Raw genomic sequence first — 72,089 nt, 5'->3', positions numbered from 1 at the left:
TTTGGTTCCCTTCACGACTCCCTCATACCTTTTCATCCTTTCTACTGCCCTTCTCCAGTGTTCTCTCATTTTGGGCAAGGAGGCAGACCCCACAATCCTGGAGCCAGGCTGTGACACACAATGAAGCCAGACTTGGTACAGCCGCCTGCTTTCATGATGCAACCCACCATCTGTGAGGGTTTTTTTCAATGTATTTTTGTTTTGATTGGGGCGTGGGGTAAGAGAGCAGACTTTGGTAACTGACATAACCAGGTGAGATGAGAAACACCTTGACGAAAATGTGGAAAAAGAAATTGTATGTTATAAATAGGTAAAATTCAGGTGGATAACCAAAGACATTGAGATATCGCAAAATTCACCACAAAAAAATTGTTTTCAGTCAAAATTTGATCTGAAAAAAGTCCTGTTTTCTTGGATTCTTAATGAGCAAGAAAAAAAATGGAACATTAGCTTTTTAGTGTATGACCTTTTTAAGTACAAAGGTTTTTCAGTGAGATATACTTTATTATGACTGAAATTGGTTTAATTGCATCTTTACATAAAAAGACAAAAATGTTTCTTACCATAGGCATGTATTTTTTATGTAAGTTTTGTAAATCGGTATGTGTAATTTACTCCACAATTCGGTACGTCTAGAGAAATATTTTACTCTTTTGGAGTTCAGAAAAATGATGAAAAACTAAATTTACAAATAAGCAACTTTTCTTTATACACCTTAGAACTGCCCAGTAAGCGCTGACTGCCTTAGGGCCTAGAGAAAAGGTGTAACAGACAGTATTGAAAATTTAGAGATTGCATAAACACTGCTTTTTTAGCTCTTGCCTACCAGACCGCACAGTTTCGCAGCACCGACCTATTGCAAACTTACAGTGTGCTTGCAGTCTGCCCATTGCATACCATTGGTGGGCTTTGTCACTCTCATTTCCTTGCTTCTTATTCAGTGGCTGCCTTCCTCTTGTGGTTATCCCTCCTTTGGAGCATGGCCTCTTTACCATCCTCTTGATTGACTGCATATTCCTCTTTGGTTAGGCCTTCAATGAGATTGCATGCGTTTTTTAAATGTCTCCCTCGTGTGCCAAATACCTGCATTGAGCTGCTCGCTCTCTCATTTGCTGCTCTCTTGCATGCTTCTACCCCTAAAACCCCCCTGCGCTCCATGCTGTTCTATCCAGCGTCTGCTTCTTCCTCACCCTCATGTTATGTTGCTCTCTTCCTCATGTTCTTTCTCCCTTACCTGCTATTCTATTGCCCACATTGCTTTTTTTTCATTTTTTGCTGAAATATATTTTAAATTTACCAAACCAGGTGGTAGCTGCCTTCTTGACACATTAACTTTAAAATAAAGAAGGATAATGGCACGTGTCATTCTTGTTTTTTTTTTTGCTCATTCTGTGCAGCATCGACAAAAAGAACGTCGTTTTTTGCCAATGCTATGCAACATCGGCAAACTGCATTGGCCACACAATACCTGTTGGCTGTGCCAGTTCATACCTTCCCCTTCCTAGCATAATAACACAACTTATACTCCTGAGATGTTGGGGAAAGATATTTGAATAGGGGCCTATTGCAGTAACCACTTAGCTTTAAATCTTCCACCTCTTCCATACTGAAATTGGATTTAGGGTTGTAATCGCTATACTGATAAAAACTTTATAAATAAATAAACCTTAGTGAGAGGGAAGAGACTCTGGCTTTCATTCACAGAAAGTCTGATACAGTCTTTCTGTAGGTAATTTACTCGGATTAGTTGTATGAACACATCATACAATTGGTATAGTCTTTCAACAGTTCCCCTTAATGTGCTTTTTCATTCATCACTCTCAGTCCTCCTCCACACAAACTTATTTATGGGTGGAAAAAAGGTCCTGTAATCAGTTGGGCAATGGATGCAATTCATGGTGTTCCTTTATTTTAGTTTTTTAACTAGAAAGGCATAGAATCTTGGCCGATTTGGAACCTGTGATTTTGAAACACATTTTATGGGGTAGAACATTTTTAGGTCTAGCCTAGGCAGCGCTTGCGCTGTCTCTTCAAGGCATGCTGTATTCAGGATATGTGCTTAAAGCTCCCTCTACTTTATCGCCCATCTTTTTAATTGGCTACCGTCCCTGTACTTTGTAAATGGTGGCTTTTCATTGGTCATTAGGCTTTGTAGTCCCTCCTTAGTACTGCCTTGTCTCTTCCTGTAACCTTCCATGAGGACACCCCTTGTTACACGTGTTGTTACCCCCTAGGTTTAAATTACAGCCTCGAGGCACTGTTTTCTTAAAGGCCTTCAGACAGCACACTCACTTTGTCCTTAACTGGGTTGGCAATGGTCACTTTACTCTCTAGCACATCTCACATTTATTTTAAACCTTCTATAAATTTCCCTTCATCAGCTCCACATAGAGTACAACCAAATTCGGAATTAATATAATAATTCTTTTGTCACATTTCAAAGCTACTAATTGTATATAGCTATTTGAATGTACTCATGGTACTATCTTGCATACAATGCGTTATGGGTAGGGTGGATTTACCATATCTTCTGCAGGATGCGGTACCAGATGTGACCAAAAGTTTATGATGCTCACTAAGGTCCTGTAGGAACAGCTTGCAGTACTGCACCTCGACATGCAGTGCTGGTGCCTTGTTCACTAGGGACCTCTAGGAGCAGCTTGTGGTACTGCACCTACCACATCTCACATTTATACTAGACCTTCTATAAATTTCCCTTCATCAGCTCCACATACAGTACAACCTAATCTGGAATTAATATAATAATTCTTTTGTCAAATTTCATAGCTACTAATTGTATATATGAATATAGCTACTTGAATGTACTCGTGGTAATGTCTTGCATGCATTGCATTATGGTTAGGGTGAATTTACCATATCCTCTCCAGAGTGCAGTACCATATGTGACCTAAAGTTTATGATGTTCTGTAAGGACCTCTGGGAGAAGCTTATTTTATTTTTATTTTTTTAGCTTTCATCCCTTGTTAGAGCCTCATTTCTGGTTCAGATACGTCAATCGTCACCTTCCACAAAGCCCTATTTTAATCGTAAGTCGTTGGTATCAAACTTGACAACAAGTGCACAAGCTATCCCATTGACCTTTTACCTGTGATGGTAAAGGTCACGTTAGTCAAATACATACAGTAAATAACTACATTTACTCCACCTGTCTTCATCCGCCTTCTCCTCTCCCCTGTCACTGACTGGTTCCAGGGCATGGCAAAAAAAGAGCAAAAAACAGGTTAGTGACCCCCTGGGGTCCCCTCCCAGGTAAGGGCAGGGGGGGACCCCTCCTTGGGTCCTCAGCTGTTGTCATCATCGTCGTCTTCGTTGACTGAGCCTTCCAGAGCCCTGAGTGTGACGGTACCCTTTGGGTCCTCAGGTTTCATCGTCGTTGTCTTCATCCGATCTGTCCAGTGCTGCGTAGTCGCACAGGAGGCTATGGATCATCTTATGGCACGCCAGGGTCAATGTCTCCTTCTTTCCTACTACCAGGCGTTTTCTGGAAAACTCAAGAACATCTTTAAGACAGCACAGGAGCCTCTAGCAGTTCTAGAGGTCAATCAATGCGTTTGTCCCTGGGAACAAACCATACATCACAGAGTCCGCAGTGATGCAGGGCATAGGTATCCAGGCCCTAGGCTCCGTGCCAAGGGCCGTCAGCATGTCCTGTGTGCACACACACTCCCAGAAGAGATGGTATGTAGTCTCGTTCGTGGTGCACCCTCTCGGGCATGACTTGTATCGGTTGAGTTCTCTTGCATGCAGGAAGGGTCTCGCAGGAAGTCCTCCTTGGATGGCCATCCTGGTGATATCTTTCTGCTGGTTGGCCAGGCTCTTAGATGTGATGTTTCCCCACACATGGTCCGCTGTGGCAGAGGGGAGGGAGCTGATGGGTTTGCTGATGTCCTTTGCTCATATCTGGCGTTGTACAAGCTTCGGGGTTCATGTGGCAGGGGCGGCAGCCTCCAGCCCGAGCTCCATCATGAAATTCTCCACTTCCTTCTAGAACCACCGGGTCTCCCAGTTGTAGGGGAGAGAGCTCACCCACTCTTCCCATCCGAGGCGCCTCCATGTTGGCAACAGGAAGAATCGTGCTATCAAAAAGCAGACATGACTCTAGTCTTTGGTCCTCAGGTTGCTCCTCACGCAGTGGCACACGAAGATTCCCCTCAGGATGTTGGCGATGTCTGGCTCTCCCTTGCCTCCCTTGTTGTGGGTCTTGAATATCACTGCCCTCTTCACCCTTTCCATCTTTGAGCTCCAGATGAAGTCAAAGATCATTCTCGCGATGGCCTTGACCGTGCAGGACTGCAAAGGCAACACTTGGGCGACGTACTGGAGCACTGGCAGGGTCTCGTTCTGCAGGACCAAAGGCTTCTCTTTGATCATCAGCTTCCAGAGGCTCCAGTTGCCCAGCTTCTGCCTTGTCATCTCCAGTCTCATTTCCCACGTCTTCTCCGCTGCACGTTCTCCGCCGAACCAGACTCCATGGATCTTCAGGAAGTCCTGCTTGATAGGGAATGGCAGTGGGTTGGTGGCGGTACAGTTTCTGAAGAGTAGGGTTTCCGACTTAGCACTGTTGATCTTCGCTCCTGACACCTTTCCAAACTCAATGCAAGCCCTCTCCAGTTCTCTCACGGATGGTCCATCCATGCAGAAGACTGAGATGTCGTCCATGTAGAGGGAACACTTCATTTCGGCCTTTCTGTTGCTTCCTGGGGCTGTCACTCCTCTGATGTTCCTGTTCTGTCTGATGCGTTCGGCGAGGAGCTCAATCACGCAGATGAAGAGAGGGAAGAGGACAGCCTTGCGTGACACCTGACAGGATGGGGAAGGGGTCGGTTTTCAAGCTGTTAACCACCACCGTGCTAGAGATATCTCTATACATCGTAGTCACCACGTCACAGAAGAAGTCTCCCAGCCCTAGAGCTCTGAGTGTCCGGTCCATGTACTCATGGGAAACACGGTTGAACGCCTCTTCCTGAGCCAGGCTGACCAAGGCCTTCGGAACCTTCCGGCTCTTGACGGGACTAGATTGTGTCCAGAACCAGAGCCAGGCTGTCCATGATTTTCTGACCCGGTATCCCACAAGTCTGGTCTGGGAGGGCTATCTTTGCTATTACTTCTTTAGGCGGTTGGCCATCACCTTCATGAGAATTTTGTAGTCCACCTTGAGGAGAGAGATGGACCTCCAGTTTTTGAGGTCTTCTCTCTCTCCCTTCTTCTTGTACGCAAGTGTTATCATACCCTCTCGCAGGGATTGCGGCACACTGCCCTTGCCCACCATTTACTCGTAGAGGTCCAGCATGTCCAGCCCGATCAGGTCCCACAGTTCGACATAATGTTCCACTGGAGACCGACATTTCCAGGCTTCTTCCCTCTCTTGGAGGTCATAGCAGCCGAGTGCAGCTCTTCCAGGGTAAAGGGCGTGTTCAGGTCCTCTCACTCTTCCGGACCCCGTGATTTTGAGATACTGTCTAGGAAACTATCCACCTGGGCTCTCTCTGATGACTTCGGTGAGTAAAGCTTGTCGTAAAAGTCAGTTACAGCTCTCATGACTTGCTCTTTCTCACCTTGGTGGTTGCCCTTCAAGTCCCAAAGCTCTACCAGCAGTGTGTGGGCTGAGTGAAGTTTCTTGAAGAAGAAGTTTCATTTCCCTCCTTCTCGAGATTCTCGGTTCTGGTCCGGAAGTTGGCGAATTCAGCCTAGGGTTTCTCCTCCTCCTTGCCCTGGAAGAACTCCCACTATATCCTGTAGAGGAGCAGATTGCAATACTGCACCTAAAGTTGATGCAGGTTAGTGCTGTGAACCTCTAGGCACATGTGTTTCTGGATATAATCCTTCATCAGTAGAGATAAAAAACAATATTCATCTGCCACAATCCTCTCCGGTCTCAGTACTTCTCATTGGCACGCAGGTGCATATTCAAAAACTTTTCAGCTCAATGGCTCATGTGTCTAGAGATTCACAGCACTAACCTGCACCAACTTTGGTGAAACACTTCAGCAAAAATTCAAGTAAGCACTTAAAGTGAACTGTGCTGGGGGGGGGTGAAGCAGTGTGCTCCCACCCCCCTTCATGGTGGAGAAAGTTCCCTGGGCTTGGTACACCTGATGCTAACTCTCCCCCAAAAAGGTGGGGGTAATTGTTTATTAGAAATAAAACAGCCCACCCGAGATTCTGAGAGCATGCTATCTAAGAGAATGGCAACAGTGATCCTCTTTTGTTGATTCTGAGGTCTCCACTACACCAAGCCCATGACATAGGATGGACTTAAAAAACAACATCTACTAAGGCCCTCATTACGATTATGCCAGAACTTGGTGCAAGGTTAGCATAGGGTTAGAATCACCTATTCCAGCATATAACCATACACCAAATTCCAGCGACTGTGAATTTTCTCCTCAAAATGCAGAACACTGCATGAGCGAGATGCTGGGTCCATCACGTGTAGTTATTCCTACTTCTAAGAAGAAAACTGCTGACATTTCCCAGTTGTGCAGCCAGTGTGTTTGGGAAAGTGTCTGTGGGAAATTGGGGGGTTGTGTGGGAAGATGGGGGTCTTGGCAGGTTTCATCCGGTCTCTGGGAGCACTTTGTGCTTCCTTGTGTTACTGCAGAGTTTTTGTTGGGGCAGCACTGTTCCTCTGACTACAACCATTGCCCCATGCTAGCAAAGATACATCCTGTGTTTCTGATAGAGACTTCAAGCCTCTGGTTCCTCATCTTTTGAACATTCCTCTGGTGTTAGACTAGAGCCAGAAACTTTCCAGCACTACCTGCACACAGGTAAATGTAAATGTAAATGTCATGGTACTTATAGAGCGCGCTGTCACCAGATGGTCACCTTGCGGCGTCGCCTATGCGGCTTCCTGGCGCTGATACTCATACCGCTGTGGAACCCCTCCTGGCTTTCCCTGTGAAGTGTCCACTCCTGGGCACTCCCAGGGTGAAGCCAGGCATCCTTAGCACTGTTTGGGGCTAAGCAAGCTATTGCCCAGAGTTGCAGCTTGGGGCCCGTGATTAGAATAGGCACCGAGGCGAGAATTAACATGTCTGAGGAAATTGAGCCCGAGACCCCGCCGAGGCGGGAATCGAACCCTGGTCCCTGGCCAGAACTCTGCATCAGGGTCTGCCGCTCTAACCATTGAGCCACACTCCTCCACACATCCCCATCGTAAACGGACCATAAAGAAAGGAGCAGAAACAGGTGTGAGTAGGATAAGGCATATTTGTGTGCAATAAAAGTTTTATGAAGTCCTGTGCTCTGATCCTTAATCTTGATCAGCTAAAGGGCAGGAACTGGTTTAACGAGGTCCGCTTCAGGCAACAGGGTGAGTTCACTAAGGTCAAACAGGAGTCAGCACGAACTGGAACTAAGGTGTACATGTACTTAAAAAGACTAGTTCAGCCACAGTCATCGGCCTATGTGAGGGCAACCACAAAATGGCTGCCATACAAAATGGAACCCACGGGTTCAGAATGAAATCCCTAAATACGTAGTGAATCCATCAGTCTAACATGACGAAAACACTCATACTTGCCGCACTAACTAGTTACGGTTCGCTAATATCAAATTCATAACGAAACCATGACCTTTATGGAGCGGGTTCAGAATTCACGGAACCTCAGCCCCTCCTTTTGCCCTTACATAGGCAATAACCTATACTCACTTCAATCTAAGTCCAGGTCTATATTCATTAGATCATTAAGATGCCGTTGAAGCATTATCTTGTTCCTCTGTGTATCTCTCGAGGCAGGCGATCCCCTGACACACATAGTAGCACAAAGGCCACATATGGCGGGACTGCACTGTATACAAAGACATCACGAGAAAAGAATTGCTAAAGCCACACCAATGATCGTCAGAATCTTCCATCCCCCAACGGATAATAGTCCCCAAAACCATCCAGTTAACGACCAATCTCCTTTGTCCACATGTATAGACTCGGAGATCTTATGTAACCTGGAAATGGCCTCGTAAAACTGTCGGAGCATTATCTGGGATAAAAACGCAGCAACTCGATTAGATCACTTTAATACTCCACCTCGATCTGCGAGTATGACGTCCAAAACCATACGATTTTGTAACGTCATAAGGCGATCCGCTTGAAGCTCAGCTCTGAGATTACTAAGGGCACCAGCAGTTTCGTTTATGGTAGATTCAACCACTCCCGTCAATTGTCGTAAACCTCTACTGTTAGCCATAGGTCCCCAAAACGGTAAGAAACCTTTAAAGAAGTCTCCCACTTCTTGTCCAGTGGTATCTTCCTTACTGAAGACACCCCTAACGACTCTCGTTCTGTGGTAATCTACAGCAGCAGTGTACGTAGGAGGCAACAAATATGCAACATAACATGTTCCCGAAAAATCAGGGGGCAACCATGTATATGCTCTATTATAGCAGACAAAATACGTGCCCTTAGCTGCTAAAAACGGTGGGGATGTTTGGGACGCAAAGACATACGTCTGAGTACAAATACTCTTCCCTAACTGAGCTCTCGGATTCTTGCCTTTCCCTTGCAGACAAAAATGACCACGATGGGGTACAATCCAAATCGGAGGTGACCTTTTTCGCCTATGCTTCTCACCCAGACTAATACTATATCCGGTTGCATTCCAACCAACATATGCTAGTAACTCATCCTTGGGAATAGTCTCATACGTTTCGATATCTCTACTCATATCTGTAATTCCCTTCACCAAGGCTTTATTACTTGAGTTATCTCTCATGGAACGCAGGGGATAGATTTCGATGGCATGAATAAACATCGTCTGATATGCCCATACGGACCCATTGTAACTGAATGGCAGAACCAGATAAGGAATACCTCTATCCATAGTATGTGGCATAAGACCACACACCCAACAATTAGTGGTGTTTACTACTAACTGGTGTTGATGGAGAAGTTGCACAAAGGAATTGTTCGCAAATTCCGACCTTCTAATCTGTTCGTGTTCAGGTAAAGTATGAAAAGAATGCAAAGAAGTAGTAGTACGTAAAGTCGTAGGTTGGAAAATGGGTGCAGAAATCAGTTGAGGAGAAAATACAAACCAACCCACCAAAGCTAACGTCATGCTAAAAAACATCAAAAGACATGTGATCAGAAAACATTTGCTATGCATAATTTTACACAGTTTCTTCTTAACATTAATTTTCTCAACGGCTCTCTCAATCTCAAAAAACTCCATCCTCTAACCGATGCCGTTCACGGCGGTTGTTTTTTTCTGCTAAAAAATGCTCCTGTCAGCCCAGGGAACTCCCTTAGACCAACCAGAACCGTTGACCTTGCGTCTTCGGCTTGCACTCTCTAGTCTTTGCACCGTGACCCTACAGCTGAACCCGGATGGTGGTTGTTAGACCTGTCTGCCCTTTGGGTAGTCCCTCCTAATTAATTATTTATTTTGTCCCCTTTTTTCCCCTTAAACCTTTTTATCTTTTTATGTCTACTGGATTTTTGAGGTAATGACCTAGGGGTTAGATGCTCTTTTGCCCTCATAGTCCTTTTTCCTGAGGCCTAGGCGCCTTCCTGACTAGATTTACAAGATACACAAAATGGTGGCTATTAACTGCCACAACTGCCACCTCAGAGACCAGACCCATAGGGTCGAATAGGAACATTCCAGAACCTTCTGGTCCCTTCTGGACCCTTGGTGGTCAGCCTATAAAAGGCCAGGGACAGGGTAGCCATTTTGTGATGACCAGAGAGCTTAAGGAGTGAGGCAGTGGCGTGGGGAGGTGGGCGCACAAGCAGGGGTTAGTTCATCTGTGAGATAGACAGCCTCTTCCTGAGGACGGACCCCCCCCCCCTAACCCTTGACCGAGCCCTGACGTCGGTTCATGACTCCTGAGGGAAGCGGCTTTAAGATTCCTGCTGATCCCCTCTGGTTCCCCCCTTTCCCCTGCCTACGAGGACACCGCCTGCTGACTGTGGCAAGCCCCGCTAGACTGTCTTACCGGCTTCTAGAGTAGCGGGTCGTGAGTGAGTTGGGTGTCCTGTTCTGGCCGGAGAGTCTCTGGTGGGGAGAGTGGCGTCTGCGGAGGTTCCGCCGATCAGTGCGCTGGCCCCGAAGCTGAGTGCCCGACTGCCGGTGGAGAGGAGAGTAGCGCCGATCAGTGCGCAGGCCCAGAGGCGGAGTGCCCAACTGCCAGAGGAGAGAAAGGGAGGCGGCGCCTTGCTGAGACACTGTTCCCCAGCGCTTGATCAGTGACGCGATCATCGGAGGGACTGAGGAAACGACTCGAGCCGCCCATATCGCCGCTGGCCCAGGCAGGCTTCCCCTCGGTGCTGGTTTGTAGACCACTTGACCCGGCCCACGAGGATGGAGCTGCCAGGAGAGGAAGTCTAGTGGCAAGGCCTGGTTGGGAGCAACTGCACAGTATTCTGCTGGCCCAAGGAAGCTGGGGGCTGATGTATGACTGAGAATTGATAGTCAAGGTACCAGAAGGGAGATCCTTCCCTCAAGTCCATTGAATTACCTGGAAGCCCAGCTCTGTCAGGATTGGGGAAGACTGAGATTAGTAGACGTCAGAATTAGGGTTAAGAGGAGCAGGTGACACAAAGGTGAGCAACTGCACAGAAGAGATTAATTGTACCCTCTGAAGGCTGACAAAGATGGGGTTTGTGGCTTAATCCTTTGCTTTCTTTCAGGGGTGAAAGGGGAAGAAGACTCTGACCTTGCCTTTATCAAACATCTGAGACTGTCATAGATAAGTTGAATGTAGTACTTAATCTGTCAATTGAAAATCCCTATAGTTACTCACCTGATCGTGGGGAAAGTGTCACCCTCTGGGTACCAAGGTGCCAATCCAGATTTATGTTGCCTGGGGGTTCCCAGGGAGTAAGAAATAGTGTATTAAGAATTAATTGTTGAAGGATTGATAAATGTAAAGCTGGAAATGCAGAAGTTTCTTAGAACATAAGGAGTAGAAAAGTTTACAGAAACAAGAAGCGTAAATGCACTGAACTCACTGTAAATGTGGTATTAATTTAGCATCTGAGCACAATACAAGAAACTAGCAACAAGAGAGTATATAAAGCTTTTCTACTTTTATAAAAACTAAGGTGTAGTGTCATTTTTGGATGGATGGGCACTGAGTTACTGAGTGGGTGTGACGCAAACTTAACACATGTTCCTTTGAACTAAGCCTTTCCATTTAGTGCCAAGCTACCCTATGTGACTTGGAGACCCCAGGTCCAACAGTGGTTCACAAAAATATACCAAAAAAGTTTCTTGGCTGAGAGAGTTCAATTCCTGAGAGAGTTCAGTTCCAAAAATCAAAAAAAGGAATTCATTTATTTTCCATTGTTTCTAGGACATAGATTATAAGGCTTCGTTTGAGGCTGAAACAACAGTTCAGGTTCAGTAGTGTCTAATCTTTGAGACAAAGGCACCGCTTCTTGAAGGACATCGCCATCTTCTTTCTCGGAGCCTCTCCACACCAACTCAGCGTCGCTAAACGGTGCAAACTTCGACACCCTTTCAGTCTCTGAATCTGCAATACCTTCACGGACCCATAGGCCGTACGGCAGAGGCAACGGCGCCCTCTTACAATGTACGCCGTGAATCCAAGTTTTCTTCCCGAAGACCTTCACCGAAGTTCTTGTGGACAGGAGCACTTGGTGGGGGGCGGTCCAGCGGAGCTGCTCGTTTTTGGTCCGCTGAAAATTCCTCACTAGGACCCAGTCACCGGGATTGATGGTGTCCGCAGAAGCTGGCGGCAATTTATCATGAACCTGTTGATGTAAGACACGCAATTTAGTCGTCAAGTCATACAAGTAGTCCACTAGCATAGGATAATCGATGTCACTGAACTTCGTTGACCTTGGCACTCCCCACACATTTGCCGGACGCCAAAAACTATCTCATAGGGACTAAGGCCTATCCGGGAATGTACTGTAGTTCTAGTCGACAAAAGTGCTAATGGTAAAGCATCAGGCCATTGAAGACCAGTGCTTGCTTGAATCTTAGCCAGCTTTAACTTTAATGTGCCATTATAGCACTCAACTAAACCAGCTGATTGGCGATGATTCGCAGCGTGGAATTTCTGGTGAATTCCCAACCCTTCACACACTCTCTTCATCACCTTCCCCACGAATTCACTTCCGTTATCACTCCATACCGTCCTTGGCAACCCAAACCTAGGGAAATATTCTTTGACCAGGACTTTAGCAGTGGACGAGGCAGTATTATCTTTTAGGGGGTATGCTTCTACCCATCTAGAAAAGGCGCAAACAACTACTAGGACATACTTTAAATTATTGCACCTTTCCATGTGGATGAAATCCAATTGCAAAACCTCGAACGGATACGTCGGAGGCGCAAAGTGACCAGCTGGAGTTGGAGTTGCCTTGCCATGATTATACATCAAACACACCATGCAATTCTTGACCACATTCTCCGCACATTTGGGAATTCCAGCATTCTGCCATACTGGAGCCAACAACTTGCAAATTCCTTTCACACTAATGTGAGACAAACCATGTGCCATCGTAACCACCGCAAGCACATATGCATCCGGCAACATCCATCTTTGGTGTTCTGACAATTCAACCCAACAACCAGTCGAATCCAATCTACCCGTAGTTTCCCTCCAAACATTCTTCTCACTTTCAGTAACTTCAGCCTGTATCGATTTCACACTCTCAATCGTATCTTCACACATTCCCACTGCACCAATCCATCTCGCAGGGCCTGCAACATACATTCGACTCTTCACATTCTTCGCTGTTTCTTTCGCAACTTCAAACGCATTACCACGACCAACATCATCCGTAACCTTCCGGTGAGCACTACACTTCACAATCGCAACTTGCTTCGGCAAAGTAAGTGACTCGAGAAGCTCATTCACCAACTGCCCATGCTGGATTTTAGTTCCATGAGAAGTAAGGAACCCACGCTCTCTCCACAAACGTCCAAAACTGTGAGCAACACCAAACGCATACTGACTATCGGTATACACATTCACTCTCTTTCCTTCCGACAACACACATTCTCTAGTCAGTGCAATCAACTCTGCTGCTTGCGCAGAATTCTGTGGTATACGTGCTGTCTCGACAACTGTATTTAAAGTTGTGATAGCATACGCTGCAGTCGTCTCACCATTCGGAACTTAAAACACGAACCATCAACCCACTGCGTACCATCCACATTCTCAAAAGGAGTGTCTTTAAGATCCACTCTAGCTTTTGTTTCTTCCTCTGTGCGAAGAAAACAATCATGCTGTTCTTGGACATCCGTCTCTGTAGAGATTGGCAATAACGTAGCTGGATTCAACACGTTACATCTTCTGATATGAACGTGGCTAGCCAACAGTGTCAACTCGTAGCCTGAAAGACGTGCACTAGTAAGGTGCTGTGTCTTGGTACGATTTAACAAAGTATCCACTGCGTGTGGAACCATCACAACCAACGTATTATCCATCACCAATCCAGCAGACTGTTGGATAGAAACAGCCGCTGCGGCTGTAGCTCTCAAACAACTCGGCAATGCTTTAGCAACTGGATCTAACGTTGATGAGAAATACGCGCATGGACGCTGCTTGTCCCCAAAAGATTGTGTCAACACTGACAATGCACATCCTTCTCTCTTGTGCACATACAGTGTAAAAGGCTTACTGTAGTCGGGAGTACCCAACACAGGAGCAGAACACAATGCATCACGCAACTCAGAAAAACTTTTCTGACAATCGTCAGTCCACGGAAGAGGATACGGAGTATCCTTACAGGTCAATGCCAATAGAGGTTTTGCCAGCAAAGAAAAATTCGTAATTCACTGTCTACAATACGATGTAATACCCAAGAAAGCACGCACTTCTCTCTGTGTTCTTGGCACAGTCATTTGCGCAATCGCTTGAATTCATTCTGGAGTCAACCTTCTTCCCTCCTTCGACAAGAGATGACCTAAGTAGGTCACTTCTTGGCAACAATACTGCAACTTAGAAGGTGACACTTTATGATGCAAGTCCGACAAATGTTGCAACAAAGAAAGAGTAGCTTCTTTACAAGTTTTCTCATCATCAGCGGCCACTAACAGATCATCCACATACTGAATAAGAGCAGCACCAGCAGGCAACACAAGAGTATCAAGCTGAGTCTTCAAAGCCTGACTATAAATAGAAGGACTTTCGCAATAGCCTTGGGGAGCTCTCTTAAACCGGAAGCTTCGGCCTCCTAAAGAGAAGCCAAAAATATCTCTACTTTCCTCAGCAATTGGAATGCTGAAGAAAGCATTCTTCAGATCTATAACCGAAAACCAGGCAGCTGAAGCAGGAATCAAAGTCAACAAAGCAGTAATATCCGGAACGACCGGAAACTGTGGCATGACGATCTTGTTAACCTCCCTAAGATCGATCACAAACCTGTAAACAGGTGGCTGAGTAGAATCAGTACGCTTCAAGACAGGTAAAACTGGACTGTTACACACATTACCTCTCGTTTCTTCAATCACATCTTTCTCAATTAAATCATAGATGATCGCTAAAAGCGCCCGTTCACCATCGCTAGAAATCCTATACTGGGGGATACGTGGCATTTTGACATTCGCCTTAAGCGTTACAACATAGGGTGGAATCTCCAAAAGACCCACATCATTAGGACCAGTAGCCCAAAGAGTATCCGGGAGAGAACGCAATTCCGGTGGAAGCCGATCTTTAGACAAATACATCGGGGAGATCACTTTCTTACCCAATGTAAGCTGTACTCCCGCAGGAGAACAACGTAATGTTGCATGTAACCTTTTCAACAAATCCAAACCCAACAAATTCTCACCATAACCTGTCGTTAAAATGAGAGGTGCTTCCAACTCACAAGGCCCTATAGAAAGAGACAAGGGACTAGAAACTGGATTACGAACTGGGGCACCAGAGAATCCTACCGAAACATTTGTTAAGCCAGATAAAGGTGCGCCAGGGAGTTTAGAGTGCATGATAGAACTCTTCGCTGCACCAGTATCCAAAAGAAAAGGCTCTACCACACCCGATGTGGCTACTGCAACATAAGGCCCACTCTGATCTACTGGAACCGATACTACTCCCTCTCTTTGTCCATGGCTGCCCTAGCAATCATTATAGTCAGCATTCTCACTCTCAACATAATAGTCATCAGCATAGTACTGAGTCGACTGACCAGACGCAACTTTCTGTTGATCAAAGCAATTCATAGAATTCTGTGGGGGAAAGGAATGTTCGTTCTGAGGAAACGCACCACGTCCTCTACCCCTAGACACTTGCTGAAAACCACCACAGCCTCTCGGGCCGTCCTACCACTCGCGCGCTGTCGCAACACAGGGCACTCATTTTTATAATGGCCTTCCTCCCTACAATACGCACACTGATTTAAACCCAAGGGTGCTCTTGGAGGAAAATACCCAGCGTTCTGTTGCGGTCTCTGAAACTGTGGAGGTTGCTGAAACTGTGGCCGTTGCTGTGACTCTTGCTGATTCGAGCGAGGCGGATACGCCTGCTGTAAAAGAACCTTTGTCTTTAAGTCTTATGTCTTTTTCTCTGCTTTTTCTTTCTCGTCCTTATCCCTATTCTCATAGTACTGTGCAGTCGCTAATATCTGGGCCGACGAGGAAACAGCCCAAGAACTTTCAGAATCTTTCAACTTATTAGAAAGTTCAGGGAGCAAATTAAAGACAAATTTGTCCACAAATAATCTTTGACCACCTTCCGTACTCATATCCTGACCACTGTGATCAATAAACGTCTCTTCAAACCTAGTGAAGAAGTCAGACACACTCTCATCTTTCTTCTGCTTGCATGCTGCTAACTTATCCCAATTCACTCGTAAAGCAGGCATCATCTTCTTCATTAAATTAATAATTCTACCTGGCAATTCCGTAACCAAAGGTTCAGGATTAGCACCTCCCTGTTGTCTACCATCCGCAGCAATAATATTTGCCCAAGTATCTCCTAATTCTACCGCATGATTCTCATGACGCATCTTTGCCCATAGAGGTTGAGGTACTACATTACCCAACAGCATATCTATGTCTGCCAAATTCATGATGCATGCGTCAACTGTCTGGGACAATTCTTTGTAATAGCCAGCAGGATTCTTACGGGGATCAGGTAAGGTCTGCTTAAGAGCCAAGACCTCTGCTCTCTTCCATGGCACATGGACCCATACTCGCTGAAAATGAGCCGGTGCGGCAATAATACCCTGATTTACATCAGCCTGAACAGCTTCCTTCCATACAGGAGGAACTTCTTTCATGGGATACTGTCTCGCTTTTCTTCTAACAGAGGAATCAGGTTCAAACAGTCGCTGAGAAGGGAAATCGCTCCTTAACGTAAGTACCAACGCAACTGCATTCTCAATTCCGGGACCCACTATTGTCCCTTTCGCAAACTCAGACTGGATATTTAGCAATTCTACAGGGACTGAACCCAAATCATTATCTTTCCATTCCTCACGAAGGAAAGTACACATAACTTCAAAAACATACCTTTGCTTGGGTGCTTCCCACTGCTGGAAAACATCCCTAACTGACTCTAAGTTATACCTCGAAACATTTGAAACCCATCTGCGAGCCAAGAGATCTAACACTGCCTGTTCTTCGGGACCAGGTAGCTGACTACGCATTTGTTTACATGCAGAAACAGGGGTCATACTCAATGACCCAAAGAAAGGAGACAAAAGACCAGTAACAGTATCAGTCATTCGTTGTCGAGCAGAAGGAGAAGCTGTCATAAGGACAGGAGACAAAGTATTTTGAGGTGATAGAAGCGTAGGGTTAGTAACAAGAGAAGTCGAAGGTACAGGAGAATAAGGCAAAGTAGTTCCAGACAAAACTGATAGCAAAGTCGGCGGCCCCAGAAGAGGCTGCGCCGTAGGAGGAAGAACCCGCTGAGGAGGAGCCGGTGGTTGAGCAGTAACAAGAGGTTGTGCAACTGGAGGTTGCAGAGGTGCCGTAGCACTCTGTGCATAAGGGGGTGGTAGTCTCAACAAATGTGACATCAAAGGATCCTTCTCAGGGTCCTTCGTTGCATTCTCAAGAATAGGTAGCAATGCTGGATAACATTTATCAATAGCCATATTATGTTGCATATCTGACACCTCAATTGCTTTATCTTCTTCGTTTTCTTTAAACTGCCTAGCAGCTTGCATTATTGATACATCCTTTTCTCTTTTATCTCTTTTAGCTTGTTTAATTTCTCATTGTCTGGCTTCTTTACGCCAAAGGCGAAAGGAGTCAAACATTGCCGGCCGGGCTTTCTTCTTAAATAGTTAACTTCCAAATTATCTAGAATCTCTGTGTCATAGCTACCATGATGTGGCCATTTTAAAACACCGTCTTTCCTAGTGTATCGGACCCATACTTCATTGAACGTAATGGGGCCCACGCCGTGTTTAGAGTAGAGCTCATAAGCCGGAGTTCCAACTGGAGGTATCGGACATGAATCCTCCAATCGGGAATCCCTCTTGCAACCACAATCAAACCAAGTACCAAAGTTGCTACGATTAGGCATCTTCGCTCACTAATCGAGCTTCAAACTTCAAGGGATTATCTCTACCGATACACTCGTAAATATACAAGACCCTAGGCTTTGGAAATTGCAATTTTCAAATCAAAACTAAGGACCAAACAAACTAAGAACCAAAGGACCAAAAACTAAGGACTGGGAGTGACCCACTTATACTTAACTGAGGTATCAGTCACGCCACCAGAAGACCCGTCTATCGTCTCGCCGTACAAAGCATCACAAATGGGTCCAAGACAGGGCGACAGTCAGGGCAGCAGTCCTTCGTAGCCGTCAGGAAAGCGGGAAGCCTCGCAGAAAAGACCTTCAGTCCACATTCGACATGCCGGGGTTGATGAAGTGGTGGCCGTCCTCCAGAATTTCCTCACGAAGCTCCTCACGATCTTCAGGCTTGGACCGGTACCGCTGAAGTCGCCCCACATTGGAAGCGCCAACTGAAGAACCGGGTTATTTAAGACCCAGCGGCGCCAGGGGCACGTCCAAAGTCTTCGGGTCCACCTGTCTTAGAAATACAGAGACACGGGACTCTTCGTGGTGGCGTCAAAGATCAAATTTATTGGCTGCAGCCAGTAACAGAAGTCCTAGAAGTCATCACGGTATGAGTTCTCAGGAGACTGCTCAATTTTACAAAGCAAGTCATCCCTTTTTATGCCAAAAATCACATTCCAGACAAATACCTTACATTTACAAACTGTCCAATCACATGTATCCACACCAAAAGTATCGCATGACGTTAAAACCCACTTTTCAGTTACCCAGCCCATGATCAATCATCGGTCAAACCCAACATTCTTCTTCAGACAGGTCGAACGAACCCATAATAAAAAAGGCACATCCCCATCGTAAACAGACCATAAAGAAAGGAGCAGAAACAGGTGTGAGTAGGATAAGGCATATTTGTGTGCAATAAAAGTTTTATGATGTCCTGTGGTCTGATCCTTAATCTTGACCAGCTAAAGGGCAGGAACTGGTTTAACGAGGTCAGCTTCAGGCAACAGGGTCAGTTCACTCAGGTCAAACAGGAGTCAGCACGAACTGGAACTAAGGTGAACATGTACTTAAAAAGACTAGTTCAGCCACAGTCATCGGCCTATGTGAGGGCAACCACAAAATGGCTGCCATATACAAAATGGAACCCAAGGGTTCAGAATGAAATCCCTAAATACGTAGTGAATCCATCAGTCTAACATGACGAAAACACTCATACTTGCCGCACTAAGTAGTTATGGTTCGCTAATATCAAATTCATAACAAAACCATGACCTTTATGGAACGGGTTCAGAATTCACGGAACCTCACCTCCATTAAAGCGGAGGAGCGTCGCCTCACAGCTTTCTCGCAGTGCGAGACGCAGAAACATAAAATGGTATTTAAATACCATTTTATGTTTTCGCTTCCCGCCGTGACAGAAAGCAGAAGGGTATGATTTGATGGGGGCTAGTGGAAGGGCGTGTCGGAAAATGGGGAGAACCTCAGCCCAATCTGTTCACCACTGCTAAGAACGTGCAATGCCAGCACTTTTGTGCATTGGAGTTTGCAAGCTGTCTCTCATAAGGAGACGCATCCCACCTAGCGGGCAGCTCTAGGTTCCTATATGCCTTTTCACGGATACCACTTCTACTGTCGTGTATTTCTATAGGTTCTGAATCAGTCCCCCTATTCCTGACCCTATTCTGGTTAAACTAACTATCAAGTTAACTAACAGTCAGCCCATGAGGCAAGAAATCCCCCATGATGCAGATACCGTTATCTGACGCAGTCACACTACGGCACAGGAACGTGTTATCTGATTAGGTCATAACGCTTGAGATCTAATTAGACAAGCGACATTCCTCCAGCCCCTGATAAGGCATACGACGTTCTCATAACAAATCAAACCTATGACAACCTGGAAAATCCGTGCGGCCATTGTTTTGATTTCACAGAGAACTTTTGCAAAAGAATGTGCTAACGAGCAAGTCGTATGACATCTTTATTGACGTACCTATGTCCATCCTTACGTCAATCTCGGCACCTTTAAGGTATAAATATTGCCGACCTTGCCCTATGCAAACACACGCGTGGTGACAAGACGGAGCAGCCATACTTGCCGAAGCCGAGAGCAGAAGCAGACCCCGCTGGCAGCAGCCCCGCCTTCCTGACGCGCTGAGAGACGCGCTGCTATCTCAAGCCGAGAGACCCAGCACCGGCGCTTCCGGGTAGCCCTCGCAGGCAGCCTGGAATATCGAGAGCAGAGAAAGAGATACCATTCCTCATCCATCCTAAATTCCAGGTACAGAACTGAATAACCCCTCACAGAGAATTCTTTAGTTATTCACTTGGCAAAAACAAACTTAACTTAAACTGTAACTTTCTATTCCCGCCCACGCATTAGACTTAGGTCAGGTACACGGGGTAGGCGTATTTAGAAACACCAGTTGAGTACGTTTAGTCAAATGTATATGTGTATGTAAATATATTTTAATCATTTTAAACATCATATGGCTCAGAAACCATATCAATGTTTTTACAGTATTATTTTATACTATTGCTTTTAATGTATGCACTTTACTTAACTATAAGTATTGCAATAATATCGATCCATTTCTCATGTATGAGAAAAGAGACTGATCAATAAATAACACCTTTTTATTGAACACGCCCGTCTCTTCCTTTTCTCTACATTCTGATGAGACTAAGAATGCACGTACTGACTGAGTAAAATAATTGCCTTGTGCTCACACGACTCTCGAGATTGACTCTTGATTAGGGGAGAGCAAAGTTGTCATGTTCTATGGTTGTCAGAAACTAAATCCCTTCTTGTCTAATCAGGGGAGTTAATTCCTTCCTTGAACATTCGAGAAAGTTTCTAGCGAACTCTGAGCTTAGCTGGCAAACCCAAAAATTAAGTCTAGCATCGACAGTAGTAGACCTAGTTAACGTCTGGCCTAGGCCTTTACTGCTGTAGGTACTATTCCAATGCGCAGAGCCTATTGGGAAGATAGGAGCTACACTACACTACCCGAGTTCTCAAGAGGATTAGGACCGCCCGGGCCCAAGCCATCCTAGTGTTCCCGGATTGGGCATAGAGAGTATGATATCCAGAAATCCTACACATGAGCATATGTTCTCTGGTCAGGATGTCCTTCCATGCGGACCTGGTGTTGCAGCACCAGGGCAGGGTTATACACCCTGGCCTTAATAATATCCACCTTCTTGCTTCGACATAAAGCGGCCATAGGTGAATGCCTTTGACCGTTCTCTGGAGGTGGTTGGTGTCATCTAGGCAGCCAGGTGTTCTTCCCCATCCCCCCCCCCCCCCACAACAAAAACTGTATATGAATGCCATGGGGATAGTTTTGTGGCTCAATACTCTGCAGATAGACCCCTCCAGGCACAGTTATGTTGCATTCTGTACTTTGTTTTGTTTTCTGGGCCCAGTTAAGGGATACCGTTCAGCTCTATTGGCTTTTTCGCGGTTGCCGAACTAGCCTTCATTGTTTAAATCGCTAGTTATAATGCATTTTTTGAAAGGTCTCCAAAACTTGTTTCCTCCCTATCATTTTGTCATGCCACAGTGGGACCTTATCTTGGTCTTCACGTTTCTGATGTGCACTCCCTTTGATCCGCTTAAGAGCTGCCCATTGCAGCTTCTCATCCTCAACACAGTGTTTCTCGTCTCGATATCTCATTGCCAGTACTGTGCACTCCACAGTTCACATCACCTAGGCAAACAAACAGAGGCACATAGCAGCCACAATATGGTGCTTAAGCACCCTATGCACAATCCCTGTGGTTTTACAAGACCAACAATGAACAACAAAAACACAGACTCCCATAAAACTCCTAAATAAATGAAAAATATGGTCTTTCGTAATTTCTAACTTGATCCGTATCTGCCATAATGGCATTGAGGAGATTGGCAGGAAGACGAGTGTATATTCCTTTTGCCTGGTAGCATCAGCAGGGTTGTATGAATCTTCATTATTGGTTCCTAACGAGCTCTTTTCTTATCCCCAGACATTACTTTTCCATGAGAACAGACAGGGCTCGAGTTGGGGTACCACGCGGGTGGATGGCGTCCCCCCACATATTTTACCGGGTGGACGCCGTCCCCCTGCCAAACAGCTGGACTTCACTCTTTGGCCTCTCTGTGACGAGATCGGAGCTCACAGCAAGCTGCACACAAGCTGGCTTCTCCAATGCAATCACATCTAAGGGGTGAGCGAGGGGAGGCAATGATCCTGATGGTGCAAGCCACCTTTCGTGACCAACAGCGTCCCCCCACTTCTTTTTTTTAGGACATGTGCCCTGAGAACAGCTCAGAGGTTGATTTAAAGGAACCCAATGCTGAGGCATATATGACAATAAATTGCGCATGGGTAAGTATCATCAAGGCAGTGCCTTGTGCGAACTAGTGAGATTGGCGAACCCAGCTTCGCACTCATTGTTTATATCCCTCGGAACTTCATAAATACAACCCCAATATTGATACTTATGTACACGCATTTACATATGGTCAGGGCTACCTAAACCACAGCCCACTCCCTCCTCTAAACTGATCTTAAAAGCCTGTATAGAGCGAATAAATCACAGATCTCACAGCAGAAGGAATTGTGTTTATAACTAAACTGAAGCCCTAAATTTGTGCATATGCAGACTATGAGCGATCCTGTGTAAATTGATGCAGGCATTATTTGGACAATATTGTAATGTTTACATTCAAACTTTTTTGTAACATACTTCTGGACTAAGATGGGGATTCCAGGCAAGACTTTAAGCTGAAATATATGAGACAATATGTATCATTGTAGCTATGCACTGGCCAAAATGTGTTGTTGAGTCCTGAAGTGGAGAAGGTGGTCCATTTGTGAACAGCACCTTGAATAAATCATATTTAGTAAGGTACTTGTTCACTAGACAGGTAATGTTCCTGATTAATTATGGAGGAAATGTGTTTTTGCACATTTTATCCAATTATGTTTTTATTCCACATAAAGCACGTCCTTCTTAGCGCCATACCCGCCCTGATGACACACTTGAACTATTTTTATGATTAGGCTGGGAGTAGTCATTAAAAAGGGGTTTGTGGATAGCCGCAATTATATTTTATTTATTTTCATTCAGTGATATAATGTACAAAAATCGTACTCAAAGAGTAACAAAGTGCTGTAAAATAAAAACGAAAAAGAAATGCCAGAATTTAGTTTATAGCAGTGCATTGATAAAAGAGAAAGAAAGAAAAGAGAAATAGAAAATAGAAATAGGATTAGAAAAGAAAAGAAAAGGAAAGGAAAATAACATTTACATGTAACTATCCAGAAATAATATGAAGTACAAAAAGGAAGAGGCAGCAACTAATTTGCCTTCTCAAAAGCAGCTTCTGACCAACTTAGATCCTCAGGTAGGCCAACTTGAAGAAGAAAGTTTTTTTTGATTCACAAAACATTAACAAAGAAGGTAACAGTCGGATTTCGAGGAGTAATGATGTATACTGGGGTGTAGTGTTAGCAAGGAATGCTTAAGCAGTGTATTTAACTCACCAGAAATCTTCGGCCTATCAGAAAAGTATTTATGTTGACCTGGGGTAAGCGCCTTGAAAGTAACAGAACACGGTTTTACATACCCACGAAGATGCAGTGGTTGGTAGTAGTTGCCGTACCAAGACACAGATTTAGAGAAAATAAACAAAAATTTAAAAAATGTTGCGGTTGTTGCATGCATTTTTTATTGCTAAGGCATTTTTCATGGGCCTCTAACCCTCAACTTACACGAGCAGATATTACAGCCCAAAAATTCATTGTATCCTGTAAATCAGGTTTCGGATTTTATAATGATAATTGTTTATTTTACACTCATAAAATCAACTTACATGCGCCAAGATATTTGTGACTCAAATCACTTGTCATTAGGTAAAGGGTGTCACATTAAATATGGTAGCAGGCAGCTTTTGTGGCACTGCGGCACAGTTCGCATTGTGCGTCCATTCTGCCTCATCGGTTTCTGTCGACATGCTGTAACACGCTAAGCGACCTACATTTTCTATACTCTGAATAGCGTTTCGGTTTTAAAATATTTCACTCATTAAAAACAACCTGCAAAATGTAGCTGCAGAAAATGGAATAGATCGAATCCTCTTAGCGAGGTTTTTCCAGGGATTCTTCCTGTCAGAAAACAATAATGAAAACAATGGAACTTAACAATTATTTGTTTGTTTCCTCAGTTTTTTTACTTTCATTTTTTCCATCTTCTGTCCCTTATTCCAGATGTAAAAAGTGGCGTTCACTTTATTATTTTTTTCATTTATTATTGTTTTTTTAAATCTTGCAATATCACCTCATAGTGTGGCCTTTAAGTAAGTTGCTATGGCGGTTGGCCCGGTCTGAGATGCAAATTCCGCTAGGGCAAGAAATGTACAGTCACTGAGACAGTGATTTAGAGGCTTTGCTCATTCCCGAATGGCGGTTGCGTCATAAGCCCCGCTTGTCTTCCTGGCTGCCATTTTGTTATAGGGGTGTCTGATTACTGCCAAAAGGCTGCTGATTCTTTAGCCTGCGACAATGTTGTTTTAACTTCCTTGGTTATTATGCCACAGTTGCGCCATTACCATTAACCATTAGCATATGAACTGCCGGCTTCTTAATTGCTCAATCTCATCCCCTAATAAAGGCAATTCTTTGTTTTCCCTTTCTTTCCACAAATTGTGAAGTGGCCCATTGTGAACCACGTTACAGCTCTGTACAGCATTTACAACTGTCATCAGGGGTCATTCCGAGGACACTTTCCCTGAACTTTACCTTCACCCGCCTGTAACCCTCCCGACTATCAGTCGGAATACTTACTCATCAAGATAGAGGAGGGTAGCCTGCGGTATCGGAGAGGTGGTTTAGTTGCTTCTAATACATACAATGGAGCCATAAATTCTGCTTAACACCCCTCACCTCCCCTCCCCGTGTTCCTTGCCATTTCCTGAGGCATTCAGTTTGCTCACCAGATTAGTTTCCACCCAGATGCGGCTAAAAGTGCAAAAAGTATTTAGTGTATTCTTATGTCCTGCAAAGATACTTGAGTTTATATTGGCAACCGTCACATTTTTCAAAGAGGCGGATTTAATTTCCTGTGTATTTTTGGGAACTTAATTCAATTGTGTTACATGTGTCATAAATGTACACATGCGTTGTTGGAAGAATATAGATGACCTCTGTTTGATTGAGTGAGGATCAGCTTTCCCAGGGATTTTTTTTTACATTCCACATTCATCTATTGACAGGGGCAAAATGCATAAGAAGTCTGTAAATGCTCAGATATAACCATTGCTACTGGAATTATGCACCAGAAGACCAAATTGTGCAGTAAAGTTCCCTAATTTATAAGGCATGAAAAGGCAAAATATGCAGTATACTGTGGCACAATTTGAACCAGCATTACTTCACAATGTTACCATTTTTAGGTCTAACATTAGATAAGGACTTTTTGATTTTCCTAAAATTATATGCTTATTAATTACACTTACTTGCAGGGGCTTTCAATCAGCCTTCCTCATTCACTGGTGTTATTGTGCCATTCACATTTTTCTTCCACCCACCACAATGTCCAGCAAGGGGCAAAGGGTTAGCCCGATTCGGCCATGGCTAACTTCATTGTGAGTGACAGAATTTACTGTTTCATAAGTACATCCACACGAAGTAGTTCCCTTAAGTGTCAGAGACTAGAATGAAAATACGTTCCCTTTGAGAACAAAAAAATATATTTACTTCAAGTATTTTTTTTAGTTTGATGAGGGCCCTGCAACTTCCCCCAACAATAAAGTTTTTCAAAACCCACGAAAAAGCAAAAACATTGACAAAGCCAAAAGGAGGGTGGCCAACACTTTGCCACTGCTTATTACACAGGTTCATACTGTAACAGGCGTTACCCCATTAACACCAATTTAACACCTAAATACAGCAGTCCGAAACTTAAATTCGACTTGCCTCTTTGCGGCAATATGTGTGGTAGCATTTTTTAATAACTTTTAATCTGTTTCAAGTTGAAGCATATTTTTTTGAAAATCTGCAAATTATGCAGAAGATGGATTATGTGAAAAGTGTGTCAAATCTGTAATCATGCAGAAAACGAATCAGCCACAGAATCTCATAATTCCAATGACCATGCTCATAAGAACAATTTTCAGGGCCAGATTGGGCATGCAAACCGGCCCTGGCAATTGAGTCGGACCGGCCGCAGGGGACACATGGAAAATACTGCAGTTGCTTTTGTTACAGGGGGCTGATATTGCAGATATGCTGCAAAACCTTCCCCCGGTAGCAATAAAGGCCCCCCAGGGGTCCAAAACCGGCCTCCACCCTGGCGGCCCACCGTGATAACGCTCGGTGTCAGTCCGGCCCTGACCATTTAGCATTTAAAGTTGATTTCCCTGAGCCTTGTCACCAAAATAAACAGTTTCTCAAGCAATGTCCATTTTACTTATAGCATTTTACAGCTATGTTCAGTCTTTCTTATCACTCTGAACTGTGTCAGATTTGGGAAGTGAGGAGCAGGCAATTACCCAAGATGATACAATAGTGTCAAACAGGGAAGCGTTCGAATTAAAGTTCAGAGGGAATTTCTGGAGGAAGCTTTATATATAATAAAAAAATGTAAATGTATACTTGTAAAGCGCACTATTACTCCATCTCGGAGTGTCCTGGCGCTGTATACCGCTGGGGAACCCGTCCTGGCTTTCCCTGTGAGATGGTCCCTCCTGGGCACCCCCAAGGTGAAGCCAGGCATCCCCGGCGCTGATAGGGCCGTTGTGGAGATTAAGCAAGCTATTGCCCAGAGTTGCAGAGTGGGACCCATGGTTAGCTTAGGCACCTAGGCGAGAATTATCGAGTCCGCGGACATTGACCCAAGACCCTGCCACAACGGGAATTGAAACCTGGTCCCGGGCCGACCTCTGCTTTATGGTCTACCGCCTCTAACCAGTGAGCCACACTTCTCCACATATACTCTTATATACGGAGTAGACTGATTAAGCTGATTTTTTTCCACAATATCATCCCTGTGGTGGAGGAAATTCTGCCAGTTTAGAATATTCTCCAGAAATTGGAGGAGTTTCAGTTGCATGCAACTCAATATGAGGCCCTTAGCAGGGGAATTCTCCAGCACCACACGCAGCAGGATTCATGGCCCAAACCCACTTGTTTGTCTGGAAGGGGGGCAGCATTCTTGCTTAAGCCGACTCTTCCTGGGAATCAGTCCTCCACAAATATATATCCGGCTCAGACAGCAAACCCAATCCTATAAGAGTTTCAGATTAGGCAAAAAGAAGGGAAGGAAATGAGACCGCTTTGTCAGAGCGGCAGCATCAAAGCCTTGACACCTTCACCCACAAGAACACTTTATCATTTCAGCTTCCATCCCGGATCACTGGGATACCCATTAAGTTCAGTTTCTTAGGATCCCATTTAAATTTATAGTTTCAATTGTGTTCCTCTTGCATCATGTGTCAACAGTAGCACTTGATTCCTTGCCTCGTTGAGTAAGTATTCTGAAAAGGATGAACGTTTCTAAATCAGGATCATTAGCTCTGGTATCAAAGATGTGCATTGTGATAGTGTGAGAAAGATGGTGTCTATGTACAAAAGAATTATCTGCTGGCCTATTGATCTATCAATATTGTTTATGTACCATTTTTGGTGAATGGCTGATGCCATTGGTTCCAAAGTCAGAAACAATAGCTTGGAGGCTGCCTAGAATGGTACCTTGCTTGATTGGAATGGTGGTTTAAATTTAGATGAACATTTGATTATTAGGCGAGAGCCAAACACAGAGCCCAGGATTATTAACTGGGGGTGGAATGCTGCTCTTGGTCTGCAAATCTCATATGAGACTCCTGTGCCTTGTGAAGATATGACGTTGCTCAGACTACTCACCTAATGAGGAATAGTTTCCTCCCAGGTAAGACTTGGGGTTTGTGGTACTGTTTGAAAAATGTTTTCCTTCTAACTGTACATGTAAGATGGACATTTCTTGCCCTTTATATTCTTTTTTTAAATTCAACATGTATTCCTTTTGATCGCAAAGAACATTCTTCTGTTTGACCCAGGAAGGAAAACACGGATCTACTTGCCTTATTGCCTTCATTTTGAGATCCTGTGATTATTTAGGTTCATACATTGTTCATAGCTCTAATTCCATGTGTGCAATTCATACTGCAAAGTTGCAGAAATGAGCTAAAAGTAAAGATTTACAGCCTGATTCATCAAGCCGAAATCGGCTCGCAAAGGGCCAGATTCTGAGAATCTGGCCCTTTGCAAGCGCTATTTTTGCATTTGGGATTCATCATCCCAAATGCAAAAATCGGTAATAGCGATTTCGCTATTTTGCGAGGATTTACATTTAAGGAATCTCTATTTGAGATTCCTTAAATGCAATTCATCATCCATTTAAAAATTGCGAATTCGCAATTTCGGCCCGCTATTTACCGCGAGGTCAAACCTCGTGGTAAATAGCGAAAACTTAGAAAAATGCTTTTAAAAGCATTTTTCTAAGTTGCATGTTGCACACACACATGTCCTTTGGACATGTGTGTGCGCAACACCTGTTTCAATTTGCATTTAAGGGGTGCTACAGGGTGTCCTTTGGACACCCCTGGCACCCTTTAAATCGCTATCTTATTTGCGATTAGCTAATTGCTAATCGCAAATAAGGAATACTCCCCAATCATTCCTATGGGCCTTTTGGCCCATAGGAATGTATGGGGAGTTATTCCTTATTTGCGATTAGCAATTTGCTACTCGCAAATAAGGAATGTGTAGGAATCGCTATTTATTTAGCAATTCCTACATGAATTCCGTTTTGCAAGTCCTTAATTGCGATTCGTTATGAATCGCTATTAGGGGCTCGCAAAACGGGAGATTAATGAATCAGGCTGTATGTTAATACTCCTTACGGAAGTGGAACGCGTTTTTCAACACTTGTTGAGAGAAAATCATACTGTTCATGAGGAGAGGACTGTGCCCTGCCTTATATTGGTAGAGTTTGAAAGTGTCCATTTAAGTAATCCTGCAGTCGTGGTCCTGTGAATGCAAGGGAAGCAGTGCAGGGGTTAGCTATGAGCGGAGGTTTGCAAGAGCATGTGTAATAACTATTCCTAAAATAACTGTTCACAGTCTACACTACTGTATGTATGAATCAAAATAATTTAGAGGCATTACGACTTTTAATGGAAAGCTGTGATAGGCGTTCAAAGCTGGTGTAACATGGTTTTCACATTTGAATGAGAAAATTAGCTGCATTGCTTTGTGTTATATCGTCTTGAACTTATGGTTAGATTCTATATACATATAGTAACCATAGTTTGAACTGGACATGATAGAGGTTCAAACTTTGGGGTTTCTTTGTTTTGTTGAAGAGTAGTGAGTGAGGTTGCACAACAAATTAAGGTTAAAATCGTGTCATTTCACAACCAAAAACAAAATGATTGAGGAACGCTTGAGCTAATGTGAGCCACTAGCGATTGCTCAGGATATATTCCAGTCCATTTCCATCATTTGTCACCCACTGTTCTATTCTTGACAGAGACTCGCATATCCAAACTAGACTTGGGTCTGCTCCAATGGGAATAGTCCGGCCTAAACTACTACTTCAGGTCCCCTCCAGACAAGAACACAATCAATCCAAAACCAATTTCTCCCTATGTAGGCTTTAATAACAAGGGAAACTTGAATACCATGGCATGCACGCATGGTAGTCAACTATGGGAACGCCACCCACACTTAGTGTGCCTACTGCAATAAGGGTAAAAGTAATGGCAGGGATTTAATTTGAGCCACTCGCTATCACTGGGTACCGCATTCCAGTCTTTTGTTTTTCATGCACTGTGCCTCCGCTCTAGACAGATACCCACATGCAAATCAATTTTGATCATTCATGAATCGGACAGTTCCAGACCAATGGCAGGCCAGGTCCCCTCCAAATAGGTATCACACGCAACCTCAGAACTTCTGGAGGAACCTTTCCTAGAGGCTCAGATTCTGTTCATGCTGGAGCAGGAGCAAGACAGATTTGCTTACTGCTCCAGTTGCTAAAAAAAAACAACAAACAGTTGAGTTCCATGCTTTTGACTGGTCATGTATTTGCTTAGATCCCTACAGGAACCCCTTGTGGACACCATTTGCCAATGTACTCCTTAAATACCCCCTGTGATTTTCTGCTGAGGAAACGAAGTGTACTGCTGCAGGGATGGATGGGAAATGTAAGTTGTTGAAATGGCCATCTTTTGCATGGTACCACCCCAGATTTTCCTGTAAAACTGTGTGCTCTTTACCCCTGCTAACCAGGAGTAAAGTGTCTAAGCTCCCTCTTTTGCCATGAAGAAATGGGCACACTCCAGATTGGCATACTTAACTTACCTATAAGTCCCTAGTATATGGTGACATAGTGCTTTTAGGGCTAATAAGTAAAATGTCACATGTGGCCTGCAGCACACATTGTGCCGTCTCCTGTAGAGGCAGTGTAAACATGACTGCAGGCCTGTCAACAGGAACCTATTTTTGTAGGTTTAAACTGTATATTCAACTTGTCAGACTAACTCTTTTTGACAGGACTAAACCCTCCTTCGAAATATTAATAAATCCAGCATACGCTTGCCTTACATGCCCATAAGTCGCGTTGTACTAAAAGTAGGACATGTAAAGGTTTAATGCTAAACTATCTTGACAGTGAATTGACCTCACAGCTATTTTGACTATAGCTGGGGTGGCTGTTTCATACAAAAGCATTGGGATACAATATTAATATTTAATATTTGGTATATCCTCTTAGGAAACAGCTACAGAGTTCATACAAAGACTTTAAAAAATATTTATTAGCAGTCAAATCCTTTAGTAAAGTTGGATTTGTAGTACATATTTTAATAACAGGAGCTTTTAGAAAAGTTACCTCTTGCCTTAATTAAGCCTCCAGGCTCCCATTTACATGAGCTAAAGACTGTCACCCAAGAGCTGAATAGCTCCCCTGATATGATGTGAACTCGCTCTAAGAGCTGAGACCAAGGCCTTCAGTGAGGACTGCAGCACTCACTGTGCCATGCACGGTAGCAGCAGTGTAAACATGACTGCAGGCCTGCCATCAGTAACCTGGTTGTGCAGGTTTAAACTGCAAATTTGACCTATCAGACTAACCCCATATTGCCAGGCCTACACCTTCCTTTCAAATATAAGGCAGCCCTAAGCTGGCCTTCAATGCTGATAAGGCAGACTTTTAAAAATACTATTTACAAGCCCAAATCACTGGTAGAATCAGATTTGTTATAAATATTTTAGAACAGGTACTTTTAGAAAAGCGACTTGTTGCCTTCCTAAAGCCTCTTTTGCATGAGTTACCATCTGTCGCCCAGGAGCTGAGTAGTTCCACTGATGAGTTGTGAACTTCCTCCCAGAGAGGACACAACGGTCTTGGGAGGGAGTTGGTATTTTATTTCTCTAGCAGGTTTTCCATGGAACTTACTTAACTTCAAATTAATCTACTGTTTCACAAGCAGATGTAGCTAACACTTGCGGCTACCCCTTCCCTTTGTCCAGCTAGCTATTCGGGCAGGAGGGTCAGCGGGGGACAAGCTGTGCCCAGAACCAGTTAGGAGCGACTACAGTGGACGGATTTCTCATTTCCATGACCCCATCTCTCGGGTGGTCACAAGAGCTCTGCACAGGGTAGGAAAGGTACTGCCATGTTGGGTTTGGGCAGAAAGGGGAACAGCGAGATTAATTACAGTAAAATACACAGGGAGTTCTGTACTAGCGGGTAGAGGCACTCCTGGATCCTTTACCCTATTGTTTAGGGAGTAGCCAGGAGTTCCTCCGACCCACAGGCTGGCACTGGGCATAAATATGGGACTCAGAATGCCCTTCTGAGAACACCCTGGCGCCTGTGGAAGAACAGAAAAGCATAAAACCTGCTGTTGTCTATGACCTGAGAAGAGCCCCTAAAATTGGCCCTGCTCTCCCTCTTGTACCCTGGATTAAGAATTGGACTTCAACGGTCATAAGGCTAAAATGCTGTTTGGATTACAGGAACACAACACGTTTTAAGAGGCCTTTTCCTACATTTCCAGCTGACCAGTTCAAACTGGACCTGAACTGGAGTCTGCTGCTGGACTCTACTCGAGTGAGTCTTGACCCCCAAGAGCTCTCCCCAAGGTCTTGGACTGGTGGCTGATGTCAAAGTTTACTCTTCCTTACAAATCCTGAAACCTGGGAGCTAGATACGTTTGCCAATTTTTGCTCTGAAAACTGATGGGGGACTGCGACAACCAGCCAAGTTGATCTGACGAAGTTGCATAACTGCTGGGCCAATGATTCAGTTTGCTTTCGCTATGTTCTTCTCTGCAGCAGCAAATCCAATCCAGCGGGACCTCGCTGAGAAAGTATCCCGTCTCATGGAGCCCTCTTCAGCTATAGTCTTCAGCCTTGCCCTGCTCTAAGTACATAAGCTTCAAAACAGTGACCAAGTCTGAAGGTAAAAGTCTTCACTGGGCGAAGGTGCGAAAAAGTATGCAATCAGTGAGGAATCTTCTCTTGTCATGAAATTCAAATTTCTTTTGTTTTGAACATTCCCATCATAGTCAACAGCTATCCGACAATGTGGAGCCCTTTTTGGCCACAACCGGGTGCCTTGCTCCCTGAGGGTTTTTGACTTCTAATACCAGAGACTAAGTTCAAAGGTATAACCATTCACTGGGACAAACCTGATCCCTCTATCTGACCCGCGCTTCATCATAGTTGGCCTTTATTTATATCTTTGGCCTGGTAAAGCACAAACAGATTACATTGGTTGGTGCTAACCACCTTACAACTCTGATTAAACTTATTGGATTTTGTTGTCACTTTATTTATTAAAATGTATTCTAAATTGGTGTGGGATGTTTCTTGTATTGTGACTTTAACCCCTTCTGCGCCGATGACGAGCTCAGCCCGTCATGAGGTTTACGTGTCGTGCGCTCATGACGAGCTGAGCTCGTCATGAACCGCTGGGTTTTAAAAACTTCAGCGCGCAGCGGGAAAAACCGCAGCGCGCATGTGGTAATACTGATAGAGTACTGCCGAAATATTTTACTCATTGCCTCTATGTTTGCCTTTTCTGCTCTGTGCCAAGCTACTAGGGGGTTGAGCTCAGTTTAATTTCGTGACAATAGTGATTCACCCTGACAAGGATTGTTGGCATTATTTGAGGTGGGTTCTCAGCCACTGAGTAGTACCCAATGTCTTACATACTTTTAAACTGCAGCAAATGGGTATAATCAACATATATGTACCCTCCTGGTCTGAAAAATTGGGAACCACACTACCAAATTATAAAAAACCTTTATCCTGTTCTACAAATATAAATTATTTGGCCTTCTCTTTCGCGGAGAAAATGTCACAAGAACTGCCCAATGGAATTTTGTATCATCTCACGCAGAAGCAGTTTGCACGTAAATTTCAAATTATCAAATAAGGAAATCGACCTGATCTGATATCACTTTTAATCTTCCTAAATAGCAAATGTGAAGAGCAATGGACTGTTCTAAATCGCAGGTCCTCTTCAGAAAAATGGCTGGAGACTGCCTTCACGGTACTCTTTCTAAGAAACTTCTAAATCATTGCCAAATAACTTTACTTCAGTAACTAAATCCAATTTTGTAAATGTAGGCTTGCTCAGTGCACAAAAGCAATTTCGACTGTGCTGCGGTGTCTTTGTCAGCCTACTCCAGTGCTTGTTTAGTTAGCTTATAGGCATCTTCTAAAAAAGACTTCATAATCTTTCCGCACCCTTTTGTGTCCTCCAAATGTAGAGTACGGTGACAGATTTACAGGACGCGTCTTGTCTTTACTGGAACGTCGTGTCATGATTGTCCCTGTGTCTGAAGCTGTGCGCTTGAGTGCCTGCGCATTGAGGTCATTGCTTTATCTGGATGTTATTTTTATTTCTGTTTGGTGGACGTGCAGATTTAGCAAACGGTTTATGCGGTTTTGTGTGAGCCTGCACGTAATCACTCTCTCATCTTTTCTAATTTATAGTTGATGCTGCAGTAATACATTTTTTCCTAAGCTTTGATGGCCTGAGGGATTGTGTATTTTTATATAATGTATATCAGGACATTTTTATGCAAACTTGTTTAATTAAAACGTTTGATGTTGTTGTTCTGCATGTTGCTATTTGTGTAAAGCAGATTTTTTAACAAGTTGGTGTGGCCATTCAAAGTTTGCTTCCCTAAAAGTATGTGTGATTGACAGAAATACTCATTGCTCTTTGCTGCCTCACCTGACCAACTGTTTACTGTTTGCCAGCATCCACATTTCTCAGCCACAATGCAATGAACCATCCTCCAGTTACTGATAACAGAACCGTCTTTCAATGCTGCTCGCTTCCTCTGCACCTTTACACCACTTCTGCTATCATAAGTTTGTTGTGAGCTAGTTCTCAGATGGATAGTTTAGGGATAGAAAAATAGACTCTACTTATGTAGGGAATTGTCAGGGGAGGGGGCATAGATGTTCTTACCTGTGTTTTGTGGTATGCATACCTGCTAACCCACACAAAATCAGCTCCCATCACACGGTCTCCCGGTGAGGAACCGATATCACACGGTGGTAGGGAAAATGAGTTGAAAACCCACTGTAAATAGTGGTTTTCTGGCTCGTTTTCCGAGGTTTTGAACTGTCGACTTCCATTAAGGGGTGCGAAAACAGACCAGGACATCGGCACCAGCCTCAGCAAGCTTTTGTCGTTTTTTAGGAGGACAGGCCTTGGGGGTGGGGCTCAAAAATGCCTCGTAGATACTTCTCAGATCAAGGCCTCGCCCCTTCAAGGCCCGCCCCCTCCTCACACTGTGCAATTGTTCTTCAAAATGGCAGGTATGGGTATGCAGCGTATCCAAAAGGAAGGAGGTGTTTCCTGTAGAACCATATATAAAACAGAATTTATGCTGATCTCTTGTCTGGCAGTCTGCTCCTGTTCGTCTCACTGGTTTGAACAAACAGGGATGAAGGAAAATTCTTCACACCCAGTTTCTGCATGTAGGTCTTGTTTTAAAGTTTCCATGGTGTACTCCTAGAAATGAAGCATCCCTCTGAGCTTCAGGACTCCTCCAGAGAATCCCATACATGGTCATTGCCAAGGACTACAGGGAGCTTACAACACACCGCAGCAAATTTTCAGAGGGGGGGGGGGGGTGCTGCCACTAATGTTATATCACGAACGTCATGGGGAATGTGAACAATCCAAGCATCATACAAAAAAACATGTGTAGCAAGTGTGCCATGCCCATTCAGTTAGAGAATGATAAGGGTGTGGTTTGTAGCAGTTAGTGCATTATATAGCACTTGTGAGATAGCACACTGTTATTTACAGACATTACATTGTCTGTGGAATTGGCCACTAAATTTGCATAGAAATGTAGTTGGAAAGCCGGTTTCAGCAAGTATTTATCATTTGCTCATTGCCAAGTAAAGTGTCTGGATTTTTTCTGAACTTACTAAAATCTTTGTTTCCATCATACTTCCGAATTACAGAAAGGTGCTTCATTTGTGCTTTCCTAATTACTGATAATGTTTGTGAGAAAAAATTGCCATATTACAGTCTTTCAATTAGTCTTCTGTACCCCCCAGCGTGATTGTCACCTAGATACCTTTTTCAAAATCCTCTCACTTTGCAGGCATTCAAATTAAAGTAGACTCAATTTTCCTAAATAAGCAGCAATTTATCAGAAAACATAGCCTGACATTTGACCTTTGGCGAGAAATTAAGAAAACTCCTGAATCTGTGCGGTGCGGTTAGGCAGCCATTATCCTTCTTGACCTAAGTTGTGCCTTTGATACCACCGACCACACAATCCTAATTCAGAGAGTCTCTAATGTAGGTGTCAAGGGCGGAGCCCTGGAGTGGCTCTCCTCCTTCCTAAAGGACCGGTCCTTTCAGATCCTCAATCAATCTTACTACTCAACAAGTCTTCCCCTCAGCACCGGAGTGCCCCAGGGCTCCTCCCGGAGTCCCACTCTTTTTAATGTTTATATTCTCCCTCTGGCCAATCTGGTGCAATTGTTTGGACTGTCACTGATGTCCTATGCTGATGACACCCAGCTGGTCATGTCTATTTCACCAGATCAGACGGTCAACCACCTATCCCTTACCCCGTGCCTTCAAGCAGTAGCCAGGTGGTAGGCCAGCTGCAAACTAAAACTCAAAGAAGAAAAAAATAAATCATGGTGTTGGATAATAACCCTTTGGGCAGTCTCCCAAGATCCATCCCAGACTGCCTGATAAGCTACTGCCCCGCACAGGCCCAATAAGGAGCCTGGGAGTATGGCTAGAGCCTAAACATACAATGGAACACTAGGTCAGGAAAACCTCAGCTAGCTGTTATGGCACCTTGAGTGTACTGAAGAAAGTTCTTAAGCACCTTCCTGTCTCAGCAAGGAGAATTATTGCCCAGGCTCTGGTACTAGGACGCTTACATTATGGCAATGCCTTATACCTCGGCTCACCATCTTATCTGGTAAAGAGGTTTCAGACTGTACAGAACGCGGCGGCTCACCTTCTCACAGACACACCTAGATACCAGCCAGCCACTGCTGCTCTTAGGGATCTCCACTGGCTTCAGGTGGAGCGCAGAGTGCAATTCAAGTCCCTCTGCATCATCCACAGGGCAATCAATAGCAGAGGTCCCTCGCTACTACGCTCACTGGTCTCCTCCTATGTACCCAGCAAGCATTTCAGATCAGCCTCTCCCCACCTACTAAAGGTCCCCAAGATTCTGCTCTCACTCTGGGGTGGACACTCTACATCCTATCTGGCACCCAAGCTCTAGAACTCTTTCCCTCAGCAGCTAAGTCAGCTGGAGCAAGAACTCCCATTCCACAAAACCTCGAAGACCTGGCTATTCAAGTACTAATGTCACATCAGGGTTGTTATTCTGTAGCTGTGATCCAGCGGGTTACCAACCTGTGGAAATCTATCACTATATAATCATCAGGGCCCATTAACACACTCACTCATATTGGCTAGTCAACACTGCTGGAGGTCAATTTTTATAAGGGCTTTAATTAGATCATGTCCTTATCATATCTCTAATCTATCACTGACCCAAAGCCCTTTCTCTACTGGATCTATTTTCGTTGAGAAGTAATTGATGACATGACATAGGTTCATTTACCCTTTGTCCTATTTAAATAATCACAGACTCTGGAACGGTTAAAATGTTTATCTAATTTATCATATGCGCAAAACAAATTACAGTGTCAACTTCAGCTAATTCTGGCTGCAACTGCAGTAACTAATCTAACTAACTACCCCAATTATACTTTCTTAATGGCATCTACCACCCTTAAATGTTTCAACTTCATCAAACTCCTATTTCTGATTGAACGAGCTGAGGGGATGATCATCACATCATGCTAAGTTTTTTATAATTTTCTCTAGTTCATTGTTTTAAGTTCCCGCCCATTCATTTGTTCTGCCATGCTTTCTTTCCCACCCGTATTGGCAAACTTTATCAACAAGCATGTATACATCTCACAGTTGTCCATTGAATCATCAGGATGTTCAGCTGGTTCCAGGACATGTACTGAGACTGTCCTTGGATGATTTTCAAAACTTGTCGTCACTGTTTTGCACTTGTCATCTTTGCGCATGCAGGAGAAACCACGTGGGTGGCGGACTTTAGCATCGTTCAGAGGCACAAATACGAACTAACAGAGAAGTCAAAAGAAAAAGTATTAATTTCAAAATAAAATGATTTCACTGTATACCACCTATCTCTATTCTAATCCCATTTTCTTATAAAGACTCTTCATGCATTAGCATTTAGTATAAAACTCATTTCGTTTTCAGCAAAGCAGATGCTTAGCACATGAGTTTCCAAGCGGCCATTTTAGATGCTATTGTGCAGTAGTAGAATTTTCATCCAAGTGTAAAGACGTCATTCTGCATAGATGCAGTTGACGCTGCATAATACAATTTTAGGCGTTAGCAGCCATCTTTAATCACACTGGGGTTACTTGTTAGTAAAACACATAGGCACGCTTCCTCTATCTAGAGATATATGAAATGTGGTACATATTAGTATAAAAATACATTGTTAATACTTTGTTACGGGTTTATATAAGAGGTTTACGTCCGAGCAAGTCTCCTTTTATGCGAGTCCTTGCTCCAATAGCTGCAAATAGCTCTGGGAAGTCTTAGGGTAGCCCTGCGCTATACAAAAACTAAAGAATAAAATAGAATAGAACATGGAGCGAATGTGACAAGATTTACACAAAATCTAAAGGCATCTTTATTGCTCATTCAACTGTAGAACTCACTCCAGCATGATTAATTATGGACGTGCTGTAGTGCCACTGCAACCCCATCTTCCAGCACCTATGGAGCAGATTCAATGGTGCAAGACTGTAGAGAGTGAGGAGTGTCCAAAGGAATTTATGTGGGATTCGTCTGCTAGACTCAACTCTGGAAAGTGTGGTTTTCTTTCCCTTCATAATTAGTCCCCTAGCTGCAGGAACGTAATGTGACTGGAGACAGTGAACAAGTATATTTCATGTCATTCTGTAGAGAAAGCACACACTTGTAAACACACGCCTGCAGTTTCGGTTCTTTACGACATTATTGCACTTGGGACTCAAATGAAATCCGTATACGTCGCTCTCTGTAATCTATCAATGTTTTGCATTTGAATTACTTTGGGTGTGATTTAGAGTAGCGGGAAGAGAAAATGATCCGTTTGTGGAGTAAGTCCTAATTCATCTTCGGGAGTATTCTTGTCTGTGGCAGATCCATCTCTTTGTTGACATCTGCCATCGGAATAGTATTGCAGATGTAATTCCTCTGACATATTCTCCCCCAGAAAGAGTCCTCCAATGAAGATTTAGGTCTTCTTCCACAAGTTGGATAATTTTCTCTTACAACCCACCTATAAACTAGACCCCTAATTCCTAGTGTATGAAACACGTTTTGAGTGTGCTGATGGCAAAGGCTCAAACTGATGCTTACCTTTCTTACCTAACTGCATACAGATAGGAACATCTAATGATGTAGTGAACTTTGTTCACATACAGTTTTGATGTGTGATACTGATTACATTTTGTGGAATGTCAGTACAGTTTTACAATAAACATTGAGTGCCCTTGAATGAATTGGCCTGGCTAGTGCAGGTTTGAAATGATAAGTTTTGGTGTTTAAAGCCTGGGACCGTGCTTCATATGACTATTCTGAATAAACAGATTGTAACACCTCTATCAATAAATTTACTCCTGGAAATTCCTGGATAAGGAATTCCAAAATCTCCAACAATTCGAAAAATCGTCATGAAGAAGAAGTCATATAACATGGGTTTTACACTTTCAGTCACAACATGTGGTGCAAATGAGTGTACCTTAGTGGGAGCTTTACCAGGGCAACAATGGACTGCTGAAGGTCATGGACGGATAGACCTCTATGGAAAACAAGGAAGAAGAAAATTGCTCACAGAAGACATAGAAATGTGTAGAATCAGGGACATGGTCACACGGGGCCAACCCAAACTTTTTCCAAGCCTAGATTTGGCACAGTCCTATCCTTAATGTCCACTCACCACAAACATGTAAAAATATCTGTAATAATATATTATCTGTAACCAATACTACATTTTCTCCACTATTCAAGGTATGAGGGACTGTCCAATGCTGACGACACTTAGTTAATCATCGTCTAGGTTGAGGATGATGGACTCATCAGGTCTAATTTTAGAGAGTGTGAGACGGCCATTGCCTCCTGGATGAAGCAAAACCACCTGAAGCTCAATTCTGATAAAACTGAGCTGCTTATCTTAGGACCTAACCTAACATATGTTTTACTAGTGCCTGGTTGCATCAGGAGCTCGGGTCTTCTCTGACACCAGTTCAGACTATTTGTTATCTTGGGATAAAGTTTGACTCTCAACTGTCTTTCCACAAATCCAAAATATAATGACCATCTGTTTTGGACTGTTGAAAATACTACGTAAGATCCTTACTTACTTACCCCTGACAGCTAGAAAGACTGTTATACATGCACTGATTTTCTCCAGTGTTAATTACTCCAATGTGGTGTACCTGGGGGTTGCAAAAAAGTGTGCCAGCAGACTACAAACTATGCAAAATGCTGCGGCCTGACTTTTACTGAATATTCCTAGACATTGTTCTGTTGCTAACAGGCTGAAAGATTTGCATTGGTTGCTTATAGAAAAGAGGATTCAGTTTAAAACACAAGTGCTTATTCACAGAGCAGTTTTAAGCATGACCCTGTGAGTTTGTGGAGGATACTTTCCTTCTATGCTCCTGGATAAATTTGCGATCTGCCTCTTCTTTTCTCATACAAACCCTAAGGTTCCGACGCAAGATACGCGGCAGCTCCTCTACTGTGTTCATAGGGTCCAAGTTGTGAAACAAACTACCTCAGTATCTTGGGGCTTCCTCCAATCGAATTTTATTTCTAAAACAGTTGAAACCCTGTCTTTTTACACATGTTTTCAGTTTGCTTTCCTTTAGTATGTTATTTGTGCTCTGTTGGGGGTTTGGTGTCTGAAGGTTAGTATTTGTTAGAGCCTTGAGACTCTTTTCTGAGCAAGTGCTGTGCTCTATAAATCTATCTTTTCATTTAATTTAAGTTCATTTCAAATTTCCTCCTGATGGTTTGTTCAATGGGCTTGATGTCTGTACTGTATTAGAGATGTGTACCTAGATACATTTTGTCCCAGTACTAGTTTTAAAATGCAGTGTAAAATAAATAATCCAGAACAGATTTTGGAACATGGTTGGCCTTAAAGGACAAAATGAACCCACATTCTGCCACTTTCACATTTACCTTTTTTCATTACTTCAGTGTTTCTAAACATTGTATTAGTGAGAGCCAGTGGAAGGGTGTGACAATAATGAGGGGATAACTTAGCAGAAAAAGGAAAGCTCCATATAACATTAATATCAACATTGTATAAGTCAGTTACACGGCCTCAATCCAGAGTACGACATTACTCTATTTTTAGTTAAGTTTATAAACTGCACCAAACCAGATTTCCACCAAAGTCAGAGAGACAGCGAAAGAAAGGTGTAAGTGAGCAGTGTAAGAATTTTAACAAAATGTGGGATGAATAAATAAAGATATGGCAATGTGAAGAGAGATTCGGTATACCATTCTGAACCAAACGCAATAGGACTTCCACTACCCATGGCCCCTTCAACTGGCACTTGCTTCCCAGAGTAAGTTATTTTTGAAGCAATACGTGGAAATTAAAAATGGTCTGATGTTTTTATCCCACATGGCCATGATAAAAAGCTGCGGAGGAGGGAGGGCTGTTTATGGCTTGAATTATGACTTCCATGAAGCATAACCAAGACTTCCAGTAAATAATTATTTTTTCTGCATCATACGAGCTCCACTGATAGTCATGAACATTATTTAGAATGGAGGAACGTGTGTTGCATCTTTTCCCTTGCATCTCTGGGACATAATTGATAAAATCTCTGAACTAACATAAGTGACTTGTGTAATTTTAATCAGAGAGTTAAATGAGAAGATATTTCAGAGTAGCTTGACCTATACCAGAGTCAGCTTTCGCATCAGAATCAAGACAGTATTTTTTTTTTTATTTATTTGTTTATATAGCGCTAGAATCGACCTCTGAAGGGGTATCTCTGCGCTTAAACGAACTAGAGGGAGCGAGGTAGTGGTGCTTAGCAGTTAGCAGATACCAAACAGAAAGGTTTTGAGAAATTTCCTGAATCTCGGATGCTCAGTAGCGTCTTGTAAAAGTGTGAACTGATTTCCAAGTGGTAGACTTACATATGTTTGATACAAAATGCTATGCAACATACAATTCAGTGAAAAATTGATTGATATGAAGTGTTTAGTGCCTGGAGAAAGGGACAATAGTTGGCAAACAGTTTGAGCGTGTAAGCACCGCTCTGCTGGAGTGGAAGGATTGCCAAAGAAAACTGCGAGAGTAATGATCACTTATTTTAAAATTGCGATACCATTTGAGGAATAAAGGATGGGTGTGTTCTAATTACAACCCTGTTGGAATGGAAAACATTAGAGGTGTCAAACGGTGAAAAAGTATCAATCTCACGAATCCTGCAATGTGAAATATAAACAACTAAAAAAAGCTGTCTCCCAAGAGATATGTTGCAATGAAGCCTTGTTAATAAGTTCAAAAGACAGATTTATTACCATTAACAGAAACAAATTAACCGCCTGATTCATCAAGCTATATTGCACTCGCAAAGGGCAAGATTCTCAGAATCTTGCCTTTTGCGAGTGCAATTTTTGCATTTGGGATTCATCATCCCAAATGCAAAATTCGCTATTTAAGAACTCGCACATTTGCGAAGAATTGAATTTAAGGAATCTCTATTTGAGATTCCTTAAATGCAATTCATGAAGCATTTTAAAATTGCGAAATTGCAATTTTGGGCCGCTATTTACCGAGAGGTCAGACCTCTCGGTAAATAGCAAAAACTTAGAAAAATGCATTTAAATGCATTTTTCTAAGTTGCATGTTACACACACACATGTCCTTTGGACATGTGTGTGCGCAACACCAATGTAGATTACATTTCAGGGGTGCTACAGGGTGTCCTTTGGACACCCCTGCACCCTTGAAATCGCATCCTTATTTGCGATTAGCTAATTGCTAATCGCAAATAAGGAATAACTCCCCATGCATTCCTACGGGCCTGTAGGCCCATAGGAATGCATGGGGAGTTATTCCTTATTAGCGATTAGCAATTAGCTAATCGCAAATAAGGAACATGTAGGAATCGCAATATTTATTGCAATTCCTACATGAATACCGTTTTGCAAGTCCTTAATAGCGATTCGTTATAAATCGCTATTAGGGGCTCGCAAAACGGGAGAATAATGAATCAGGCTGTAAGTTCCCAAGACAGCGAAAGTGTCTTTATAGGTGAGAAGACTTTCTTCAAGCCTTCTAAAAAGTCTTTTATTACCACAAATAAAAAAAAAAAGGTTTCATGACACCTTTTCCTGAAAGCTCTTATAACTTTAAGGTGGATTTTAATCGAGAGGAACTGCAGTTTACTTGAGCAACATGTAACACAAGAAGTACAATCACTGCTTGGCAAGGGGTGGGATTGTGATCTATCACCATAAGCAACATTTCCTCCTCAGAAAGTTCTCTGTATTGGTATTTAAGCCTCTTACAAAATGCCCATTCATGACTAGGAAAGACTCAGATGACCACATGGTTTGATCTCAGGATCCGTGCTGCCAAATTCAAGTACATCCAGTCCGAGTGGAATTCAAGACCCTGTAATCTGACGAGGATGTTCTCTTTAAATGGCATCTTCTTGTAAGATTCCAATGAAATTTGTAGAAGTTCCAGGTACTACCATAGCCTTAGTCACTCTGGAGCAATAGGGATCATTCTTCTTCAGCTGTTTGGAAGTTTCAAAATTATTTTTGGTACTAACAGACTCTGTGGAAAAAGAATAGAGTAATGCCCTTGATCAATTTAACAAAATGGCATTGAACAGAGGACATTATTTCCATCATCTGGTGCTGTGTTAGTTGCCCGCAGAAAAGACAGAACTTCGATTATAGAATGTGTTTTTGTGAGAGAGAAAGAGCGAGAGAGAGAGATGTGTTTTTTTTCTTCTTTTTTCTATTGCCTCTTTTTTCAGCGATTTCTTTCACAGATCAACCGGTTGGAATAAGTGGCGGATATGCTTTGAAATATAGCGAGTTGCCACCTTTTACAATGGTCCACACCCGCCTGACATTCATGATTTTTTTTATATTTTCCCTCTCTACTTAGGTACTGAGATATTGCGCCCCCAACAAGAGGGATTAACGGAGAAGGAGGAGCCATTCTCAACTTTTAGAGTGTAGTTGCTCTAAGTATTAATTCTGAAATAAGTCTTGTCTCCGGTACCAGCTATGGATATACTGGTTAGTTATAGGCACTATTTTGGTAGTGTGCAGCTGTGTGATTTGCGGTGTGATATAGCTCACATGTACATTCAGGCTCTAGTTTCGAACAATGTTTGTGTTCCGATGTGCTGAATGTCTCACACGCTGCTTTTTAAATTAACTCTCGCGGTACTTAAATGCTCATTTGATGCACCTTGGCATTGTGGTCTGTGTATCTTGCATGTGACTGTTGCCTGCACACAGGTTCCATTTTCAAAAATTGCCATATGGAGTATTATTAAAGCTTGCTTTGCAATATGCACGTTAACACACCATTATTCCTAACTCAGAATGGTGCCCATCTTTTAAATTATCTAATTGTGTCTTACGCCTGGCTCATCATGTGCACTCTGTGATATTGTTTGCTTAGAAATATGATATTTTGTCCTCTAATTATTTAACTTTATAGATGTTTACATGTTCTGCATGTGTTCACTTGCTTCTGCTTTCTCAAATGAATGTATAACCTGCTCCCGCCCTTTCGTACTCTAACACTTAGTGATAAAGGCAGCTGCAATATGTTTCCATTTCACACTGCACCCTAAAGAATGTGTGGTGTCTGGTGTCAACGTGTTAAGGCACACTTCAGGCACTTAATCCGTCTATTCCTCACAGACTGGTTCCAGGTTGCACTTAACTGCTCTCTCGGAGTAAAACTGGTCAAATTGCCAAACTGACCACTAGATGGCCCCATTGCGCTTTTTATTGAGAAAGAAGCGCACGTATTATGAAGCGCACGAATTATGAAGCGCGATAGTGTGTCGGAGTTTGTAATCAACCATAATTTCTAAATGCATGCACTCTCAAAGAAAACAAATCGTTTTAGAAGGAAAAATACAAGTTGACTACTAATAATGAAAAAAATCGTGCTTTTAGAAGCAGAGCTCTTGAACGTTTTGAATTAATAAAAAGGCCCTCCGTGGCGTATTTTTAATGTGGTGGACAACAGGTGCCTTTGACTGCCAAATTCTGGAGCACAGATTTTAGATTTCCTTAGGAGGGACCGACATATATGATACACAGGGCTTTACATGGGGTGGGCACCTGCAGTTCTTAAAAGCAGGTACTAAGATGGGTCCCTATCGGGCTCCCACTTTTGCCCTCAGCCTCAGGGTGAAAAAAGAATCCCTCTGCATCATTTCCACCCTTCACTGCCTTTGATACATTATAGTTCTTTCGCGATCTCAAATTTTCAAAACTGAAACATTCTCAATATTATATACAATGAAGCCATAGTTGTTACTTTTTTCGATTATGCAACTAACAACCATTCACAACGCCAAAAGCATTGGGTTATTGTAGGTGTAATGTTACTTGTGGTATTATATATCTGGGTGCACTGACAGAATCAACAAAATACCAGTCGGGCTACACACTATGCCAAGCTCAGATTTATAGCTTATGTGGTTTTAAGCCACACCCTTAATTACATCGGCCACGCCCCTTAGAGAGGCACCCCGGTTTTTTTATTACATTTAAAGCCCTGATGATGCATGATGAGTGTGGTAAGGATCCTATCCCTTTTTTCTCTACTTGAAGTTCCTTTAAAGCAGAGTACACTTTGCAGCATCATAAGAAGCGCTTTATTTGTGAGAAAAAAATAAAAAATAAAAGCGCTGGCTCCCACAATTATCATTTCAAAGTGGTCTTCAGACAACATGCAAGGCAAGTGGTGGAGGGAGAGTGGAGGAGAAGGGGGATGGACTGATTGCCCAATGTGTTCAAGCAAAGGGTCTCCAAGGTGTGCAGCCTCCAGTCCTTACCTTGACCCGACCTCCCGTTCTGCGAGGGCTCTGGCTGGGAGCTGTGCAGCAGCTGTCTAGCCTACTAGTATCATGCACCCTCTGTCTATCCCGCACCACCACCTTTGTGGGTATTTTAGGGCCTGTACTTGCACCACTTCACCTTCAGCGCAGTGGCATGAACCTGAAATGATGGGGGCCCCTCTGTAGAATATGATGAGGTACCCCCGAGGTTCCCATATCTCACAGATATTCATTGACCATGGGCTGAAAGGGGCCCTATGAAGAATTAAGGACCCCTTGAGGGTTGGAGGGTCCCACTGAGCTGCAGGGGCCTGCATTTGCCCCCTGCTTTAGCATAGACCTGTCAAAGCTATTTCTCATTTACCTTCAAATGTATTAGAAACTGAACTTGCGAACATAAATTGAGCTTATGTTTTCCTCCATCTTGAATTGTTTTTGTTGTTTCCGGGCTCTAAATAAAGAATTTTAAGGTTTTCACTAAGAGTGTTCCCAGAGGCTTCCAACAAGTTGTACTTAACAAAGGGCACCTTAACTGTCTCAGACCATAGTTTATACAATTTGTGATTAAAGTACTTGAATAAACTGTGAGAGCAAGCTGAATTCAATGCAATAGTATTATAAGAGAATCTTTGAATGTACTCTATAGTAAAAATATTTCTTCTTGCTTCTTCCTAAATGTTGCATATACTGAGACCCATGTTCTTGTGTTGAAATGTCTAAAATCCTTTGTCTAAAGTCCTATAAAAGGTCACACTTTTTCTCTCTAACTAGGAACCCTATTCCCACTTTTATATGGTGAATCTCTGCTGGATGTTTTATGGAACTTTACCGAGTTCTTTGTACTTTTGATCTGTATTCGTTACTGCTAACCGTACTGATGGTATATTTCATGTATTTGCTTAATAATTCTTTATATAAACTCCTTAAAATTTGACTGGTGTCTGACATTCTTACGGAAAATGCCATAGTTCCTACTATCGATTTGAGCCCACTCTGGGAGCGCCAAAGTCTATATATGGACTACACCACTCCCAGTCCGAGCTGTTGGTGTGTGGAAAAGTAAATTTTGCCATGTTCTGTGTCCCTACGCTTCATCCATCATATGTTATGTGTGCATGACCAATATGCATATGTTATTCCCCATGTCCGATTAATGACGCAATTACAGTTGTGTCCACCTCTGGTATGTCATTTTCCAGTCCTCGTGAATACTACGAATATCAGGCCTATGTAAAGTAATGTTGCCACGTTTCCCAGTGTGCACGTTATTCCATTATAAAGTCCCCGTTTCCAGGCCTCAAAAGGGCCCGGACATCAGATTCAGCTCCTGTCTCCTGAAAGCCTCGCTAAGGAGCGATACAGCCCCCACCTGTATCCTCGACCCTTCACTTACTTCCTGCCTCGCAGTGCCCGGTGCAGCTTGGTTCTGCCTCTGAGTCTGCCAAAAGTATGTTATAGTTCCAGCTATCAGTTCAGTCCTCCTCCTCTGCATTCCTAAGCTACTGAACTGCATCAATAGTTTCCGTCATTGTCTAGCCTATTCGGCTCCATGTTAGAGAAATACTGTATTAATGGTCATTTAATATTCTTCATCACGCACTACATGTAGAATAATGCATGGTCCAGTCTTAGAATCAAGTTAGCTTTTCCCCTCATGACTCCTAGTTTATATCAACATGTTCCCTAAACATCAGATACCAGATAGGGTTTAGGTACATGTCGCTCCGACCCTCCAGACTCAAGTCTCTGCTCCTAGCACAGAGTTCGTAGCCCCCAGCTTCTCCTAGTAACACGTCATTGCCAGTTTTCGCGCACCATTAGGTTAGAGGTCCCGGCTCCTTAGGTAGCCCCCTCCAAGGTTTCCGCCCATTCATGACATATTCTGTTACGTTTGCATCACATGTCTATGTATACTCCCAGTTACACCTACTTTTACTGTTATCTCTCGCGACTGCTACGCGTCACGCCTTCTGCTCCACCCACTGCTACGCCTACTGCAATGTAATGCTATGTGTTTGCGCTATGTATATAAGTTGATGTATTGTTATTAAAAGTTAGCGCGCTCATCCCAGACCAAGCCCCAGCAGCTGCTGGGTCATCCTATGCAGGTTGTCCTGATCCTGTCCTTATGCTGTAATAAACCTGCAGAAACTCCTACTACCTCGAATCTTGACTCTTATTTATTGAGCTATCTGTTATGCTATATGCTTAGTCAAAAATAGGGTATTATTTATTTATTTACCACATAATGGCGCCCGAATAGGGACTTGCCCTTTCCCCACGCGTCGGTGAAGCCACGCCGACCCCCTGACCCTCTGCAGTCGTGACGGAACTCTTCTGCGCAGTGGCAGATATTTCTGCTCAAGTATCCCTCAGGCCCACGGAGGAGACGGAGGAGGCGGTCCAGCATCCGAACGAGACGGTGGAGGAACGCGGCGAGTCCCGACCAGAGCCCAAGCCGAGAGTCCAAGGTCCGAGGTATCCGGAGGCCCACCCGTAACTGAAGTCCGAAGTTCGTCGTCCGTCGTCCAGTCCAGTCCGAGGCTTTCCGTTCCGTGCTGCCCGGTGAGTACCATTGCTGGGGTAGTATCTAGACAGGACCAATCTAAATTGACTCCTGGTCCGTGGGTTGGTGGTGCCCAGACTCACAAACGAAGTGTTCACCTAGGTGGATACGGGTCTTGATGCGTCCCTTTATGGGACCGGTATGTTCCGTACTGTTACAGCAGTGCATCCAGTAACTCTAGTCTGTTCTGTTCTCGAGAAAATCTGTTCTGTTTCTGTTTTCAGTATTTTCAGGTAGTATTCTGCCCGAACTGTTATGTTATGATGTTGTTCAATGTATTTCCAATATCGTGGTATGCCTGAATTGTTTTCCCAATTGTTATTGTTCTTTGTGTATTGTATTGTGTTCCGATTCAAGTTTACAATGCCGCTCTTTTCAAGATTACGTCAGCTAAAAACTAGAAAGGGTTTATTAGAAGAAGCAGTTCCTGTTCCGCCTAGGGACAGTCCAGGTCACTTTATGTATCAGAAACATGGCATAAGCGCCATAATGTATCTAGATTTATGGGTAGAGTATACCAAACAGTTAGAAGAAAAGTATAGATGGCCCGTATCGGGTACATGGGATGCCGAATGTATCATGCGAGTAGAAGAAGCATTATGGAAAAAGAAAGCCAGACAGTCACAGAAAGATGCCATCGAGTTATGGCGTAAAGAAGCTCATAGAAGAACTGAAAAGGAAGTCAGAAAGTCAGAGTTAAGTAGAGAATCCCAGGAACGAGCCCAAGAAAGAGAATTAATCGAGATAGGTGAACAAGTCAAAACCGAACAGTCAGACAGACAGAGGCATGCCCTCATTAAGGGTATGTATCCTCTTCTTGCCGAAGGTTTGCCAAAAGCGACCCCAGAGGCATCCAGTAATTTCCCGCCACCATTAGTTCCGACTAAGCTACGTCACAAACCGACCGCAGCTGATATTTTTATTTCGTCCTACTTGGACGACACAGTCCCAGAATATGCAAATCCTGTTCGCGCTCCGCCAGTCCCTGTAAACCAGGTAATTCATGCTCCTCCAGACACCGGGGTGCCCTTAACAGCCCCCCCGGGTCAGTCCGCCATACAAGTCCAGCCCACGTTACAATTACCGACCCTGCCAGGACGAAGAATGTCAGTCGACGATTCTAGTCTAGGGGCCGCAGGAGGAGGTCTTCCTCAAACCCCGCCGCCACACAAGCGTTTAACATTACTCGAATTACATGCTCAAGCGTTACAGCGCACGCCCAAACATCAGTCTGTTACAGAAATCAGGCAAACCCTTAACGAATGTGTCTATGATCCAGTTCCAGGCGAATATAATATGGTTTTATATTCCTTACGTGTAAGGAGAGTGACCGAGTATCTAGTCACCTTGCCGAATATGAAAGAAGATCTAGACAGAATATATCGTTTCATCCGTACAGGGGATGATCCAGAAAGTATTGGCGAGATTATGTCTCAAAGGAAAGCCGAGATTCAGCTCATGATATTAAAGTTCCTGATCAATTGTCTAATAAGAGAACAAGATTACCCGTCTAAAGATCCCGCCGAAATGAGAATCCTGACAAGGTGGAGTGATAATATAGCCGAGGGTAAGCACAAGACCGTCGGTGCCATGGAGAGTATGTACAAGAAAATTCGTAAAGAAATAATAAGGTTACACGACCAGCGTAAAGCAGCACAAGTAAGCGAGAAAGAAAGTATCTCTGATCCTGAAGAGGAAGAGAACGAGAATCCCGCCAGAATAGCGTATGTAGGAAAATCTAGATTTCCAGATCGCCATTTACGCCTAGAACACAAGTCTATTTTTCGTCATCCAGCACCAGAACTAGGTTCCCTAGAACAAGTATTTCAAGCTACCGATCACATTCTGAAATCACGAGTCGGTTACAGTGAATTAAGTACTATGCATGAACAAGAACTAGCCCGATCAGCAGTCCGATGGATTACTGATTCTACCACTGTTCCAGACGAAATAGTGGCACAAATGTTTCTGAAATTGCCCCCAGCCGAGCAACGACTGGTGGGTATGTATATGATCCAGCACCTCATCACTCTGTATGAGGGTCAACATTCTGATCCAGGCCCGTTACACGATGTCCTGAACGAGTTACTCCAGTATAAATGGAGAGGTCTAGGTACCGATTTAATTAGTGTCATTCTAGAACAGCGCCACAAATATAGAACGTTCCTGAACCCGCATTTTGTTCATGTCTCACCCCCAGAAAGTAAATCATTCTACATAGACAGACAGAATCCGTTACGAGAAGTCCACCCAGTCCAAGGGACGGGTGGCGAAATGCAACGAGTGTTTGTATACACTCCGATTTCAAAGATGGAACTTCTTGAAATGAAGAAATTAATTCCCTGTCATGACAAAGATCCAGCGGGGTTCCATAGAGAATTGAAAGACATGCTCCGTATGGGAGAATACACTTACCCAGACATTATTAAAATGTTAAAGGTCCTGTTACCCGCAGGGGTGTATGAAAAGTTAAAAGAAAAAGAATGGGAGGTGGGAGAGAAAAAGATCGATTGGGCAGCTCTAGAAGCAGAAGACAAGGCACGAGTACCAGGTACCGGTCTTGGAGATAAATGTAAAGAATTACCAGAATTATTGATTCAAGTTTTACCTAGATTATTGACAACAAGGAAAGAAGACTGGGATGCAATCTCAGCCTGTAAACAGAAACAAGATGAAGATATTAGTGATTTTTATTCTAGATTTGAGAAATGTTTCAGTATTAACAGTGGTCTCAAGACAAGTAGTGAGTCATACCCTCACCTTTTCGTTACTAAATTAGTCGAGAATTCAAGTCCACAAATTAAAAATCGAGTTTTGAAAGTCGAAAGCACCTGGCAAGCAAATACCCCGTCCCAGATGCTCCAGATGCTCCAGTACCACCAGAATAGAATCAGGGAAGAGCAAGAACACGAGAGAAAACGTATGAAAGACACGAAAATGAAAGTACTAGTTGCACAATCTGTTCCTCAAGACAGTCAGAAGAGGGGTCCGAATCAAGCCAGTCATCCTGCAGCTCCCGTTAAAGGGAACTGCAATTATTGTAAACAGCCAGGTCATTTTATAAACGAGTGTGCAGTTCTGAAACATAATATAGCTACTGGTAAGACTAAAGAAAGACCACGTCCGCCGAGACAAGAACAAGTTTCACAGATTCCTCAGTCACAGAATGCACAACAGACAGTTTCCGCACCGCAGCCTATTGCTGCAACACAGCACGTTACATCACAGATGTACCAGTATGCTCAGACCGAGTATCCAGAGTATCAGTCATATTCATGAAACAGCCTAGAGAGGGAGGTAGGCTTGCCTCTCATCGAGATACCTGTAGATCAAGAAGGTCCCTATGTTCACAGTCAAGTATTAGGGAAAGACAGAAAGTTTCTGATCGATACAGGGGCAAGTAGGACCACAATTAGTCATGCCGAAGTTCCAGGGGCTCCGCTCTCAGGCTCAAGAAATGTTTCCCTTGGATTTTCAGGAAAGCCAATAGTTAATGAGATATCTAAGCCAGTTACTCTAGAAGTAGGTCCATTGTCCCGTACTACTGATCTGTTACTTACTAAGTCATGTCCAGAAAACCTATTAGGTATTAAGACACTGAAAGAATTAGGTGCAGTTATTTGCTGTTCCCCAGAAGGAATACGTCTGTTCCTACGTGACTTTAAGGGTCACTATGTATTACGAGATTTTGATTCAAGATTGTCTAATGTTCCACAGCATTTATGGGCGCAAGGTCCAACTGATGTAGGTTACATGCAAATCACACCCCATCGTGTGACTCTCAAACCAGGTGTAGTGTTACCCCGAATCAGACAGTACAGATTGCCACCTGAGGCTGTAGCAGCCTTATCCAAAATTATTGACGAGCTCATGGCTCAAGGAGTAGTTGTAGAAACTGACTCCAATGTATGCAATTCTCCGATCATTCCAGTCATGAAACGTACTGATCCGAATGCACCCCCAGTATATCGATTAGTGATTGATTTACGAGAGCTTAATAAATGTATTATTCCTCAGTACCCAGTTGTCCCAGATATCTCTTCCCTGTTAACAGCCATTGATTCCGAAGCCATGTTTTTCACTGTCATAGACCTCAAGAATGCATTTTTTAGTGTTCCAATTCATCCAGACAGCCAGTTTCTTTTCGGATTTTGTTTAAATGGAAGGAGCTATATGTTCACACGCGCTCCTCAAGGTTTCACAGAAAGTCCTAGTATTTACAGTCAGGCACTCAAGAGACAACTAGACAATATTCACATGCCAACTGACACTGCCCTGCTCCAGTATGTCGATGATCTACTGATCACAGCCCGTTCTGAACGCGCCTGCGAGCGAGCATCCCTTACAGTCCTGTATTTTCTAGCCGAGATGGGGCACAAGGTGTCACCTTCGAAGCTTCAATTCTGTGTCCAGCAAGTGGTATACTTAGGACACTTACTGTCCAAGAGGGGTAGGCAGTTGACACCCGACCGTATCCAGTTAATAGCGAGTCTTCCCCAGCCCAGAACCCAGAAGGAGGTACGTGCCTTTATCGGCCTTACTTCTTATTGTAGACAATGGATTCCCCAGTATGCATTTCTAGCCAAGCCACTGATACAGTTAACGACACAGGAGGCAGCCGTATCGACTGTCCTCCCTTGGACATCTGAACATACACTTAGTTTCAACGAGTTAAAGAAAGCCCTATGCCAAGCTCCAGTTCTAGCTACACCGAACTACAGTAAGCCTTTTACACTTTTCGTTACTGAACGCGAAGGTACAGCGTTATCTGTTCTCACACAAGATCAAGCAGGACAATACAAGCCCTGTGCTTATTTTTCGAGCACATTAGATCCAGTCGCCCAGGCGTTGCCTGCGTGCCTCAAGTCAGTTGCAGCCACAGCACTAGCTATCAGACAAAGTGATTCCATAGTTTTAGGACATTCCCTGACAGTACAAGTTCCACACTCCGTAGAAGTTCTTTTGAACCGAACACAAACACAGCACTTGACAATTGCACGTTTAACAGGTTATGAATTGACACTGTTCCAGCCACACATAGAAATCAGACGCTGCAACGTCCTGAATCCTGCTACACTGTTACCATCAGTTAATTCAAATCCAGACCCACATGACTGTGTGGAAGTAGTTAATATTACGACAAAGCCAAGACAAGACCTGACGGACATTCCATTACCAGATCCTGACCTGACACTTTATGTGGATGGTTCATGTATGAGAACTAGTACAGGAGAACTAGTCGCCGCGTATGCAGTGACTACTGACACTGAAGTTATCGAGACACACCGTATTGACACCCTGTCCGCTCAAGCAGCAGAGCTAGTCGCTCTGACACGAGCCTGTATACATGCCAAGAACCTGAAAGTTAATGTTTACACAGATTCACGTTACGCATTCGGAGTTGTACACGACTTCGGAGTGCTCTGGCAGGAGAGAGGTTTCATGACTTCTCATGGAACCAAGATTCAGCATGGTCTCCTTATTCAAGCCCTGTTAGATGCCATACATTTACCGACATCCATTGCTATCATGAAATGTAAAGCCCATACGAAAGTTACTGACATTATTTCCCAAGGTAATGATCTAGCAGACCGCACAGCCAAGCTTACAGCACAGACTCCAGACATTCCAGTTAATCAGACACATACTCCAGATCCGATTACATGCATGACAGTTAAGGACCCTACACAAGACGTCATAGATATCCAGTTACATGCTACTCCCGATGAAATCAAGAAATGGTCTGAACAAGGAGGGGTCCAGACAGATCAAGGATGGTTAACGAAGGGTAGAGCCACATGGTTTCTCCCCGACTCTATGGTTCAAGTCATTATCAACACCGCACATAGTCCAGCACATTTAGGAGAAAAAGCAATGTTAGATAGTATCCAGAACATTTGGTTCAACAAGCATTTACGAGCTGCAGCCAAGCAGAAAGTCCGCACCTGTATGATATGTTGTCAGTTTAATCCAGGTAAAAGTGTCCCGGTGGAACAAGGTGGTTTCCAGCCTCCTGACCACCCTTTTGAGGTCCTCCAGATGGATTATATTCAGATGGAGCGATGTCGAGGTTTCAAGTATGTCCTTGTAGTTGTATGCGCTTTGTCCAGGTGGACAGAAGCATATCCAGTTCCAGACTACACAGCCGCGACCACTGCCAAACAGTTGGTTCGTGAATTTTTCCCTAGATATGGACTCCCTAGAGTCGTATATTCTGATAACGGTCAGCCATTCTCCTCAGAGTTAATGAAGCACGTTTCCCTTTTGTTAGGGTACCAGTGGAAGTTCCATTGTGTACGCCATCCTGAAGCAGCCGGTCTCGTAGAGAGACATAATCAGACCCTGAAAATCCGTATTGCAAAAGTCTGTAAAGAAAAAGGTGTGGACTGGCTAGTAGCTCTGCCAGTCGCTTTGTTTTATATGCGCATGGTCGCACATTCCAGATCAGGTCTGTCCCCGTATGAGGTCGTATTCGGCCGCCCCCCTAATATGTGGGTTACTCCTAGACCCCGAAGTATTACTGATGTTTCATGTAATATGCTGACAGATTACCTAGCTTCCTTGATGTCTGCCCTCAACTCATGTCGTTCACAGGTTGCTGCCGCATTTCCAGACAATACCGAGGTGGCACCGCACGAGATCGTTCCAGGCTCCTTGGTGATGATCAGAAATTTCGACAGATCAAGTCCGCTGGAACCACGTTGGAAGGAGCCACGTCAGGTCCTCCTCACCACCCGTACAGCCGTGAAGTTGGAAGGCAGAAAAGGATGGATCCACCTGTCTCATGTTAAACTTTTTAAAGGACTGAAATCCGTCTCTAAAAACATATCCCAGGATTTGAAGGACTGCCAGAATATTGCTCTTAAGGACTGTCCCGCACAAGACATTATTACAACCCCTCCCTTGTTAGAGAAAACTCCGCAACAGGAGTATAAGTTAAAGCTCAGGTCTAGTAAAATAAGTCAGTCAGTTTGATTGTATAAGTCCTCCCCTAGGTGAAACGGTTAGATTGTTTCTGACATGTATAAAATAGACCCCCATAGTGAGAGAGTCAGTCAAAGTTCAATCAGATGTATCGTTTTTCTGAGTTTCATATTATTCATCAGCATTTTGATTTCCTGCACCAGCTATGCGTTCTATCTGTATTTTCCAGTTCCTCATGTAAATATGTCTGCTAATGCTACAGTAGAGCACACGTTTAGTGATCTGCCTCCTCACGAATATTCTTACCGCCTCGCTATGCGCAACAACACATTTATCCGTATGTTACATTACTCACACCAGACCAGCAATGCCACTAATTGTTGGGTGTGTGGTCGACTCCCCCCTTTTCAGACACCGAAGGGAGTTCTGCCACTGTTTCCTTATCCATTCTCACACAATGGTTCGTGTGGAGCATGGTCCACGTTAACGTCATCCTCAACAGATATGTCTTTTCTTAACAGTACATGTTTTCCAGACAAGCAAGGTTTCCCCCACAGAACAGGTTTAGATTTAGAAAATGAAGTATATAATTTAGGTAATTATTCGTCGAATTTCATGGTCCTGAATGTTCAGTCTGATACTACTCCAGACTTACCTGCTATTTCAGTACTACCAGTCAAAGGCGAATTATGTGTCCGTAGTTATGGTTCCATACATGTAGGACATAGTGAATGTACTACTATTATCCAGTATAATAACAGTGGGAAATCTAATTTTAAAGCTTCACGTCATTCTTATTTTATTTGTGGTCAAACTGCATATGTCCGTCTGCCCCTCGATTGGGAGGGAACCTGTTACATTGCTTTCCTACTGCCACCTGTTTTTCTAGCCCCATCTGATTATCACAGAAACACACATCTAGTACACATTAGACATAGAAGGGAGTCCCCAATTGTCGATTATACTGAAACTACTCTAGAACAATATACAGATTTCAATAAAGGTTTCTTCTTCTTCGTAGGACCTGTCCAGAATAGTAAACTGATCCGTAGGTTAACAAGAACCCTTGAAGCTGTAGTAAATGAGACTGCCTCTGCTCTAGGTAACTTAACCGAAGAACAATCTGCTATGAGATTTGTCGTTTTGCAAAATCGTCTCGTCCTTGACGTCATACTGGCCGATAGGGGCGGGGCCTGTAGAGTCATCGGATCTAGTTGCTGTATTTTCATTCCAAATAACGCGCCGTCTGTTTATTCAGCTATAACCAGACTCCATAAAATTGCCCATCTGTTACACCAAGATCCAGGCACCTGGACATGGTCCGGTTGGTTCTGGAATATAATTTCCGCCTGGGGATGGAAAGTCCTGTCCTTTCTAGGTATTGCAGTAGCGATCATATTCAGCTGCTGCCTCTGTATACAATGTGGCCCTGCGATTTGCAGCATGTGTGCTACCTCTTGTATTCCTAGTCCCAAGCCCCGTTCTAAATCCCGTTCCAAGACAATTCGAGACGAGCAAATGGTACTGTATGAAATGATAGATGGTATCATGAAAATTGATGTTTCCTGATGGAAACGTAGTGACAAGGAGGGAATGTGGAAAAGTAAATTTTGCCATGTTCTGTGTCCCTACGCTTCATCCATCATATGTTATGTGTGCATGACCAATATGCATATGTTATTCCCCATGTCCGATTAATGACGCAATTACAGTTGTGTCCACCTCTGGTATGTCATTTTCCAGTCCTCGTGAATACTACGAATATCAGGCCTATGTAAAGTAATGTTGCCACGTTTCCCAGTGTGCACGTTATTCCATTATAAAGTCCCCGTTTCCAGGCCTCAAAAGGGCCCGGACATCAGATTCAGCTCCTGTCTCCTGAAAGCCTCGCTAAGGAGCGATACAGCCCCCACCTGTATCCTCGACCCTTCACTTACTTCCTGCCTCGCAGTGCCCGGTGCAGCTTGGTTCTGCCTCTGAGTCTGCCAAAAGTATGTTATAGTTCCAGCTATCAGTTCAGTCCTCCTCCTCTGCATTCCTAAGCTACTGAACTGCATCAATAGTTTCCGTCATTGTCTAGCCTATTCGGCTCCATGTTAGAGAAATACTGTATTAATGGTCATTTAATATTCTTCATCACGCACTACATGTAGAATAATGCATGGTCCAGTCTTAGAATCAAGTTAGCTTTTCCCCTCATGACTCCTAGTTTATATCAACATGTTCCCTAAACATCAGATACCAGATAGGGTTTAGGTACATGTCGCTCCGACCCTCCAGACTCAAGTCTCTGCTCCTAGCACAGAGTTCGTAGCCCCCAGCTTCTCCTAGTAACACGTCATTGCCAGTTTTCGCGCACCATTAGGTTAGAGGTCCCGGCTCCTTAGGTAGCCCCCTCCAAGGTTTCCGCCCATTCATGACATATTCTGTTACGTTTGCATCACATGTCTATGTATACTCCCAGTTACACCTACTTTTACTGTTATCTCTCGCGACTGCTACGCGTCACGCCTTCTGCTCCACCCACTGCTACGCCTACTGCAATGTAATGCTATGTGTTTGCGCTATGTATATAAGTTGATGTATTGTTATTAAAAGTTAGCGCGCTCATCCCAGACCAAGCCCCAGCAGCTGCTGGGTCATCCTATGCAGGTTGTCCTGATCCTGTCCTTATGCTGTAATAAACCTGCAGAAACTCCTACTACCTCGAATCTTGACTCTTATTTATTGAGCTATCTGTTATGCTATATGCTTAGTCAAAAATAGGGTATTATTTATTTATTTACCACAGGTGGGTTCTTAGTAAGGTAATGAGAAACTGGTTTGCGTGTCGACAGCCTTCCCCCGACTCAGGTCTGGTCCTATGTGCATCTCAGTAATCAGGGGCTTAGCTACCTATGGTGCAGGAGGTGTAGGGGAACCATGGCCCAGAGCCCTGAGGAGCCCATTGAACTCTGATAATTGCTATATTTTACTACCCCAACAGCAGTCAAAATGACCATTTTCCTATCTTGCACCAAGGCATCCTTTTTACACTACTATCAGTAGCTGGTCCTGAGCACCAGCAAGTAACATGCTCCTCCTCGCAGTCTAGCAGGTGGCTGAAAGTGAAACAGGAGTTTGAGAGTCCACTTCAAGATGCCCACCACTATCACTGCTTTCAATAAACCCTTCCAACATAGAGAGGACGATTTTAAATTAAGATACTGCGGTTTCCATATGGGGCTAAAGAGGGATTTACTGAATTTCATGAGGACAGTAAAACTAAAGAGTACCAGGCATGTCAAATAAGTGCTGGTGCTACCCACTGACAACTAGTGACATAATCTAAGTACTGATCATAAACACAATCTGTGATGGGTGGTGACCTCAAGAGAGCTCTACCAGTGATTAAATGCATGAAACATGTCTGACCAGTTAAATCGAGTCAAACTCCTTTCAAAATAATGTTCACCATTCCAAATAACAAAGCATGTATGAGTAGGGCCTGTTGACGTAGGCACGTTCCGTGGAATACAGACGGAGATCGTATAGAAACGTGCTACGACCAACAGTTGGCCAAGGGAGGCGAATAGCTGGGGGTTACACTACTTACGATCGTGGATAAAGGCAAACACCTGTGTTTATCCTGGTCACACCTTATGGCGACGAGCGGGGGAACAAATTCCTGCGACTCTTGCAGTGTTAGAAAACGTTTGCTGTACTGATGACTGCGACCACTAACCTGCTTCATATTTACATGGTGAATCCTTTACTACTGTGTGACTGGGAACAGGTATCCAGCATGCGGTATGTGAGAAGAAGATTCTCAGGAGGAGGATTGTGGTTGAAATTGTTTGAAAGCAGTGTGTGTAAATTAGCACACAAGCCCACCAGTGCTCTTTCCTGCCCCCATCCTCAAATTGTGCAGACATTCAGACATTTGTCTTATTATTGTACAAAAATACATGGTCACCATTTAAAGGTCATGTGAATTGTTATTCCAGCAAGGACAGCTAAGAATAGTGTTTATATTATAAAGACGGTACAAAAGGGGGTGGTGATGGACGGAGCATCTCAGCCAATCAAATACTCACACCCAGTCAACAGATCTGGGTTTAATCCATCACCATTCTTTAGCCCACTCTGCCACCCCAGTTCAGACATGGCCATATGCAAATCAGTCTGACCCTGTGCCTCATGGGAACAGTCCAGCCCGAACTGCCAAGCCATGCCTTCCCTGGACCAGAAACAAGCTTCCTGGGACCGGTTTCTGGCATTTCAGCCGTCTTCAGCCAGGCTTGCTTGAATCCAGTGGCAAAGTGAGCAAAGGAGTCACGTCTGAGCATACCCTGCCAACTTATGGTGAACAAAGCGGTACAAAAGGGGGTGGTGATGGACGGAGCATCTGAACCAATCAAACACTCACACCCAGTCAACAGATCTGGGTTTAATCCATCACCGTTCTCTAGCCCACTCTGCCACCCCAGTTCAGACATTGCCATATGCAAATCAGTCTGACCCTGTGCCTCATGGGAACAGTCCAGCCCGAACTACCAAGCCATGCCTTCCCTGGAACGGAAACAAGCTTCCTAGGACCGGTTTCTGGCATGTCAGTCATCTTCAGCCAGGCTTGCTTGAATCCAGTGGCAAAGTGAGCAAGGGTCTCACGTCTGAGCATACCCTGCCAACTTATGGCGAACAAAGCGGTACAAAAGGTGGTGGTGATGGACGGAACATCTGAACCAATCAAACACTCACACCCAGTCAACAGATCTGGGTTTAATCCTTCACCGTTCTTTAGCCCACTCTGCCACCCCAGTTCAGGCATGGCCATATGCAAATCAGTCTGACCCTGTGCCTCATGGGAACAGTCCAGCCCGAACTGCCCCCACTGGATTCAAGCAAGCCTGGCTGAAGAAAATGATTTATTATTACCTCTAGCTGGTATGGTTAAAAATGAGGAAATTTTGAAAAACATGCGGTTATGTATATGAATTTCGCTGGTCTAAATGTTTCAAGCTCTGCCCCAAGGCATTCCTTTAGGACCAAGGAATGATCCCCGATGCCACTCCTATCAATGAAACAACTCTGATGTGAGTATATGCTAGCTTTGTCAATGAATAAAAACGAATACAATACCCAATTGGCATTTTTCTTTTTTGATATGAAAAGATGCGAGAGAAAAGGTGAGTCCGTCAAAAATATGACACATCACCATTGTGGAACACGTGATATATTAATCTTTTTATCTTACTAATGAAAGCTGCGTAGAGAGCTACCAAAATTATGACATTTTGTTAAAATACATGATGATTAAAAACGTTAACATAGACGATAGGTAACAACACACACACACACATATCGTATATAATCATTGGTAAATGATTACCAGTATCAAATTTCATTGCAATGTCTAACATGTGGCTGAAAAAGGATCTTAAAAGACGGTGTTTGAACATACATACTCCCTCTCCTCATAAAGGCCAGTGCTGACCCCTATGTATCCGGCAACCATCTGCCCATCTCGCTGCTACTGGCCTTCTCAAAGATCTTAGAGAAACATGTCCATGCACAGCTCTCTCTGTTTGTTGAAACACAAAGGTTTCTTCATCCCTCCCAAACGGACTTTAGAGCAGGCTTTTTACGGAAACCACCCTGTTGGGGGTAACGGAAAGACTGCGCTGTCATCTGGACTCGGGAGACACTGTGGCCCTTATTTTGCTGGATTTAAGAGCAGCATTTGACATGGTGTCTCACACCGTGTTAATCAAAACTCTAAGATTTTTAGGCATCTGCTGCTCAGTTTTGAAATGGCTCATTTCTTTTCTTACATATCTCACTTTTCAAGTATTTTCACCCACAGCTAGTTCCGATACTTATTCATTTTCCCATTGGGCACCTCAAGGCTCCATTCTCAGCCTTTTACTTTTCAACTTATACGTAAGACCTTTAGCTGATGTTGCGCAGGAGTCCGGGCTGACCCTGTTTTCCTATGCAGACGACTCCCAGATAATTTTCCCTCTCGCCATGAAGAGCACGGCCGGGCCATTTCCCCTTCAGATGGGCCTGAGCAAAATCTCATTGTGGATGCAATCAAATTACCTCAAACTCAACGGTGAGAAAACCGAGGTCCTGATACTTGGGAAAAACAAGGAACTTTGGGACCCTCAACACTGGCCCTGTGAGATGGGTGCACTTCCTTTACCCTCCTGCCAAGTTCTCAACTTGGGCGTCATCATAGATGACTCGCTCAGTATGCATTCTCAAGCTGTCAATGTAGCAGCCACATGTTTTACCACCCTGAAGTGGCTAATAAAGATCATCTGGATGCTACCAGAGCCCACTCAAAAAACAGTAGTCCATGCGTTGATCACCTCAAGGCTGGACTAAGGAAATTTTCTCTGCCTGGGCTCAAACATAGAGGTGACTCGTAGGCTGCAGATAGTCCAGAACTTCGCTGCAAGGTTACTTTGCCAGGTTCCTAGAGCCACCTCTATCTCCGACCATTTATGAGACTTGCACTGGCTCAGGGTGGAGAACCGAATCAAGTTCAAAGCCCTGAGCTACATGTTTAAAATCAAAATAGGAATTGCCCCTCAATACCTACAATCTTTGTTCCGTCTATACATCCCTCCACGTAACCTCCGCTCATCCACTCAAGAGAAGTTTTTAGTTTCTAAAATTAAACTATCTTGGATGGGTGGAATGTCATTTGCTTATATAGGCCCCTCACTTTGGAATGCCCTGCCCATAGCTCTTCGAAACGAAACAGAGTACATCCAATTTCGCAAATCATTGGCTTTTCAACCAATAATTTGTAAGCCATCTCAACATAGTCTCTGATCTGCTTTGGTGTCGGGAAACCCTTTTTGGGTAGCTGTTGCGCCTTATAAATTTAATAAATTAATAAATAAGCCAAACTGTGGCATCATGAGCTCAGACGGGGAAGGGATGCTGTGAGAAACTGGCCTGGTATATGATGCCCACTTATGGAAGTAGGCACCCTGCGCCAGTCCAGACAACCTTTATGACGATCCTTAGAAAGCTCTCTAAGTGGTAGCTGTGGAGAGCAGCCTTCAGGCTTAGTCCAGAAGGAGTGTAATGCAGCTTGTTTTACCAGAATGCAATCTTATTAGATTAAGTGAAAAAGAAAGAGACAAGGTATTTATAAAAATATGTATTTATTTTATAATACTCTCTTATACGTTCAGATATCTCCTACCTGGAGATCAACACAATGCGCACAACACTAAGCAAAGAAACAGAGTAAATGGTACAGAATACACAGTGGACCCCAGGGTTTGGGGCAACCCTTATACTAAGAAAGTGGTAAAAGAACCACGACTTGAGTCAAGACAATGTCGAGAGGATATAGAATTACTGGGGACCCATGAATCCACCCAAGTAGATAGGGACCACACGGAGAGTGTGGGAACACTGGCGCGTGCTCTGAACAAGTCTACGTGTAAGTCGGGGTTGGATTTTTAAAGATTAAGGACCTTTCCTAGTGGACCCTGAAGAAACTCTGTGGAAAGCAGAAGGTTGGAGAGCCACCTAATCCGTGGATACCTTAGTACCCACGCTACCTACACCAAGGACCCCGGGTGCATACGTGTGAAGTGGTGCCGGAAACCGCCGTCAAACCCAAAGAAGTACTTCAGGAAAGTGACACTGCTAGTAAAGGAAAAAGTGTCTGGTGGAATCTGAAGGTGGATTCTATTTGAGAGGTACCTGCAAGCAGAGGGGACAGAGTCTACATCACACAGGAGTGACCAGGAGACTTGGAAGACAAATGCCCTCCGATGTCAGGTGTTGCAGGAAAGTTGACGATGACATTGACCCTGCAGCTGTGAGGACCAGGTGACGCTGAGGAGGACCAGGAGCCATGCACGTGCTTTCCCATGAAGTATGTCGCGCGCTGAGGGGTCGGTGTCCGGAGGAAGCACCAACAAGCCTTGGCAAATACAACCAATGCAGGAAGTGAAGAAGGAGCATTGTTGGGAGCAGCAAGATCAGGGGACTCACCACAACAGGGGAGTCAGGGCAGGCCCGAGCAATCAGGGGAGCCAAAAAGAATCAAAGGGGACCCTGAACAGGGCCCATAGGCCGGAGGCACTCACTGTAAGGAAGCCAACAAGACTTTGCAACTGCAAGTTGATGCAGTGCACAGGGATTTGGTTATTGCAACCTCCACAAGGGATACTTGCCCCAAACTTGGTGAGAGGGCAGGGCAGTCCTCGAGAGCTGTGGAAAAATACCACCTGTATTGCAGAATCTTTTGGAGTCCAGAGGATCTCAGGATCAGCAGACCGGTCGACTTAGCTGCGGTGCCTGCGAATGCAGGCAAGTGACTCCTGCACTTCAAGGGAGATTCCTTCAGGTATCTTTGATGCTTCACAGGCCTCGGAAGGTTCCTGTATGATGCACAGTCACAGACAAGGCAACAGACTGGAAAGGAGATGAAGTCAAGTGCAAACGAAGTCCAACAAAGTCCAGAGTGCCCAGATGGTAGAAGAAGAAGTGGTGTCTGATCTGAATCTTGTCCCACGATGAAGCTAGGGACCCACCTACAGGTTAGCCCTCAAGTACCCTAAGGAAAGGGTTTGGATGATTATGGGGACCCTCCCAGGGGAGGGTCTGGACAGGGGGAAGGTTACTCCCATGTCATTTGTCCAGTTTCACGCCAGAGCGACCTGGTTTGAATGAAGTATGCAAGGAGGCTCCAAATGTGCCCCTCATGCAGAGTCCAGAGGAGCTGGCAAGCGCACCCATCCGGTCCCAATAAACTAAATCCTGCCTGAGAGGTGGTCACTCCTCCCTGTGACAGGATGCCTATTGTTCTGCCTTCCACTGTTCGAGCTTGGCTCAGCAGCAGGCAGGCAGAATCATGTCTCTGGTCGGCAGCAACCATTTTGTGCTGTCCGAGTCTAGAAGTCTGGCACGCTGAGAGCCTAAAGGAGGGCTCTTCCAGTGCTTGGAATCATACCTCCCACACCGTTTACGGTGTGGGGGTATGATTACAACATGTTTGATACCAAACATGATAGGATTCATTGAAGCCTGTTTCGAGATGGTCATCGCGTAATTATGCGGTGCCCCTCTATATGGTATATGGCTGCTTCACTTACAACCCGGGAGAAGGGACTCCGTGGGCTGTAAGGATGTCCTTCTCATGCAGGGGCACCCTTACACTTAGAACCAAGCACTCTGCTTTTGGATTGCAAAGGCCTGCTATGGGGGTGACTTATAGGTTTTAAGTGCAGTGACACTAGATATAGGAAGCTCATATCTTTAGTAAGTGGTGCTAGTACCAGCTTACGCATGCTGCAATGGCAGGCCTGTAGTTCCATTTTGAATGGTCTTCCATGGGTGGCATAATACATGCTTCAGCCAATGGGGGACCTCTGGGGTACCTATGCCCTGGGTACCTTAGTACCATATACTAGGGACATATAAGGGTACCCCAGTATCCAATCTGGGATGTACCAAAGTACTTACCACAACAATTTAAGGGAGAAAGCAGAAAGCAGAGAGACAGGGGTCCTTATTCTTAGGTTTATTTATTTATTTTATTTATTTTGGAATCTTGTATAGCGCGCGGTTACCCTTAGGCATCCCGGTGCTTGTTCATAACTCAGGGAGATGGCACACAAAGGATGACACAGACAGAAACAAAAAAAGAAAGATAGAGCAGGAGCCTATAATGATATACATCATACCGGAAATAGGTGAGTTTTAAGCAGTTTTCGAAACCGGAGGGTTCCCAGTCAGACTAGTCAAAAACAGCTTAGAGTCAGTCAAAAAGTGGGGGTAACCATGCAGAAGGATCCTACCTTCCTACAGATGCTTATAGTCAAACTCTTTGTGGAGAGAAAAGAGACCACAGGGTATTGCATTAGGAGAATGTCTGATGGTTCTAAAAACAAGGAAATATTAGTATCGTCTGTGCCGTTCTTACTTCTTCAAAGCTACTCCCTTGCCTATGGAGATAGCCTGCCCGCGGCTCTGATGATCTTGGTATGCGCAGGAATAACTGTATTTGACAGCAGGTGGTCCATCCTATTATGTTTCTACAAACTGGTCTAAGTACAACCCATTCCACCCTTAACTCTTAGAGTAGTGAGTGGGGCGGTGGGCAGTCCAAGGCTATTCAGAATTTGTAGTGTGGGAGCAAGAACTCACTCAAAAAACAACAGACACAATAGCTTCAATTTCCAGCACTTGTCTTTTAGCAAAGGCAAGTACTTTCATTACACAACAGACATAAATACTACACAATCCAGTTATACACAGAATACAGATTGATTCCCTGGTTGCATTCTTCAGGTGGTGCTACACTCTCCTGGCATATTGTCCACTCCTTACATGGGTGATATCATGATGCTTTAGCCCTCAGCATCTAGTGGGACAGGCATGAATTAGGCACAGGTGAAGATTATGATAGTTAAGTGTAAGGGACTTAAAAGTGCAACACAGTCGCTTGATCTTACCCTAGGTTTTATTCAGGTAGAAAGTCTCAAGTCCCTGCTCTCATCTTCCTTCTAGTGCACTCTAGTCACAGGGAAAGCCTTGCGATACCTGCATGCCGGTCCTTACAACTCAGACAAAGCTGTAGACTCATTTACGTAGTCCACACTTCTAATAACCACTGCCTGGTGTCAACATAGCAATATGCATAGAGTTCGGGTCCAGGTGTCGTGGCCCTGCTTTGCTAGTTGAGGAAGCCTCTTTAGCCATTTGAGGGAGCACTGGTCGTAATGGAGCTTCGTTCATTGACAAGGGGAAATAAGGAACAATCATCTACATAGCATTAAATCATTAAAGACTTTTAGTACAGCCAATAAAGAGAGTTTTGTATGAGCTTAAAAGTTGTATTTTTCAATGTATCAGGTATCTAAATTTGTATTAAGTAAGGATTAATCTTTTAGACATTATCACTAAAAATTAACGTAGTCCAATAATTGATATTTCAGCATAAGGTAAAATAATATTTTAGTCAGAATAATAGTAATTATTGTTATACTGCAGCAAGCGTGTCCCATAAAGGAAATTCTCTAATCTAAATTAAGTTGGAACAATAAGAGAAAAAGGTATAATTTCCAATACCCGATAAAGAGTTCTGGTGCGAGAATCAATGCTCAAGCATTACGCTTTTGCATATCAAACTGGAAAAATATTCTCTTTTTAAAAAAATCTTTTTATTGTTTACGGGCTGGCGAGGAATAAGTACATTAAGGCATAAGTACATAAATTAACATACATACATTTTTATCATATACAGCATACACTAAAGTAAACAAATCATGAGGTGTTATTGGAAAGAAGAGAAGAAGAAAAAAGAAGAAAAGAAAATGATAAGAGAGCAAGAAAATAGTGGCAATTTCTTTTCAACAGTGATACAGATTGTATTGCCCGGTCAATCTCCTTCCCCCCTCCCCCTGTCACTAGGTCCCAACGAAAATATAGTAAAGCATCAACGTTCTACAAAAGTTCCCCAAATTTTTTCATGCTTTTTCAATGTACTTGTGCCCCTGGTGTTTGCTAAAGCTAATTCCATTGAGTGTATCTCGGTTACCAATGCCCACCAGTCCCAGACCGTAGGTGTTTCTGAACTAGTCCAAGCTCTGGCCAGAGTTAACTTAGCACAAGACATAAGTATCGTGGCCAGAGCAGCCTGCGGGAAAGAGACAGGGTAGGTGTCTAGCAGAACAGAGGTAGCCGTGAACGTAGGCAGCTGAATCTGTTTCAATTTCAAAACATTTTCGATGTCACGCCAGAAAGTCTTAAGGTTCGGGCAAGAGAATAAAATATGTACCAAGTCAGCTGCTTCGGTAGAGCATTTGGGGCATTTTGTGCGGTCACTATAGATGTTATTAGAAGACCATATAGAGATTCTTTCCGGGGTGTAATATAGCATACAGGTTGTTCTGAATTGTTGTAGTCTTAGACTAGATGACCGTACTCGTTTATTAATATTTGTGAGAGAGGTCTCTATCTGTTTAGGTGTTATATTTGAGCCCAGCATTCTGCTCCATTTGTCGGCCAGCTTGATACAGTCATTTAATTTAAATCCAGCAAGAAGCCTATGTGCTTCACTTATTGTAGACTTGTTTTTGGATGAGTATAGACAGGTCCAAATGTCACATTCAGTAACCTCCAGTATTTGTTTTTTGTTAATCAGATAGTCGTGTATCTGTAGATATTTGTACCTCATGTTTTCAGGTAGGTCATATAGTAATTTAAGGGTGTTAAAGTCTAAAAATCCTTGTATGCCATACAGATCCCCTAAAACAGCAATACCCGATCTTAGCCAGCAACGTGTAGTGCTATCATTGAAAATGTTAGGAAGGCCCGGATTTCCCCATAACGGAAGTTTTGAGTGGAAAAAGCTAGTGTTACAAAAGGAAAGTATATTACCCCAGATCTTTGTTACGGTCTTAAATCTAACCCTTTTATAGTAGTTGGGGTCGTTAGTTCTATACAAAAACATATTCGAATCAGATTTTAGCATAAAGGAGTAGAAGAACAAAGCGGAGCGGAGGCGGATAACAAAAGCGGACCAAAAATACAATTTGAAATCAGGAAAGTTAAGCCCACCTAGATTCGTGCTGTTTTTCATAAAGGCCAGTGATCTTCTTGCTTTTTTGTACCCCCAGATGAAGCTGCTGAATACTCCGTCAAGTTTTAAAAAAAATTGATTATTTAGCGCTAGTGGTATACATCGGAATAGGTACACATATTTGGGCAATACCTTCATCTTGATTAAATTAACTCTGCCGATTAAATTCAGAGGTAATCTATGCCATTTTCTTAATAGTAAGCTGGTAGATTTATTTAATTCATTGTAGTTTATATTGTTAATTTCTTGTAGTTTGGCCGTTATTTTGACCCCAAGATAGGTAGCAGTGTGGCAGATCTCAGGCACGATCACAGCTGGGGTGTAATTAACTATTACTTGCGTTTTTTGTAAATTTAATTTGTAGCCCGCAACCTTCCCATATTTTTCGGCTTCTAATGCTATTCCCCTTAGTGCTTCGACTACATCTTCTGTATAGATCACGATGCCGTTGGCATATGCAGTTATTTTTAATTCTTGTGGTCCCGATCTAAAAGGTGCAATCTGGGTTTGAGATTGAAGGGCAAACAAAAAAGGTTCCAATGAGAGGGCAAATAAAAGAGGTGATAAGGGGCAGCCCTGACGGGTACCTCGTAGAATCGAAAAATCTGAGGATATCAGCCCCCCATAGCTGGTATAAGCAACTGGATTATCGTACAATGCTTGTATACTCCGTAAAAATTGTCCCCCAAACCCTATTTTAGACAGTATGCACCAGAGAAAGTCCCACCCCACTCGGTTGAAAGCCTTTTCAGCATCTAATAGAATCATACCGAGTGGGGTGGATTCAGTCTCTGCTACATCGAATGCTGTTATAGCCATATTAACATGTATGGTAGTATCTCTCCCAGTTATGAAGCCATGTTGTTGTGGGTTGATAATCTGGGGCATAATGGGAGCCAATCTTAGTGCTAGAATTTTGGCGAAGATTTTTGCGTCTGTGTTTATTAAAGAGATAGGGCGATATGACCCTCTCTCTTCTTTTGGTTTGTCTTTTTTCAAAAAAATATTATTTTTGCCCTGTTCCAGGACTTAGGTGTCTTTCCTTCTGAGCCTACAGATTGGATAACTTTCAGCAATAATTGTTCAAGCTCTTTTAGACATAATTTGTATATTTCTAGCGGTATGGTGTCTTCCCCCGCCACTTTTCCTATGGGTAGTAGAGTTATCGCTTGATGTAGTTCGGCCATTGTTATATCATCAGACAATGAGTCTATCTCTAAACTGTTCTGAGTATCCACAGTGTAGTCTTCAATATATTTGTGTATGTCATCTAAATTAGATTCCACTTCTGGTGTATATAAAATTCTGTAAAAGTTGGCGAATTGATCTAAGATGTCTTGTGGTTGGGTATAGATTTTGTTACCAGCCCCCCGTATGTTTGTAATTGTAGAATTAGCTCTGTCTTCGGCGTCTTTATAAGCCAGAATTTTCCCAATTTTGTCCCCCCCTCATATTGTGTTATTTTAAATTTGTGTAAGCTGTTTGTACTTTTCTGAATAAATTTTGTTTTAGTTTTGTTTTTAGGCGAGCAAAGTTTAAGGCCAATTTCTATACTCGTTGTTAGATTAGACCGGAGTGCTGATGATAGTAGTTCTTCTTGAATAGTTATTTTAGACATCAATAAGTCATTATTTTTCATAAGTTCTGAGTTTTGTCTGATCACATAAGCTTGAGTAAAGCCCCTGATACTTGCCTTACAGGCGTCCCATACCATAGCAGGTGAAGCTGAGTTGGTATTTATGTCTATAAATTCTATGAGGTGTAATTTTAATTTGGTCATATAGCATGAATCTGAAATCAAATGTCTCGGAAAAGAGAATGGTCTGGGAGTAGTTCTAATGTTTGTTGCTTTAAATATCAGAATTATAGCATTGTGATCAGAAGAGATTCGAGGGCATAGAACCATGGAGCTATTTTTCAATAGATTATCGCTTATTAATGCCATGTCTAGCCTTGAGCATAATTTGTGAGGTGCAGAATAGTATGTATACCCCGGTTTGTTAGCGTGTAAATGTCGCCAAGCGTCTTTGATGTTGTGTACGCGGCATAGATCAAGAATAGATGACCTGGTTTTATGCATCCTTTGATGACTACCAGATCTGGTTGTGTCTATTCTGTAGTCCATAATGCAATTAAAATCCCCATAACAATGAGTTCTCCCTCCCAATCCAAAAGTTTAATATTCAATTGATCAAAAAGAGTAGGCTCATCTGTGTTGCAACCATAAACCACACATAGAACGTACTTAACGTTCTCATAGCTTATCTGCGCTATTGCCCATCTGCCATCCTTACCACAAGAAGTTTGTATTGTTTCAGCCCTAAATCGTCTATCCTTGAGGATAGCAACACCTCTTATAGATTGCCCAAATGTGGAGCGAGTTATGATGTCGTACCCCAAGTGATTAAGTAGTTTTTTATCTTTCCCTGCAATGTGTGTTTCAGATAACAAAGCAACATGGGGGTTATGCATTTTCAATTCTTCTTTTATCAAGCATCTTTTGTTCTTGCTATTTAGCCCAGCTACATTCCAGGCTAAGCATTTTATTTCATACATCTAAAAGGTAAAAGAGAGAAAAAAAATAAGAGCCTTAAATTTTGAGCTTATCTCAGTTTGTCCAAAATTATATTCCTGATGCCCACATATCTTCATATATTGTCTACTTTTAGTACTATTAATAAACAAAAAAGTTCTAATTTCATTGTGTAAATCAGCCCCCTCAGCCCGTAAACAAGTTTTCTTAGTTTTTCCCTCCCCCCACTCGGCCCCCCATTGTGCGGAGAAGCTCCCCCCCCACCCCCCTCCCCCCTAGCTCTTACCCCAGCCGGGGAACAGCCATCCCTCTGCATCTGCTGCCGCTGGAGGGGCAGCTAACGTGGCAGGTCGCCCGGAGAGGTCCCCACCCTCCCTTTACATGTTCTTTTAGCGGTTTATCGGCAGGTGTATAACAGATAACCCAAACAGTTACCTAGTATATAATAGTGTATATATCTTAAGGTGAAAGAAAAAATTAAACAGACCCCCCAAATAACCCTTATTGCTTGGTAATAGAGATTTCTAATAAAGGTTAGTCTATCAGTGAAACCAGTGAAACCAGTGTTTTGAAATTAACTAATTCTTAGTCTTGTTCTTATGCCCACCGGTATCAGCTAAGTAAGCTTCTGCTTCTTTTACATCAGTAAAGAAATGAGTACGACCGTCTTTGATAACCTTGAGGCGTGCTGGTTCTTGAAGAAACGCCTGACCTCCGCTAGATTTAATTGGGTCTATTAATTTGCGTAGCATCCATCGCCTGTCCATTGTTTCTTTGCTGAGGTCGGAGCGAGCAAAGATTGAGAGCTCTCCGAAGGCTACAGGGGTGTTAGGACGAGCTCTCTGCCAAATAGCCTGACGTAGTAAGAAGTTCCCAAAGAAGATTAGAAAGGGGCGTGGAAATTGATTCTCCCTGTTTTTCTGTCTCAAAGGGAGGCGGTGAGCTCGCTGGATTTGTGAATCCCAGTCCCAGTCATCTAAGTCAGGGAAGGCTTTTTGAAACAGACCCACTAGGTAAGCCCTTGGGTCAGATCCTTCTGCGCCCTCCGGTATGCCAAAAAGTCTTAGATTTGATCGTCTCTGGCGATTTTCCAAATCTTCAATCTTTTGTTGTAGTGTATCAAGCTGAGTCTCATGCTTATCAGATGCAGATGTTGTTTTTATGCTTGTTTCTTCCAACAAAACCACCCGTTGTTGCAATTCCACAATATCTTGTGAGAACCCCCCGAATTTGTTGGTAAGTTCTTGTAAAGATGATTGAACTTTGCTGTTGTCTTCCCTTAACTGTAGGTAATGTTCCTGCACTTCTGCCCGTTGATTGCCCAATAGTTGTAATATTATATCTAGAGAAGAGGAATTGGCTGACTCTTGGCTTTGATTTAGTCTTTCTCTAGAGATGTTTATTTGTTTGTTTGTCTCCAGGCTAGTATCAGGAGGTGAAGGTTCAGGAGAAGAACCTCCCAGAGAAGGGGGGGTGACGGTTGTCGCTGTTGCTGCGATTGAAGTTGCATAAGATTGTAACATATCAGCTTCTTTTATAGGTGATTCTGCAATGGACTCATACGTCATCGATGGTGCAGGATCGGACAGTCTAGCCGATGGTATATTGGGTGCATTAGGTGGTGGATTGAATGAGGTATTTAAGAGGCAGCTAACTAGATTGGTAGAGCTGGCGGTGTTAGTTAGGGTGGCTTTGCTAGATATGAGCGCAGTAGGACTTCCTCCTGAGAGCCTTTGTGTCATGCTTTTACCTAGCCCTTTTGCTTCAATCCATCTTCTTAGTGGACTTTGACTCTGTAAAGCCTTTATCGATGTTTGACTGTTGCCTGCCAAATATTTGTTTAGTAGAGCACCACCCTTGCCACATTTCTTTGCTCTGGGTTTATTTTTCTGTTTTCGCCCTTTTTTAGCACGTATTTTTGTTGCATTATTTGAACAATCATCCTTTTCTCCCTTCTCTCGCAATTCATCTTCTGTTTCTGCGTCAATGTCTTCAAAAGAGCCTTGCTCTGTCAGGTCAGTGGGCTCCACCACTAGCCCGCTAGCCTCTGCCTCTGCCTCAGCCTCTGCCCCAACCATCAGGACAGTAGTGTCTAATTCGATGAGGGGGGTTAGGGTCGTAGTATCAGTATCAGTAGAGAAAATCTGGTTCTCTGTATTCAAATTAGTGCATGGCCTGACTGACGTTTCGACTTCTTCAGAAACAGTTAGTTCCTTAATCCCTGGCTGCTCAGAGTTTTTAGTAGTCTCTTTAGAGATCATAGGCATC

Source organism: Lissotriton helveticus, chromosome 8 (assembly GCF_964261635.1).
Source record: "Lissotriton helveticus chromosome 8, aLisHel1.1, whole genome shotgun sequence".
In the NCBI taxonomy this organism is placed as follows: domain Eukaryota; kingdom Metazoa; phylum Chordata; class Amphibia; order Caudata; family Salamandridae; genus Lissotriton; species Lissotriton helveticus.
Note: the sequence above shows the minus strand (reverse complement) of the source record.